We start from the raw sequence: 72,089 nt of genomic DNA on the forward strand, positions 1-72,089 counted from the left end.
ATTTCCTGGATTGGTGGATGCTCCACCTTTGTGCAAAGGGATGACAGTGGCTGTCCTCCACTCGACTGGGACAAAGCCAGTACTCAGGCTTTGGCTGAATATGGTGCCTAATGGTGCTGCAAGTTCCTGCCTGAGTTCATGTAGGATGCAGCCTGGGATGTTATCGGGTCCCATGGAGGCTGTATTTTTGGCCTTTGAGAGGGCAGTGATGACTTGGTCCACAGAGATAAGGGAAGGGGGGTAGGTGCTGCGGATATCCTGATTTACTGATGGGGGTACAGAGGGGTAAAGTTTTCACTGAACCTGTTTGCCAGTGGGTTGGCTATATCTATGGCATTTGTGTATGTGGTGTCCTTGACCACCAGTTCTGAGCAGATCTGAGTACTTCTTTTGAGATTGTGGATATATGTAAAGAAGGCCTTATGATTGTCTTTAGTAGATGTGACCAGTTTGGACTCTAAGTTTGCTTTGGAGGATTTCACTAGTGCTTGTATTTTCTTGTTCAGGCTAAGGAGAGATTGCTTCCAGTTAGGCACCTACTCCTTCTTGGTCTTGGACCGCAATTTTTTCCTTTTATTATAGAGTTTATTTTTTGCAGATGTCCACAGACTCTTCCTTGAGGAGGAGGATTTTGTCCTGTTGGGTATTCCTGATTCCATGCAGCTATATAAATGCTCTTACAGTACTTTGGTGTAGGTTTGGACATATGTGCCAGCTCCTATGGAGGGGGACAGGGCTGTGAAGCTGTTTATACCTTCCCTCAGGAGGTTGTAATCAGCTTTGGAGAAGTTATTTTTATTTGACCCTAGCTGGGGGGGGAGAGATGATGACTTTGAATGTGTCCGCTTTGTGGTCGGATCGTACCAGGGAGGATGACACTGTAGGGATGCTGCAGTAGTTACTCATGTTGGTTAATACCAAGTCGAAGATATTTTTACCTCTTGTGGGGGTGTTGACCAGCTGGTCCAAAGCATTTGCATTGACAAAATCAAGGAATCTCTGGGCATTTGTGTTTTGGCATGAGTAGTTCTTCCAATCTATGGTTGGATAGTTAAAGTCACCCAGTATCAGGGTAAAGGGTTGAATCTTGATAGATTCAAACAGATCCAGTTAGGTGGAATGGGCATCTTCAGTCAAAGTTGGGGGCCTGTAGCTAGCTATGATTTGAATAGGGGTCTTATCAATGATTAACTGCACCCAGAGTGTTTCCTGTGTGTCATACTGCTTGACCAACCTGGTGGTGTATATGTCTTTTATATATGTATATGTATATATTGCAACTCCACCTCCTTTTGCTTTGCTGCCCATGGTTTGGGGTGTGAGTGTTTGATAGGATGAGAAACCTGCTATGGCTGGGGTGCTCTCCACAGCTTTGAACCAAGTTTCTGTGACTGCACAAATGTCAGCTTATTCCAGGGTTAAGTATGCTTCCAGTGAGTTCAGTTTCATGTTTAGTCTCCTAGCATTTAGCAGCATGACCTTTAATTTGCGTTTTGATGAAATGTTCATGTTGGTAGTTTTGACCTCATGGCATTGCCTAAAAAAGGCACTATGGTGGAGGCAAGAGCCTTTGTCAAAAGCCTGAAGCCCAAGGGAGACAGATGCATGCCATCTCTGGCAAAGCATCGTGGTTTGTCAATCATGTCTTCCTAGGCTGTCAGGTACTGGATCCCCTTGGAATGACACTAGAAACTAAGCCAATTGCTAAAGTCAATCATTTTCTGTTTATATTGAGGCATCATTCTGGGTGATAATAGAATGCTGCTTAAGGCTAAGAACATACCTGCCTGGGGCACATATTCAGTAAGCTTGATCATGTCTCTCTTCAAATAGTCCAGGGAGGTACATCTCAAGTCATTAATGCCGACATGGACTATGACAGAGTCATAAAAGTACCTGTTGTTGACAGACTTGAGTGCATGGGTGATATGGCAGATTCTGGCACCTGACAAACAACTAACCATGACTTTCTCCTTATCCAGCCTGGTGAGGGGCACATCTGTGTGTCTCACAATGGAGTCTGCTATGACTAATATATTGGGTTTATGTTTAGGCCTTAGTGGCTGTGAGACACAGGTGTGGACTATGTGTGGTGTGTGGTGTGGTGGGCAGTGGAGTTCACATGTGTTTTTGCTTCGGAGGTCTCTTTTGTTTGGGTATGTTTTTGTTCAGGACCTCTATATATGTAGATGTGTGCTGTGTGGGTGTGGGTGGTGTTTGAGGTGTAGTATTTGTGTTAGCAGCCTTCTCAATGCCAGATATACTGGCTTGTGATGGAGAGAGCATAGACTCTAGGTTCTTAATGTAATTACATCTCTCACAAATTGTGTTCCTAGGTGGTAGTAGTGGAGGGTTGTTTGTATACACAAGGCAGTTGCTACACTGTCTCAGGATGTCAATATCAACCAGACTGGCAGGAGAAAATGCAAGAAATTGTCCATCTATATTTGTCAGAATCTGAGGGAGAGAGACCAGAGAGAGCTAAGATGGCAAAGGGTGGAAGGTCTAAGAGTAGTACTACTAGGTGATCACACAAGTGCTACTAAGGGAAACTTTATAGCTGGAATACCTCACAAAGGGTTATAAACAGTGCAACTGCAGTGCATGACATGCAAACAAGCGCAAACTAGGTCAAACACAGAGTTAAAATACCACAAAAAATAGAAGATTCTAATAACACAGAAATCTAGACAATCCTGCTAGTTTCTGCTTTCTTTACCAATCAGCTTGTGCCAGACAAGGTCCAGTCAGCCCTACTACTCTCACTAGCAAGGAGATAGGCCCCTACCAATACAAGATGGCTGCCAGAAACACAGAAGGCAGACACAAGATGGGTGTCAGAAACACAGAAGGCAAAGAAAAACAGCTCTAGATGCAGCAAATCTGTACCCAGACTATGCTACTCAATTTAATGGTTAAGAACACATTAAAATTCTCAAAATAGCACAGATTAACTACTTGCAGACAAAACAGAGCTTACAGTATGAACAAAATACAGTTAAACAGTAATGAAATGCAGTAAAATGCAGTTAAAACAGTAATAAGTTGCAGTAAATAGCAATGAAATACAGTTAAACAGTAATGAAATGCAATTAACGAATAAATTGCTTTAAATCAGTGTAAATGTGATAAATTAGATCACAATCACAACAGTAAAAAACAGCTGAAATAAAGCAGCAATTTAGTAGAATACTGTCATAAATTTAATAAAGCTACTGACAAGCAGTAATAAATGCAGCAAACTAAATGCATTTGAACACCTAAGCACAAGCAGCAAAATGAAGTAGGAAGAGGTACAATATTTTTTTACAATGTTAATAGCCAGAAAGTTAATTTCATTCCTTGCAAATTTCATTTTAGACTTAAGAAAATTAGTACTGTTGTCAAAGTATGTAAAAAAATCATGTAAGTTCTTTTCACTACCTGTCCAAATTAAAAGCACATCATCTACAAAATGCTTATCAAAAGATACAAACTGAGCTAAATCATATGAATTACTGTATATATTATTGATTTCCCAGTTATTTGATGATAAGTTTGCATATGTATTTGCAACTGATGTCCCCATTGCCAACCCAGAGACCTGATGAAAGAGCTTGTGCTCAAATATAAATGCATTACTATTCAAAGCTATATCTAGAAGGGAACATATTGTTTCTATTTGTCTTCCTCCTAACTCACCATTGGAGCACAAAAATTGTCTTATGGCTTCTATGTAATAATTATTTAGTATTACTGTAAATAAAGAAGTGATATCCAATGTAACAAAAAATATGATAACTCTGCTGATGAAATTCATGCCATTGTCTCAATTTATACAAAAAAATCTTTCATATTTCTGATATAACTTCTTATCTTCTGTAAATAAGGCTCAGAGTATGTTCTAAGTATAAAGAGATGGGTTGTGTTACCCATCCACCCCCTGAGACAATAGGTCTCATAGGTCTATTTTTAAGATCTTAATGAATTTTCGGGAGCCCATATAAAAAGGGTTGACAGGATAAAGAACAGAGTAAATCCAAAGAAAGGTCATCTATAAGTTGTAATTCATATATTTCACTATTAACCTCATGTATAATCTCACCGAGCTTATTACATGTTATTTTTTTAAAGTTTTTTCATCATTTAAAAATTCTTGCATACTTTTTAAAAACATACCTTTGTTTAAAATCACAATTGCACCACCCTTACCTGCCTGCTTAATAATTTTCTCAAAGTTTAATTGCAACTTTACTAAGGCATCCCATGTTCTTCCTTTGTTAAATTATATTTTCTGTTAAAAGTATCTCGTTCATACAATGCTCTCAACTGCTTTTCACAGGTATCATGAAAGGCAATGATAACAGGTGCACTCACAGGTATAAAAAGGCTTGATTTCCTACGATGCTTGCTTTCATTATTATTATTACTTTTAAAAAGTAATTTCAAATTTAAGTTACAAGAAAATAATTTTATGTCTGTCAGTACTTCTAGACAGTCAGTACAAGCAGGTACAAAGTTCAGGCCTTTCATCAAAAGTGATCTTCTCTACCAATCTGCAGAAGAGGTTGAGGAGGGAGACTGAGTTTTAGAGTACGTATAAATACCTCATAACTCATTTTACAAAAAATTGGCTTCTTGTATACTTATATGCAGTTACTGATGTTAATAGGTATGCTATTTTTTTTTAATTTTCTTTTTTTCAGCACCTAATGAGATAAAAGGGGAAAATGACTGGTCTAGCAGAAAAGGCAAACACACCTGTCTAGATGTCAGGGTATATATTTAAAATTGCTGTCATACTCCATCTCCCGGATTCTCAAAAGCTTGCACAGAGTGCAAGATGAGTGCAGGAGTCCACACAGGCAATATGTCTGCCGTGCGATCCGGGAACAGCCTGCAGGGGCTTGCACGAGAGCTCTAGCACTAATCCTGCACGGACTAAGCCCTGGTATGCAAATCACCTCATTTGCAGGAGACATCCATGCAAATGAGGTGATTTTGCAATCCAAGAAGCTTGCAGTAGTCCGTGCAAGACTAGTGCTATCTGCAGAAATGTACTCAGTTAGTAACCGAGTACATTTCTGCAAACTACAAAACAGAGGTATGACAGCTCCAAATAAAGGTTGCATATCACTGAGTAAGCATGCCAATGGCCAAGTATAAGGCCATTGGCATTGCAAACTGTTTAAAAAATGAAAAAAATCAACTTTTATTTTTTTTCGCCGCTCTCGGCTGTTTAAGCAAAGGGCAGTGGCGTGCAAACGGGATCGGGGGAAAATAAGAAAATAAATATAAAATGAGCATTCTAACTAAAATCAGTATTCTGCCATGCAAGTCAATGGCAGGCAGAATACAACCTGGCCAGTGAGTAGTGGTTGCTAAGGGGGGAAGCTCAGTGTGACACATGTAACTATGCATTAGCAGGCAATCCTATGCAAATGAGGAAAAGGTTACTGAATCCCAGTTTTCCCCAGGTTGTGAGGCAGGTTCCAAGAGTGTAAGAGTATAAATAGCTGGGTGCAAGAGACTAGGACATAGGTAATATCATGGGGGGGGTGTCAGGCATAATGTAAGTGGATTGGAGCCCTGTGGCTCAGGACTGCTCCTAGCTTAGCACAGAAAAGCTAGAGGTGTGTCCAAACTGCCTAGCACTCTTTACAAAGTGTAGGCAGGTGTGCATGCCACGCACCGGGTCTTACAGGAAGAAAAAGGAAGTTAAACCAAAAAATAGCAAAGCTGTGCACATATGAGCACTCTGTTTGTGCGATGCGCATACAGGCTTAAACAGGGAGGCAATGGGAAGGGAAAACAGCAGTAGGAAGGTAATCAAGGAGAACTAGCTTAGCTGACAGGTGAAATGTATCCGAAACAGCCAATTACACAGGCAGCAGCCCAGCCCAGCCCAGCAAAGCACACCACTATAAACCATGCAAACACCTGTCCCCCTTGTTTTTCCCAAAACTTCTGCACCACCGGTGTATACGACGGGGAAATTTTACAAAACAGAAACAAGAGAAAAAATGTTAGGGGCTGCATTTGCTATCATAAACCAGCATGTGCAAGAGGCTGAGGGTGGTGAGGATGTGAATGCTACCAAACAACCCACAGTGAGGAGAAGGAGAAGAGTGTACAGACCCAGGGTAACCTACCAGGGGCTACATGAGCTGGAGATAGTGGAACACTATAGGGTGGATAGAGACCTCCTACAGCAAATTGTTGAGCTGTGCCGGCCACACCTGACACACCAAACTGGCCAAAGGGAACCCATCCCAGTGGATACCAAGGTATGTGTAGGCCTAGGTATACTAGCCATAGGTACCTCACAAAGCACAACTGGGGATATTATGGACATCTCACAGGCATCAGCATGCAGAGTATTCCACCAGTTCCTGGATGCCATGGCAGCACATGCCAGTGAGCACATATATTTCCTCAACACACGTGAGGTGTTGACCAGCAATATGCGTCTCTTCCACCAAATAGCAGAATACCCTGGGGTAGTGGGTACTATAGACTGCACGCACATATACATCAAAGCACCACCTGGTGAGCAGGGTAGGGCCTACATCAACCACAGGGGCATCCCCTCCATCAACTGCCAGGTCATATGTGATGCCCAGGGTATTATAATGAATGTGTGTGCTGGCTGCCCTGGAAGCTATGAAGATTCACACATATGGCATCTGACGCAGCTGTACCACAGATTTGCCAATGTGGACATCCCCTATGGTCACCTAGTGGGGGATGCTGGGGGTACCTACTGGAGCCGTGGCTGATAACACCCATCAGAAATGCACACACACCTGAACAACAATGCCATAATGAGGCACACGCACAGGCCAGACATATAATAGAGCATGTGTTTGGGATGCTCAGGTCATGGTTCCAGTGTCTGGACACATACGGTGGAGCCTTGTAGTACTCACCAGCTACATGTACCCAAATTGTTATGGTATGTTGCTATGCTACACAATATGATCCAGCAGAAACAGCTGCAGCAGGAACAGCATGGGGCAGGGCCACACAGCCCCCCACCAATGCCAAGGCATGTACAGGCACAGAGTGACTCAGAGGAGGAACAACCTGAGCCTGCCCCAGTGGGCAGAAGGAGGCGTGCCCAGTATGACCTGGCCTTGGCAAAGAGGCAACGCATAGCATATGCACTGACACAGTAGGGACCCAGGGAATGACACCTCTCTCTGACTCGCACAGACAGTAAAAGGGATGCCAAACATGACACTACCTGTGCTCAACCATGTATAGGGAGTGTACTGTGTGCATCCGACATAGGCAGCCCTCCAGCACCATCCTCAAGTCTGGCACACCCTCAAGGTAAGTCAGTCAACCTACCAATTGCCAAATGGAGTAGAATGTGTTGTTACCTGTTGCTATGGTATGGATGTGAGCATGCAAGGGAATTGGGTGGGCGAATGTTATGGCAGCAGACAGTAGACACCCATTGTGGCACTATGACATCTGTAATACATACTGGAGTCACCATAGTAGCCAGTACTACACAGGGTGACAAAACCCACTGCAGGAAATGGGCTGAGTGACATATATGTCCATAAGACCCATACACAAATATGTCCATAAGACCCATACATGCCAATCAGGAAGGTGCAAATACCCAACAACAGTTTCAGCCAGTAGGACAGGTGTAGACAAACACAACCAAATGCTGTACTATGGCTTCTGAATGAGCCCTATGGGTAACCCCTCCCCCAGGCCTACACGGACAGACTACAGCAGGCCAGGCAGTTGGATGTAAGTTGTGAAGGCTAGGAAGTCAGAATCTAATATGTAGGTAATTAAAGCTAAGATCCGTAGTATACTGGTATGCCTCTAGCCAGCACGATAGGTAAGACTACAGATTGAAATGGAGTACTTGACATACCAGTACAGTCCTAGCAAATGTATACAAGTGTCAGGTGTGCCTCCCCATCCTACGTACACTTATAGTAACAGTCAGGTGTGCCCTCCCACTCCTGTGTAGAAATGTAGAAACAGTGAGGTGTCGTCGTCCCCCGCTATGCAGAAATGTAGCAACAGTCAATGCCAAATGACCGATGGATACCCTGCAGACACAGCATGCTACCTGTTGGTGTACAACACAAAGGTCAGCACCGCAGTACAAACTACCTGGACTAGATCCCCACATGCAATACAGAGGGCCATACTGGGCATGCTCACAGACTTAGAGGAATGAAGGCAATGTCAGTCAACAACATACTGAGAGGTCATACTGGGCATGCTCACACACTTAAACACATGAAGGCTATGTCTGCAAACACCAGTGGACCAGACATATCTGGCAGTCGCAGTTTTTAGTGCAGACACATGTCAGTATGCACCACTCCTGCCTCTCACACACAGTGGATAGGAATATAGACACATATGTAAGGACAACCCACTATAATAAGCCAAAGGTAGATGGACATAGATGTGTGGAAGAGGGTGACTGTGACAAGGAGCCATCCAGGCCTGTCCCACCCAGCACACAGCCAAAGGGCCACAAACTCATGAGGTGCAGATATCACTCACTGCCGATACTAACCACCAGTGTCTGTCAGCATGACGGACTATGTGGTGCACGTGCCAGCTGTGCAACATGACTGTACAAGGAAGTAGTTATCTAGTAGCTGTATACACGTACCTGTGACATATGACCCCATGTGTGCCCGCATGTGACATGTCAACCCCTACATGAATGGGTTATGGCCCATGCACACACCGCCCTCCCCATAGCAGTATTATGGCTAGCCTGCTGAGGTCATCCAATGTGTAATACACTTTTGGGAGAGCTGTAGCTCAGTAATCTCCATGGCACGTCCCATAACTGTGTATTGCTGCAGTGATAAACTAGTTAGGTAGTAGTTCTAACTCTAACCCCAGACTTGGCAATTGTGTAAGTGTGTGTTTGTGCATGTGTCTGTCTGTCTCTGACTGTGGAGATTGAGAGCAATGCTTTTTAGGCTACTCGCACTCCTTAGAATTCATATACTCAACTGTGGCAAGGCTGCTGATGTAACTCACCTAGAAATGTACCTCTGGGAAATTCATAACCCAGTAATCTCCGCAGCGCATCCTGTAACTACATACTGCTGTAGTATGATAAAGTGGTTAGGTAGTTCTAACCCCAGACTTGGCAACTGTGAATGTGTGTGTCTGACTGAGTAGAGAGCAATGCTTTTTAGGGTACTCACACTCTGTACAACTCATAAATACTCAACTTTGGCAAGGCTGCTGATGTCACTCACTTAGAAATACACCTCTGAGAAATGTATAACCCAGTAATCTCCATAGTGCGTCCTATAACTGCTGTAGTGTGATAAAGTAGTTAGGTAGGTGTTCTAACCCCAGACCTGGCAAGTGTGTGTGTGTGTGTGTGTGTGTGTGTGTGTGTGTCTGACTGAGTAGAGAGCAATGCTTTTTAGGCCACTCATACTCCATACAATTCCTATACTCAACTTTGGCAAGGCTGCGGATGTCACTCACCTGGAAATACACCTCAGGGAATATCATAGCCCAGTAATCTCTGTAGCGCATCCTGTAACTGTGTACGGCTGTAGTGTGATAAAGTAGTTAGGTAGGTGTTCTAACCCCAGACCTGGCAACTGTGTGTGTGTGTGTTGGTGTGTGAATCTGTCTGTGTGTGTGTGTGTGCGTTTGACTGAGTAGAGAGCAATGCTTTTTAGGCCACTCACACTCCATACAATTCATATACTCAACTTTGGCAAGGCTGCTGATGTCACTCACCTGAAAATACAACTCTGGGAAAGTAATAGCCTAGTAATCCCTGTAGCGAGTCCTGTAACTGCATACAGCTGCCATGTACTAAAGTAGTTAGGTAGGTGTTCTAACCCCAGACCTGGCAACTGTGTGTGTTGGTGTGTCTGACTGAGTAGACAGCAATGCTTTTTAGGCTACACACACTCCGTACAACTCATACTCAACTTTGACAAGGCTGTTGATGTCACTCACCTAGAAATACACCTCTGGGAAAGTCATAACCCAATAATCTCCATAGTGCATCCTGTAACTGCGTACTGCTGCAGTGTGATAAAGAAATTAGGTAGATGTTCCAACCCCAGATTTGGCAACCATGTGTGCGTGTGTCTCTGACTGTCTTAGACCGAGTAGAGAACAATGCTTTTTAGGGTACTCACTCTCCATAGAATTCATATACTCAACTTTGGCAAGGCTGCTGATGTCACCCACCTAGACATACACCTCTGGAAAGGTTGTAGCTCAGTAATCTCGGTAGCACATCCTATAACTGCGTATAGCTGTAGTATGATCTAGAACTGTGGTAGGGTTCCATCTCCACCCATGGCAGTTCTGGATGTTTTGTGTGTGTTCCAATGTCTGTGCATGGAGGAATGCATAATAGGCTACTCGCTCATAGTACATTTCAAATGCATTACTTTGGCAATCCTGCTGATGTAATTCATTGTGAAATACACCTTTGGGGAAGGACTTCTCTAGTAATCCCTGTGGTGTGTCCTATAACAGCTCTATGCTGTAGTGTGATATAGACCTTGGTCAGGGGCTCTATACTCACATGTCAGTTGTGGATGTTTTGTGTGTGTCTCACTGTCTGTGTAGGGAGCAATGCATTTTAGGCTAGTCACTCACAGTACAGTTGAAATGGCCTTCTTTGGTAATCCTGCTGATGTCATTCAATGTGAAATACACCTTTGGGGAAAAAGTACTCCAGTAATGTCCATGGCGTGTACTATAACTGCATAGTGCTGTAATGTAATAAACTAGTTAGGTAGGGGTTCAACTCCCAGACATAACAGGTGTGTGTGTGTGTGTGTGTGTGTGTGTGTGTGTGTGTGTGTGTGTGTGTGTGTGTGTGTGTGTGTGTGTGTGTGTGTGTGTGTGTGTGTGTGTGTGTGTGTGTGTATCCTGTGTAGAGGTGGTTGTGAGTGTGTGACAACTGTGGGCAATGTGGAGGGATTTTTGCTTATTTCTTTTGTGGTGGCCCTACTATATATCACAATGTCAACCATACAGGGGTAACAGATGTAAATTAGCTGAGAGGCTGGGGTGCAAAGCCATACCCGTACATGTGACATCAAGGCCAGCCACTTGTTTGGCTGTGGGGGGGATGCCTATTCGTACAAGACATATAGTGTGTGGGGCCTCTCAACCCCATTAACGGTGCATGTGGACATATGTGTATTTGTTGCTCTGCCATTGCTATCTATAAATGTATGGCCATATATACCTATATAGATTTACACATCTGCTAAAATATATATATATATATATATATATATATATATATATATATATATATATATATATAAAACTATGTCCGTATACACCTACATAGATATATATCTGCATACACATATGTAACATGCTGCATATATGTAGACATATAGGTGTAGACACATATGTGTCGATGTAGGCATATGCATGTATATATGTGCATAAATATTGACATATATGTATATAGTTTTAAAAATTAATATATATATATCTACATATTTAGATATATTGTATCTATTTAGATATTAATATAGGTACACACACATACATCTAGATGATGGTATACATTCCCTGTATTGTTGCATGACTGGAGTGGATGATATGTTTCTGCAAACATCAAATCCTTTTGCATCTGTCATGGGTTAGTGGTGAATCACTGTGTCTATGGTGTGCAGGGTCCTTGGTTTGAGCCCTGCAAAAGCTGTTTATTTTGTTGCTGGGCAGAACACGGCCCATTGGATACACAGTGATTAAGGAACTTTAAAGCAGTTGTAAGCAGAGTTGTGCGGGTTTGCATGGAGCTAAGCAATGCCTACACAGGTTAAGCAATTCAGCAGCTAACTGAGTATAAGAAACTGTAACCAGACTTTAGCAGTGCTTACCTCCACGCAAACCTGCACATACCGGCGTACAACTGCTTTAAAGTGCCTTAATCACTCTGTATCCATCGGCCCTTGTTCTGCCTAGCAACAAAATAAACAACCACTGCCAGGCTCGAACCCAGGACCATGCACACCATAACCTAAGTGATTTACCGCTAAGCCATCTCAAATATACATAACCCGGCTGTATTCACAAACATATCATCCATCCCAGTCATACAACAGTACAGAGAATGTATTTCAGCACGTAGATGTATGTGTGTGTGAAAATATATTAATGTCTAAACAGATACAACATATTGATATATGTAAATATATATATATATATATATATATATATATATATATATATATATATACATATATGTAAGCAGATATATATATATATATATATATATATATATATATATATATATATATATAGGTATGTACGGACATACATCTGTAGATAAAGTGGAAACATAGCAGAAACATATATGTCCACATGCTCCATTAATGGGGTTGACAGGCACAAACAACATACTCCATGCACGAATAGGTATCCCCCCCCCACAGCCAAACACGTCTGCCCTGCAATACACTACTAACTGTTGCAGATCCCATAACCAGGACCTGACACAGCAAGGGCACAAGATGTTAACAGTACTCCATTCCACCTGTATGATGTCAGGCTGGTATCAGTAACATATCATGCAGTACAGTCAGGCTCATAATGACTCCCATATTGCAGTCATCTGTTACCTTTGTTAGCCAGAGTCCTGTACTGTTGGCCTGTACTTCAGAGATGTAGATGCCAAACAACAGTGGTCCCAGGACTGAACCCTGAGGTACTCCACTTGTCACTTGTCTGGGGATGGAGTTGGAGTCAGTTACACCTACAGTTTGGGTTCTGTCAATAAGCCATGTGGCAAAGCAGCAAGTGGCATATGGATGTATGGCCAGATTAGTATGTTAATCTATGTTACCAGACTGGGGGATGGTGTTGAAGGGCTTGGCGAGGTCCGCATAGGCTTTGTGGACTGCCTTATCCTCTTCAACAGCTATGCAGACTGAGTCAAAGCAGTCAATCAGTTTCAGGAGACAAGACTGGGCCTGCATGAGCCCAATCTGTGCGGGGTCCAGTGTTTGAGGGTTGCCAATGTCTGTGTTCAAAACATCCCTGATAATGCATTCCATGGCCATGCAGATCAGGCACGTCAGACTGATGTGACAGTAGTTCCAGGGATCACAGGTGGATCCCCCCTTGTGGAGTGGGATAACTGCAGCTGTGCACCACTCAGTGGGCACCAGGCCTGATGCGAGGCTATGATTACACATGACAGTTAGGTGAGTTGCCATTCCATTTTGTAGTTCATGTAGTACACAGCCCACAATGTCATCTGGTCCCATGGATGCTGTATTCTTAGTTGTGGGTAGTGCATTGTCTGCCTGTGTGGCCATGATTACTGGGCAATAGAACCCTTTATGTATTGACATGGGCCCTTTTGGAGGTGTGAGGGGGTGAATGTGGCACTAAATCAATATGCCAGAATACTGGCACATTCCGTGGGGGCAGTCTACGTAATGCCATTCTGTTGCAGCTCAGAGCACTTCTGAGCATTGCCAGTTAGAATTCTGATATAACTATAGAATGCTGTGTGGTTGTCCATGGAATATGTGGCAATTTTAGTTACATAATCAGCTTTGGAGAATTCCATGAGGGATCTCAACATCTTACTAGGACTGGTAAGGGTGTTCTTTGCATTCTTGGATTATCCTTTTTTCTTCAATGGTGTCTACCATCTGTTGTATACTCTGTTAATGGTGGGAGAGTTTGGGAGGTGAGCGTTGTGGTTAAATGTGGGATGTCAGGAATCATGCACAAGTGGCTGTGCTCATACAGTCAGGAACAAACCAAATACACGCAAGGTGGAACAAGTGCAAGGTTCAAACCAAGAACATCCAAGTAAACCAAAAATGAACCAGCACAAGGGAGAAAAGTATCTAAATTTTATTTAATTGTGGCAATATCTGGAAATTGCATACTGCAAACCAGTTTTGGCTATATATCCAGCCTTCCTCAGTGCAATAAAAAGTCTAAATAGCACATCCTGGTTATTCCTTATATATCCAAGACTATTAAAGGTGTATACACTTTGAAAACAATATATATACACATACATTTCAAAAGTAAAAAGTATGAAATAAATATGTATGTATACCTTTTAACCTGAAGAAATCAATCCATTAATTTAAACAAAAATTCAAAAAATCCATAAATCATAAGCTGACACCAAATAACTAAATTGTTTCATTGAAACCAGGTTTGAACAGAGCTCCTAACCTGGTAATCCATGAGGATTCCATATTATTTAATCTGCCATGCCAGCCTGCTTTAGGGTTTCTATGCGTATCAATTTTATCAATAATGGTGAATTTAAATTGTGCAGTTTGGTGAATCATGGTATGTTTATATAGGGCATTAGAGATTTTATGATTTCTAATGGTGCTGAGGTGTTCACTTATCCGATGTCTAAGTGGTCTTGAAGTTTAGCCTACATAAAATGAAAAACATGTACACGTGGCCATATAGATCACCCAATCAGTACTGCAGTTACCAAATTTTTTTATCTGGTATACCCTAGAGGTATTACAACTAGTAAATTCTTTGGTCTTAAAGATATGTCTGCATGCACTGCAATGACCACAAGGAAAGCAGCCTATCAATGGATCACCAAATAGGGTTGTTTGAATGGGTGTGGACAGATTATACCTTTTGTAATGTGTGAAATCGGAGTTGATAGTCCTACCCCTACGACAGGAAAAAGCACATCTTTCAGGTAATATCTCATTCAAATGTTCATGAGCCCACAAAATCTCCCAATGATTATTAATAATATCTCTAAATGTGGGTGTGTTACTACCAAATGTAATGACAAACCTAATGGGTTGAGATGTTACTGGCTTGGGTCTTTCATGTGAATGTTTATATTGTAAAAGTTGTGATCTGGGCATCTCTTTAACTTGATTGATAGTTTGGGTAATATGATGTCTATGATACCCTCTGCTTATCAATTTGTCAGTCAGATCTTGTTCACATTCTAAGTGGGATTCTTGAGAAGAACAAATACATTTCATATGTAAAAATTGAGATTTGGGGATGTTATTGATGATGTGGCAGGGATGATAACTAGATGCATGCAAAAGTGTGTTGTATTGTGGAAATTTCCTATTTACATGAGTTGCCAGAGTATGATCAGTCTGTCGAGAGACTAATACATCCAAAAAAACTATTTCTTGATGTTGTATCGTTAAAGTGAGCTGAATATCCCATCTGTTGTTATTCAAATATTTTACAAACTCATGTGCTAAGCTCTAATCACCCTGCCACACCATCCAACAATCATCTAGATATCTTCTCCAAATATCTAATTCCTCCATATAGATATTATTATGAGAATCATATATAAATTGTTCTTCAAAAAATCCCATGAACAAATCTGTATATATGGGAGCAAAAGATGCTCCCATAGCTGTGCCTCTCACTTGCCAATATGCTTGTCCTTCAAAGTAGAAAATGTTCTTGGTTAACACATATTGAGTCAATTTGATTAGAAAATTGTTAAATCCTGGAGTATATAATTGAGATCTATCTAACCAATATGCAATAGCTGATAACCCAGCATCATGTGGGATGCTGGTATAAAGGGAAGTGACATCCAATGTACATAGCCACAATCAAACAGATGCCATATGCTGCCCGGTTAAAGAAACTCCAGCTCTACTCCTTATAGATTATATAATACCTTATAGATATGAGTGGCACAATGGACTTAAAAGGTATCCTACAAGGGTTATCTGCAGACAAAGATAATCTAGAAGTTTTTGGTTTAAACCTATCTGGTCTTAATGATCCCAATACCAACAAAGGGGATGCCAAATATCTCTGTGGCACATTGTTCCAAAAAAAATAACTAGAAATATGGGAAGTTTAAGAGCCAATATCTGGCATCTTAAGTTATTTAAGGCATATAAATTGAAAAATATCACACCCCAGGGGTTAAGAATTCACATTCAACCTCTAGTGGGTTTGATTGATCAACAGCTGTCCAAAGATTGGGCAGAAACCCAACATCAAGCCTCTCTGTTATTTGTTGATACCCTTATTTCTTATTATGAATGTATGATTGATTCACAGACTGTAGAAATTTACAACAACTGTCTGGAGGCACAGGTTTTTGAGTCTGAAGACTTTTATAACAACCACTTAACAAATGTGGCCAAAGATTTAGCTACATTGGAGGAGCAACTAATCAAAAAGAAAGCACACAAATTTCAACGTGATATGGCTGACTATGAAAAAGGGAAACCTTTTGTTACTCAGAAAAGTGTTCGATTTTTTGACTCTAGTAATAAAGTTAACACCAGGAGAAAAAGGCCTAGGTCTATACTTAGAAAAAATACTCAAACAACAAGTGGCACTTCAGAAGATGATACATCTTCTGCCACAGATTATGACTGCCCTTCCAACCAGGTGTCCCCAGTGGCAAAAAGAAAACAATCAACAGACCCTTTAGACTCAGGACACGTAGAGGTGGTAGAAAACACAGGAAAAAGTACACACAGTCTGCAACTGTTGTTACAGAAAATTGTGAGTCAATAAATAATGTGCATAACATATCTTCATTTGAATTGTCATCTGTCCACAATAAATTACTCAATAAGGGACTAAATTTTGTGCTGACATCTTTTGTCGCTGAACACATATTGGTCAATGAACTTAATGATTTTTGTTGATTGATTAACCTAAAAATATTTTTTTCAGATTCTGATGAGTTTCAAAGATCTACTGGGTTCCAATTTGGGAGATCAGACTTTCAACCTCCCATGGACAAGCATGTAGCCATATGTAAAGAATGTGTCACAAAGGATCTACATTTTTCTTTAGGCTATCAGCCGATGAGATACAATTTAACTCTTCAAGAACAACAAGCGCTACAGGAACTCAGTTCCAATCACAACATAGTCATTGCACCAGCTGATAAGGGGGGAGGCACTGTAATAATGGACTGGTCGATGTATCAAGCAGAAGCCCACAAACAGTTGTCCGATGCCCGGTTTTACATACATATGGTGGTGGATCCAACACCTAATTTCAAAATACATATTGATTCCTTTTTGGATTTGGCCACTGAGGAAGTTATTATTGATAAGCATACATGCAAATAACTTAAGGTTTCTGATCCCATCACTCAATATCTATATTTGCTTCCAAAGATCCACAAACATCTAACATGCCCACCCGGTAGGCCTATTGTTTCCGGGAAAGGATACCTCACTGAACCATTATCAGCATTTCTTACATATTATCTAAAGCCATTATTATCTATGGTCAGATCCAGGTTGCAAGATACTACAGAATTTTTAAATATTGTTCAAGATACACAATTGGAATCAGATTGGTGGCTATGTACATTGGACGTCACTTCCCTTTATACCAGCATCCCACATGATGCTGGGTTATCAGCTATTGTATATTGGTTAGATAGATCTCAATTATATACTCCGAGATTTAACAATTTTCTAATCAAATTGACTCAATATGTGTTAACCAAGAACATTTTCTACTTTGAAGGACAAGCATATTGGCAAGTGAGAGGCACAGCTATGGGAGCATCTTTTGCTCCCATATATGCAGAGGTGTTCATGGGATTTTTTGAAGAACAATTTATATATGATTCTCATAATAATATCTATATGGAGGAATTAGATATTGGGAGAAGATATCTAGATGATTGTTGGATGGTGTGGCGGGGTGATTCGAGCTTAGCACATGAGTTTATAAAATATTTGAATAACAACAGATGGGATATTCAGCTCACTTTAACTATACAACATCAAGAAAGAGTTTTTTTGGATGTGTTAGTCTCTCGACAGGCTGATCATACTCTGGCAACTCATGTACATAGTAAATTTCCACAATACAACACACTTTTGCATGCATCTAGTTATCATCCCAGCCACATCATCAATAACATCCCCAAATCTCAATTTTTATGTATGAAATGTATTTGGTCTTCTCAAGAATCCCACTTAGAATGTGAACAAGATCTGACTGACAGATTGATAAGCAGAGGGTATCATAGACATCGTATTACCCAAACTATCAATCAAGTTAAAGAGATGCCCAGATCACAGTTTTTACAATATAAACATTCACATGATAGACCCAAGACAGTAACATCTCAACCCATTAGGTTTGTCACTACATTTGGTAGTAACACACCCCCATTTAGAGATATTATTAATAATCATTGGGAGATTTTGCGGGCTCATGAACATTTGAATGAGATATTACCTGAAAGATGTGCTTTTTCCTATTGTAGGGGTAGGACTATCAACTCCTATTTCACACATTACAAAAGGTATAATCCGTCCACACCCATTCAGACAACCCTATTTGGTGATCCATTGATAGGCTGCTTTCCTTGTGGTCATTGCTGTGCATGCAGACATATCTTTAAGACCAAAGAATTTACTAGTTGTAATACCTCTAGGGTATACCAGATAAAAACTTTTGGTAACTGCAGTACTGATTGGGTGATTTATTTGGCCACGTGTACATGTTTTTCATTTTATGTAGGCCAAACTTCAAGACCACTTAGACATCGGATAAGTGAACACCTCAGCGCCATTAGAAATCATAAAATCTCTAATGCTCTATATAAACATACCATGATTCACCAAATTGCACAATTTAAATTCACCATTATTGATAAAATTGATACGCATAGAAACCCTAAAGCAGGCTGGCATGACAGATTAAATAATATGGAATCCTCATGGATTACCAGGTTAGGAGCTCTATTCAAACCTGGTTTAAATGAAACAATTTAGTTATTTGGTGTCAGCTTATGATTTTATGGATTTTTTGAATTTTTGTTTAATTAATGGATTGATTTCTTCAGGTTAAAAGGTATACATACATATTTATTTCATACTTTTTACTTTTGAAGTGTATGCGTATATATATTGTTTTCAAAGTGTATACACCTTTAATAGTCTTGGATATATAAGGAATAACCAGGATGTGCTATTTAGATTTTATATTGCACTGAGGAAGGCTGGATAAATAGCCAAAACCGGTTTGCAGTATGCAATTTCCAGATATTGCCACAATTAAATAAAATGTAGGTACTTTTCTCCCTTGTGCTGGTTCGTTTTTGGTTTACTGTGCTCATACAGTGCCTTAGTGCAGGAGTCATCAGTTGAACTCTCAGCTCCTGTCTCCATGGGTGTCACAAACATTGACACTTCTGCTTTGAGTAGCATGAAGTTGGCCTTGGAGGGGTCTATTAAGTTGTACGGACAACTGTATATACATTCCTTTCACATGTTCAGTTTGATTAGACTATGGTGGGATTCCTTTGGTGGAACCACAGTCCCATGTACTGTTGTGATTGCTTAGTGGTTAATTACTGTGACTATCGTGTACAGGGTCCTGGGTTCATGACCTGCAAAGGCAGGTTATTTTTGTTCTGGCCAGAACAGCGGTGAATGCATACAGACTGATTAGGGCAATTTAGGGTAGTCACACGCAATACAATTCAAATTCCCTACTTTAGCAATCCTGCTGATGTCAATCACTGTGAAGTACACCTATGGGGAAAGAGTACTCCAGCAATCTCTTGGTGCATGCTATAACAGCGTAATGCTGTAGTGTGTATGGAACTCTGGTAGGGGTTCTATACCACACATGGGAGTTGTGGATGCTTTTGTGTCTGTTCCTGTGCCTGTGTAGAGAGCAATGCATGTTTGGCTAATCACACTCACTAAAATTAATTCGCTCTACTTTGGCAGTCCTGCTGATGTCACTCACTGTGAAATACACCTTTGGGGAAAGAGTACTCCAGTAATCTCCATGGCACATTCTGTAATGGCATAATGCTGCAGTGTAATAACTAGTTAGGTAGGGGTTCTAATCCCAGATGTGACAGGTGTGTGCATGTGTGTGTCTTAATGTGTTGATGTTTGTCATTCATGTCCTGTGTGGAGGTGGTTGTGAGTATGTAACAACTGGACTCAATGTTGAGTGTGTTTTTAATATTTCTTTTATGGTGTCACAATATCCACCATGCAGGGATAACAGATGTGATATCAGTACATAGTCAGTCACGTGTTCGATACCCTGGACTGGTAGGTGTGTGACACAAACATGCTTACCTTTTACTCTCCCAACCCACCCTGACTTATCTTTGCCTCTGTCTGCCTCTCTCACTCCCTCTTTGGTGGATGTGGAGACTTACACCTGCTTTGCTTAGGCAGCAGCATGTGTATTGTCAGTGATGCTCATGATCAGCTGATGGCCTCAGCACAGATTATAGCCCTCGTCTAGCTGATTGTATGTGGAACAGCTGTGGTAACATTCCCATAGCCAATTGCATGGAAACACACTCCAATAGCTAGGAACATCTTGTTGGTGTTGGGCCTTTTCATTCACTGTGAGCAGGAACTAGATCTGTTGTTTGGCAAACAGCATCACAGATGGATTGGGGACTTACCTCTGACAACATACTGTGGAAACAGGCCAACACACAGGAGGGGGATGTGCCTGTCCTGACTACAGACTGTAAGTGCTGCTATACTGCAGTTGGGGTACTATTGGTTTAACAGGGTGTGTGTGGATATGGCTGTCCTACATGTTTTAATACTTGTCATGTCAGTGCTATGTTTATGAGGAATCCCCATCTGTAGGGTCATCTGCAGACTGGGCAGTGTGTTGCCTTGTGTTCCTTGTGTTACCCACAGAGCACCTATCTCTCAACTGCAGAAGGTAGTGTGAGAATTGCAGTCAGTAGATGGTGACAGCCGGGAGAGTTACTGATGTCATAGCCCCAATAGGACATATGTTGCAACAAAAACCCTGTTACAACAGGAAATGTATGAGTTCATCACAGCATCATGTCAATATTGGGCCTGTGTTGGTGCCTCCAGTCACAACCCTGTCAACCTTTGTACACATGTCATGTAGTAGGGGGTGCATATGTTCTGAACACCATATTCAATGACAACATATCTGATAAGCCAGTGAGATATCAAACTGCTACATATGTTGTGTATAGTAGGAGTTATATTTGAGCTCATAGCCTGGGCATTCTGAGGTTGTGTGTACAGTACTGAGGTATGTGTAAGTCTGGTAATTGTCGACAATGTGTGTATAGTGCATATGTACCTTGGCCTGTGTAGAGACTGTGGTAGATGTCATTGTTCTTGGTCCTGTTCTATCTGATGTTACATGCTGCTCCACTGTATGTCACCCTATCAGCTTACATGTTTGTAGGGGCGGACACAATCATGTCCCAAACCACAGACAGCCATCAGACCACACTGTGTAGTAGGGTTGTGGTGTGAGTGGCCCAAATGAGGATGGTGTACATCAGATAGTACATATACTGTAATAGTACGCTAGCTTACCATATGTGGCTGTGGCTGTGTTCACATTGGTTGTGGTTATGCACTTTCACACAGGTTTCTGTTACTCTGTGATGTGACATGCCTGTAGAGCCTGCTATCTATGCAGGTACATGTGTATTCCCACATAAGAAATGTAGCCCAGTGTTTGTTCAGTCTGCCTGTAGCATGCACTTTACTTTGTTACATGCCTAGCAGCTTACTGTACTTATCTAGTGAGATGTCATGTCCAGATACTTGCCAGATGTACTGTTGCCTAGCCACCATAACAGTCATGTCTGTCAGACAAAGCAATGGGGTGCTGTTCAGATGTACGTCACTAACTAGTGGATAGTATGCTGCCATGGCACCTTTGTACCAGCGGTTATTATGTGCCAGGACAGACAGGGGTGTATGACTGCATAACCTATGGCAGAAAATGTATCCAGTATGTATGTGTTATACACATCTACATGGCTGTTAACATCCACATTGACAGGCCTGGTCCACATGTGCTGCATGAACGGGTTCTGTGTATACCCCTGGACTGACCCAAGTGTGTGAGACTGTCCACATATATTAGCCATATCACAGTTGTAGTCCACAGGGGCATTACTGTGCTAGCAGTGGTACTGTACCATGATGACCTTAGGATGTCTGTAAGTAGCCAACGGCGCACATGTTAACAGCAGATGTGGCCTCCCACATGCACCATTTCTGTGAAGACAATCCCTATTACAGTAGCAATAGTCTACAAATATACCTGCACTACATACGTGACATCCCCTTGCACTGAAAGGTTGGGACTATTGGGGCTGAGGTAGGGCTCTACTCCATGTGCAGGACATATGGTGAACATATATGTATAAATAAGTGTGCATATATCCATATTGATATGTACACATATGCATATCTTGCTTACTGTATAGCAACAGTTTTACACATATGTGCCTGTGTTCCAGCCTCTGTCCTCCCCCTACATACCAGGCTTTGCACATATGACATGCTGTCAGGGGTTGTTATGTAGTGGGCTGTGTGTGTATGTCATGCTGTCATTCCTGCCATCACTCCACTGCTGTTGTGTCCCCCACACATACTGGGGGGTTGGGGCCATATATGTGTGGGTTTCACCTACACAATACATGTGTGCCCTAATGCACTCCAGAGGCCAGTGTATGTAACAGTGGTATATGGCCCAGTATTAGTGAGTGTAGGGGGTGCACCATGACTAACCTAGGCTCTTACAACATGTGTGGGTATCTGGGATAGGCTGCCTTAAGGTATCTGGATGTACTTTACCATACAGTCCACCTTGGATAAATGCAGGCCTACTGCCTCCTGCCATACTGGATGTTCTGTTTGTCAGTGTGATTGTGATGGTGTCAGGTATGCCTTGTTATGTAACAGATACATCCCATTGTGTCAACTGGGGTCTGTCCCCCATAGGGACTGTGTACAGAGTGTAGATAGAGGCTGCTGACCTATACATCTGCATTACATACTGTTGCTAGTCTGGTATGCTGTGGCTCCGTCTGTCATTACTAATGTACTACTTGTAGGCCTCAGCCTGGAGAGCAACATATGTCAACCTTCCAGACTACTGTCTTAGAATAACTGTTTCACAGTTGCATTACACTGTTCATATGGATGTCAGTGTCTAAACAGCTATATGACATGGCATATACAACTGTCATAGTACACAAATAAAGCTTTCACATTCATGTATGCACACCTGTGTGTGGTGTTATACCCTTTGATATGTCTGTGGATATATGTTGCAGGCTATGAATGTCATTTGTATGGGTGGTAAGGTGGTGACTGTAGGAATACTGGCTGCTCCATATTGTGTGCACATACTGCATATGTATATTACTGTAAAAATCTCTGTGTGTGTATGTGTAGGTACATATTTATCTATATACCAGACGTATATTGTGTGGGGCCTCTCAACCCCATTAACGTTGTATGAGGACATATATGTTTTGTTATTTCCCCATTATCTACAGATGTATGTCCATATATACCTCTATATATATATATATATATATATATATATATATATATATATATATATACTGACGTATATCTATAACTTGCCGTATATATTTAGACATGTAAATGTGGACATATATATTTCTATAGATGTAGGCATTTGCATGTTTTTATGTTCATACATATTTATATATTTATATATATATATATATATATATATATATATATATATATATACATATATTAATATGTTGTAACCATTTAGACATTAAGATATTTACTCACACACATACATCTATATGTTGGAATACAGTCTCTGTACTGTTGAATGACTGGGTTGGATGATATGTTTGTGAATACATCATGGATATGTATATCTGAGATGGCTTAGTGGTAAATCACTTTGACTATGGTGTGCAGGGTCCAGGGTTTGATCCTATCAGAGGCTGCTTATTTTGTTGCTGGGCAGAACATGGGACGTTGGCTACAGAGTGATTAAGGCACTTTTAAGCAGTTGTAAGTGGGTTTGCGTGAGTTTGCATGACGGTAAGCACTGCCAACCTCCGCTTATGGTTTCATACAGTTAGCTTCAAATTTCTCAACCTGTGTAGGCATAGCTTAACCCCGCGCAAACCCGCTTACCACTGTTTTACAGTGCTTACTGCCAATTTCCCCTCGCGCTAATTCCTTTAAAAGGAAAGAAAAAGGGGTTGATAGGAAAGTGGTGAAAAATGGGGCACAAAGAGGGAAAGACAGTAGGAAAAATAGCTAGGCATGTGCAGGAAGGGTATGGGAAAGGTCCATAGCTGCCCATTTCTTCTACAGCAGCAGCTGTGCATCTACAGTATATTTGCAGGTACATTTGGACCCTCAAACCCCTGGGAGTGGGGTGAGGACAACATATATTCCTTGTGATACCAATTAGACCAGATTACATGTGTCCAGTGGACATGTGTGCAAAATGGACAGCTATATATGGGGCGACATTTTTTTGTGGGAACAGATTGCCCTTTTTTTTCAGGTGAGAGTGGGATGTTGGGAAGGGGTAGTAGGTATATTTTGGGAGGGAGGTTTGGTAGGTTAACAGACAAGACACACAAGATTCCTACAGGGCCGGTATATGACACATGTGGGGGGTAAACACCTTGGACAGATAGGGGTGTTTGGAAGTCGCAAGCCCTTGAGTCCCCAACTAGAAACAGTGGGACTGAGGTCCCCACCCATAGGCAGTCACCACTGTACCTTCACGGCCCCGAAGGTGGCTGTGCTGGGGGCTGTGTAGGAGGGGCAGGCTCACCCTCTAATAGCGCCACTCGGCCCTCAAGCTGGCATAGCCGCTCTCGATACTCCAGATCAAGCTCCCTATGCACCACGGCCCAGACCTGATGATGGGTGACAGGTTCCCCTCCGCTGCTGCTCCGAGGGGGGGGTGAGTCCCATCCCCTGCAGCAGTTCCTCCCAAAGGTGGCACAGGACCCACGGAGGAGGAGGTCCCAGGCTGGGCCCCAGATGTGCTGGTGCCCAGTGCCATGGCCAGCTGAGGTGGGACAGGTGGGTCCGCTGGGACCGGCCTTCCCATGTGAGCTGTGTTGTTGCAGGTTTATGGCAGATATGGGTTAGTAACAGTCAACAGCATTCAGGATTAGTTATAACAGCATGCATAGGTGTTCCCATTAACCCGACACACCAGATTTAACACAGTTGCACAGCAAGCAGAACACATGCATATATGGAACAACAGTGGCCATTACAGGGGCATGTGGGTTTCATTGATGGCAACAGGCCACCAATATGGGTGTATTTTAACATGGCACATGCATAGAAACAAATGTGAATATTTATTAACCATTAGGAGATATTTCCCAAAAAAGTTTGGAGTGTACACATACCAGTTGAGGAGTGTCATTGTGTTATTATGCACATATGGTAGGGGTGAGAGAGAGGGTTCAATTAACAACTAATATATCCTTGTAGTTTTCAAAACATTCTTAGTCACTGCAGTGATCTTTCCCTTACATGTATTATTACCCTACACAATGGCCTTATATTGTACACTGCTATGTTTAGAGATTATTATATACATGAGGTGTTAATGCAACATATATTAGGAATTGTTGTCCTACACTTTGGGTGAGGTGCTAGAATGACAGGTTTGTTTTCATATACATTCTCTGACTATGTACACGTTTGACTATTAGTTATATGTCATTGATAGCTGCCTACATTTCTTGGATCATCATAGTGAAGTTTCAGGGGAACAGGGTACACAGCTGGTGATATGGGCCATTTATCTGGACATGCTGGGCAGATTGGAACAGTTATGGGGTATAAAAATGCATACAACGTACAATTAGAACATTCAAGCAAATTCTGTACAGTTGTTGGGTATAATTATACATACATCTTTCTATCTGAACATTGTATCACAGTCTGTACAGTTGTGGGGTATGATTATGCATACAACTTAGTAGCACTCCCAGGAGTCGAACCACTGCTGTGTGTGACAAAAAAGTGTTGCTAACATCACAGTACACTGTGCTATCAGGGAACTGATGTAAAGCTTTCGACTGTTTTCTATCTAAGTCTCCCTAACTTGTAAGATATGACGGACCTCTTGGCACTTACACCATTGTTATGCAGGACTTCATACCCATTTTATCTGCATACCACAGTGTGGGTGACACTGCTTAGGATACAACAGTACTATTTATAGTATGGGACAGATCGCAAACATATGAGAGAAGAGTAAACAGAAGCATTCCAGGGGTTATACCTTTATTCACAGACTATTAAAACATTTATTTCTACTGGTACAACACTTTCTAAGGCTCTTATATTCTTTGTTATGACAGCACATGCAGACTGATTATTAACCTGCCTCGCAATGCAGCCTTTGCAGCCTAGCATCATGGGCTTGCTGATTCGCAGCCCGCTCATCTGCAGTTGTCAGAGAAATGCATTGATATTAGGCCATACCTGTCCATAGTGTACACAAGCTAGGCAATTATTTACTACTTAGTGGAATGTGTACTTACTCAGTACTGGGGCATTGGCCATCTGCCAACACTCCTGGATCCATTGCTCCAGGACATCCTCCCTCTGCCACTTCAGGTCAGCATGGTGGTGACTGACCTGCTCAGCAGTCCGGGGGATACCTGTGGCACTGGTGAGGTCACGGGCGAGACTGTCCCAGGCCTCCGTTTTGTACTTCGAGCCCTGTTACTGGCCCTGCAATAGTGTCTGCTCATGGTGTTTTACCAGGAGCCATACCATGAATTTTGACTCCTGGATGCCCCAGCGCTGTGCTCTGAATCGAGTGCCTTCACCCACACCAACCATTCTGCCTGCAGTAGGAAGCTACAACCAGTTATGAGATGTATTCCTGCCTGTGGGGTTTAAATACGGCCATTTTCCTGCACTTTGCCATGATTGACCAGTTTTGAAAAGGTTAAGCTATGGGCACACCTGCTTACATAAGGTTGGCACTGTTTAAAGAGGTATACCACTAGGCAGATTGAATTGGCTTCCCTACACATTGCTTACACTTACTAACTTGAGCTGTGCTGTGGATAGCATTGCTTAATAGTTAATTAGCACTATATATGCCATTTGGCAATGATTTATTCTTCATTACAGGTTATAGATAGGTTCATATGTAAGTACTAGGCTATCTGCCCAAGGGCATTTATAAGCCTAGCCAGAGTGTGTTGGCTTTCTCTACCCCCTTAAATTAGTTCCCTGTGCCTCTGACTAGCAGAGCCATTAGTTTCCTGCACCTTGGTCCAGCAGAGCCACTGCAGTGATCCCCTGGGTAAATTTTCTGTTTCCCATCCACCCGTCAAGGTTTCTCTTGAAGAGTGCTAGTGAGGGGCTCTGCCTGATGTATATTGGAATCTTGTTCCAAAGCATGGGGGGGTCTCTGTTTCAGAAATCTATCCCTCCAGCACATCCTATTTATCGTTGTGGTAAGGTTTATATCCCTAGAGCGTGTGGCTCTCAGGGATTTGTTTTTTTTTTAAGTGGAGCATATCCATCAATTCTGGGTTGGACATGGCCTTGTATGTCAAGCAGAGATCACCTCTGAGTAAGCGGTATGCAACCGAGTACAGCTGGAGTTTCTTTAGTCCGGCTGCATAGGTCATCTGTTTGAGGCCAGTAATCCTCTTGGTGAGGTACTTTTGTGGTCTTTCCAGCTGTTGCAGGTGTCTTGTAAGGTACATCCCAAATGGGGCATTGTATTCTATAATGGGTCTAATAAGTGATGAGTAGAGAGGCACAATAACCTCCTTTGTTCTGGATATGGACCCTTTTGAGATTAGGTGGGCAACGTAGAAGGATTTTCTAACCACCTTGGCAATATGATTATCAAAGGAGAGATTGCTATCTACTTGGGTCCCCAGATCCCTTATTACTTCTTCTGTATTTAGGGGACTACCACCTATGTGGTAGTTCACGGGTACTTTGTTTTTTCCAAAGGAGATGACTATGCACTTTTTGGCATTCAGCTTGAAGCCATTATTTTGACACCAGGTATCTATCTCAGTGAGACCCTTCTGGAGGGTTTCTGTATCACTCTGAGAATCAATTATGGCCCCTAGTTTGCAGTCGTCTGCAAACTTGATCAGCCAAAGTCATCCTGTGCTTGCCTGTACCTCTGAGAAGTATTTACCGAACAGGAGGGGTCCTAGGACTGAGCCCTGGGGAATGCCACTTGTAACCGGTTTAGATTTGAACCTAGAGTCTGCAACTCTCACCGTGTGGGTTCTGTCCATGAGCCAATTTGCAACCAATCTCATGATGTAGGGGTTAATGTTCAGGTTGGTAAGTTTGTCTATAATACCAGAATGGGGAATGGTGTTGAAAGCCTTTGCGAGGTCTAGGTAGGCTGTGTAGACCTCCTTACCCTCATCTAATGCCTTGGTGACTGTCTCAAAGAAGTCCACCAGGTTTATGAGGCATAATCTGCCCTTAACAAAGCCAAACTGGGTGGGGTCCTAAGTTTGGAGGTTCCCAATGTCCCTGTTAATGAGTTCCATGATGATGAGCTCCATAACCTTGCAGACCAGGCTAGTCAGGCTTATAGGGCGATAGTTCCCAGGGTCTGTTGTGGCACCACCTTTGTGGAGTGGGATAACTGTTGCTGTGCACCACTCTGTGGGTATGTAGCCTGTAGAGAGGCTGAGTTTGAACAGTGTGTTTAGGTGAGGGGGTTAGTTCATTTTGGAGCTCTTGTAAGACACAGCCTGGGACACCGTCCAGTCCCATTGAGGCTGTGGTTTTGACTTTGGATAGGGCTGTTTTAACCTGTGTGTCAGTGATTGCTGGGGCCTTACATTTTTCTGGTATGGTTATGGGCCCTTTAGGGGGTGAGAGGGGTGTGAAGTTTGCACTGAACCTGTCTGCCAAAATGTTGGCAATATCAGTCAGTTCAGTGTATTTTGTGCCATTCTGCACCAACTCAGCGCAGATCTGAGAATTTTCACTTAGGTTCCTGACATAGCTAAAGAACGTTTTGAGGTTATCTTTGGAGTCCTTGACAATTTTTCTTTCGAAGCTAGCCTTGAATGATTTAATGAGGGATCATAGTTTCTTGCTGATACTGATCAGGGATGCCTTTCCTTCTAGGGATTTTGCTCTTATTTGTACTAGTTTCCTCCTTCTATTGTATAGCCTTTTTATGGCAGGGGTCCGCCAGACTGGTTTCCTTTTCTTGGAGGAGTTAGTCTTGGTTTTACTTGGGATAGCACGATCCATGCATTCCTGCAGATGATCATAAGTGCCTTTGTATAGGTTTCAGCAGCTTGAACAACATTGTCCATTGGCGTGGGGGCTGTGAACCTTTCCACCTCGGTCTTAAGCAATATGAAGTTTGCTTTTGAAATGTTTTTCATGGTGGTTTCCTTGACTGAGGTTGGGGATGGAATGTGACTATCCAGAGTGATTAGTCTATGGTCTGATCTAACCAGCGAGGGGTTGACGTCAGGTGTGGAACACCGGTCGCCCATATTGGTGATGACCAGGTCCAATATGTTGTTCCCTCTGGTGGGGGTGTTGACCAGTTGATTCAGGGCATTTGAGTTTATAAATTCTAGGAAGCAATGGGCAATGGAGTTAGTACTTGAGTAGTTCTCCCAGTTAATGTTTGGGTAGTTGAAATCACCCAGTATTAGGGTGTTTGGTAGGACCTTCATATTTCCCAGTGTCTCCAGAAATGTGGAATGGGGGTCCTGGGTCATGGTGGGTGATCTGTAGCAAGCTACAATTTGGATTGCAGTTTTGCCCATTGTTAGTTGCACTTGGATGATCTCTGATGCATCGTGCTGCACCACTAACCTGGAGGTGTGAGTATCCTTGATAAATATGGATACACCCCCGCCTTTTGTGTTTTGGTCCGGGTTCTGTGGCCGAAACGTATGGTATGAGTTATAGCCTGGTAGTGCTGGGGTGCTCTCTGGAGCCTTAAACCAGGTTTCTGTTACTGCACAGATATCGATGTTCTCCATACTGAGGAGTGCCTCGAGTGCGTGCATTTTGAGGTTTAGACTTCTGGCGTTGAGTAGCATTACCCTCAGTTTTGGTTAGTTGTGCTATTTACGGTGGTGGGTTTGTCTTTTGAGCCTTGCCTAAAAAAGGCACTATGGGGGCAGCAAGAGCTTTTGCCAGTATTTGAAAGCCTAAGGGTGACAGGTGCAAGCCATCTCTTGGGAAGCAACGTGGCTTGTCGAGCATGTCATCCCAGGCAGACAGATACTGGATCCCCTTTGAATGACACCAGAAACTTAGCCAATTGTTGAAGTTGATCATTTTTTCTTTATACTGTGGCATCATTCTTGGTGAGGGTAGGATGCTACTCAGGGTCAGGGTCATACCTGCCTGGGCTACATGATCAGAGAGCTCTTCCATGTCTCTCTTCATGTAGTCCAGGGAGGTACATCTCAGGTCATTCACACCAACATGTAGAATAACATAGTCGTATTTGTACTTGTTCTGGAGTAACCTGAGTGCTTGTGTTATGTGGTGGATCCTGGCACCTGACAGGCAGCTAACTGTAACCTTCTCCTTGTCCAACATAGTTAGTGGGACATCAGTGTGCTTGACTATAGAGTCGCCTATCACTAGTGTGTTGGGTATGTTATTTTGCCTTAAGGGCTGTGATTGTGTGGCACACTGATTATGTGAAGTATGTGTTTCATGGTTGGTGATAGGTTGCGGAGGTTGCTTGGATGTCTGCTTTGGAGGTCTCTGTTACTTTTGCAGATTTTTATTTAGAGCCTCGAGTATGTTTTCGTGTATTTATGTGTGTTATTTGCCTGTGTTGGTTTGTTAGGTCTATGTGAGACTGGTGATGTGTTGCAAGTATTACCCTTCTCATATTGACAGTCAGTTACAGTGTGGGGTTGAGAGAGCTTTGCCTCCAGTCTGGCTGTATAATTGCATCTCTCGCATATATTAGTGTTTGGTGGTAGGAGGAGAGGGTTGTTTGTGTACATGAGGCAGTTGTAACATTGCCTCAAAATGCCCAGATTCACCAGTTGGACTGGAGAGTACATCGGAAACTGCCCTTTGGACATGCCTGAATAGGTAGAGTGAGCTGTTTTTCTGATTGATTGGTGTGGATGAATAGAGAGCCTTGTCCTTCTGGACAGTATAAGGGGGGCTAGTGCTAGGGGTAGTTAGTGCTTGTTATGAGTTTTAAGCAAGTGCTGGGCTGTAAAATGAATGGTTTGAGTGCTAAAGTTGAAGGTTTGTCTAGTTCCAAGGGAAAAACTGAAGAGTAGACTTTGTGGAGTCGGGAATAGTTTAACCCTAGCTACCTGGCACTGCCCGGCGCACAAAACCGTGCAAATACAGTTTTTATATCAGAAAGATTAAAGAGATAGAAATTAACCCAAAATGGCCAATAAAACTACTACAGTTTCTGGGCAGAAACCACTACTCCAAGGCAGGTAGGCTGTTCAGAGCTCCACACTCTCACTGGTCAACAAAGAAACTTCCTTTTTGCCCAAGTAAGGTATGGCCAAACACAGAAGCTTAAAAACAGTCCAGGTGTCAGCAGGTATTTGAAACTGGACTTTTCTAGCTTAGTAAGGCCGGAAAATAGCAAGATTTTTTTTTTGTTTTTTTGTTTATTTTCAAGAAAACAGTAGAAAGAAATGCAAAAACACTTTTATAGTGCAGTAATGGCTGTCACACTTGAGTGGAAAGCCAGTAACAGTTAAAAATACAATTTACAACAAAAATCGAATTTTAAAGTGCAGGCACAAATAAATGCAATTTCAGTGTAAAATCAGTGTTCTGAAAAGCAATAAACATCAGAAAACGAGCGTTTAGGTGGAAATAGCAATAAGCAACAAGAAAAAAACAAAAAAATGGAACTTAAACACTCAAAAGTCTCTCCTTTTGTCTTTCTGGCATTGTAGGTCTCTGCAGGACACCTGGGCAGGATCTGCTGAGCTTATACAAACACAAAAACTGTGTAAATGCGTTTTTTATATCAGAAAGATTAAAGAGATAGAAATTAGCCCAGAATGGCCAATAAAACTACAGTTTCTGGGCAGAAACCACTCCTACAAGGGCAGGTAGGCTGTTCAGAGCTCCCCACTCTTACTGATGAACAAAAAAACTTCCTTTTTGCCCAAGTAAGGTATGGCCAAACACAAAAGCTTAAACACAGTCAAGGTATCAGCAGGCATCTGAAACTGGACTTTTCTAGCTTAGTAAGGTGGGAACATAGCAAGATTTTTTTGATTTTTTGTTTTTTTTTTCAAGAAAATAGTAGAAACAAATGTAAAAACGCTTTTATAGTGCAGTAATGGCTGTCATACTTGAGTGGGAAGCCAGTAACAGTTAAAAATACAATTTACAACAAAAACGAATTTTAAAGTGCAGGCACAAATAAATGCAATTTAAGTGTAAAATGAGCGGTCTGAGAAGCAATAAATGCCAGAAAATGAGTTTTTAGGCGGAAATAACAATAAACAACAAGGCAAAACAAAAAATGGTACTTAAACACTCCAAAGTCTCTCTTTTTGTCTCTCTGGCATTGTAGGTCTCTGCAGGACACCTGGGCAGGATCTGATGAGCTTATACTAACACAAAAACCACACAAATGTGGTTTTTATATCAGAAAGATTAAAGAGATAGAAATTAGCCCAAAATGGCCAATAAAACTACAGTTTCTGGGCAGAAACCACTCCTCCAAGGGCAGGTAGGCTGTTCAGAGCTCCCCACTCTCACTGGTCAACAAAGAAACTTCCTTTTTGCCCAAGTAAGGTATGGTCAAACACAGAAGCTTAAACATAGTCCAGGTATCAGCAGGTATTTGAAACTGGACTTTTCTAGCTTAGTAAGGCCGGAAAATAGCAAGATTTCTTTTTGTTTTTTCAAGAAAACAGTAGAAACAAATGCAAAAACACTTTTATAGTGCAGTAATGGCTGTCACACTTGAGTGGGAAGCCAGTAGCAGTTAAAAATACAATTTACAACAAAAAAAACAAAATTTAAAGTGCAGGCACAAATAAATGCAATTTCAGTGTAAAATCAGCGTTCTGAAAAGCAATAAACACCAGAAAACGAGCGTTTAGGTGGAAATAGCAATAAGCAACAAGAAAAACCAAACAAATGGTACTTAAACACTCCAAAGTCTCTCCTTTTGTCTCTCTGGCATTGTAGGTCTCTGCAGGACACCTGGGCAGGATCTGCTGAGCTTATACAAACACAAAAAACGCGCAAATGCATTTTTTATATCAGAAAGATTAAAGAGATAGAAATGAACCCAAAATGGCCAATAAAACTACAATTTCTGGGCAGAAACCACTCCTCCAAGGGCAGGTAGGCTGTTCAGAGCTCCCCACTCTCACTGGTGAACAAAGAAACTTCCTTTTTGCCCAAGTAAGGTATGGCCAAACACAGAAGCTTAAACACAGTCTAGGTATTAGCAGGCATCTGAAACTGGACTTTTCTAGCTTAGTACGGTGGGAAAATAGCAAGATTTTTTTTTTCAAGAAAACAGTAGAAACAAATGCAAAAACACTTTTATAGTGCAGTAATGGCTGTCACACTTGAGTGGGAAACCAGTAACAGTTAAAAATACAATTTACAACAAAAAACAAATTTTAAAGTGCAGGCACAAATAAATGCAATTTCAGTGTAAAATGAGCGTTCTGAGAAGCAATAAACACCAGAAAATGAGCGTTTAGGCGGAAATAGTAATAAGCAACAAGAAAAAACAAAAAAATGGTACTTAAACACTCCAAAGTCTCTCCTTTTGTCTCTCTGGTGTTGTAGGTCTCTGTAGATCACCTGGGCAGGATCTGCTGAGCTTATCTGGTATCCGTGATTCATGCAGAGACTTCTTGAAAATGGTGTAGTTAGAAGTGGTTCTGATTATGGTGGGTAAGGAATTCCACACCTTGGCTATAGCAATGGAGAAAAGAGCCTGAACAGCTGTAAGGTTAGGTAATTCTACCTTTAGAAAACATTTATTTTCTGATCTGAGATATCTAGCGGAGTTGTAGGGGGGACATTAGTGAGGCTAGGGATGGGCAATCTTCTGGTTTAGTTATGATTTTATGTGCAGTGGTGAGCTGTAGATAAGTTAGGACGTGAGGCAGTTTGAGACAGCTGAGTTTTTCAAGGGATATACAGTGATGGGAGGTATGTGTAGCATTGTTGGCAAACTTTGCTACTTTAATGTAACAAGATTCAAGTTTGTTTTTAGAGAGAGTTGAATGCCTGTGAGCAGGGGGCAGCATATAGTAGATATGGTAAATAAAAAAGAAGGATGCTAAGGTTTTTTTTGGCTGAGTGGTTGAGGTAAGTTATGTGTCTGTAAATCAGACCTAACTTTTGGTGGATCTTTCTGATGTTGTTTAGGATATGAAGGTCAAAGGAGAGATTTTCATTGATAGTAACTCCAAAGAGTTTAGTGTGGGGCACTACTTTGATGACAGTGCTGTTCTGTGACTGAATAGTAAATTCTGACCTGTTTATGGGGGTGGATCTTTTAGGGGTGAATAGAAGGAGTTTGGTTTTGTTAGCAATTAGGGTTAGGTGATGTTGTTCATCCATGTTTAGACTCCTAGCATTGAGTTGTAATACCTTTAGATTTTTTTTGTTTTGATTTCCTGTGTCAGAAGTACTTTCAGTACTTCCATACACTCTAACTGCCAGGGTCTCAATGAGAGCATGATATAAAAGGCAGATAGAGTGCCAAAAATTACAGAACTTTCTTGCCCCAGGAATGGAGTCAATTGCCCTGAAAGGAAAAATGCTACAAAAGCAAAAGTAAAACAAGAGTAGCCTGGAAATTCATAAAAAAAAACAACAAAAGGGATTGCAGGGTATAGGTACTGTAACACTGATCTAGTAGAAGAGCTACAGTCATGGGAAATTTTCTTTATACAGCTATGCTATGTCCAGCATTAGGTTACTCTTGGAGTAGCCTAAGATATTAGGGTAGAGTACCATAGCTCAGTAACATATAGAGAGAAGGAAGTAAATTAAGAATCCACGAGTCCCTGGAGAATGCTCCTAGCAAAGCCTCTTCTGGACATTGAAAAACAATCCTGCTTGTAATGCATTGTAAAAGTATTTATACAGGATCAATTTGCTGCCTCTGGAATACTTCTTGAGTTTCAGCCCTTTCCGGAAAGCCACAGTATAAACTAAAACCTTGGTACAGTGGGTCCTAACATTGTCTGGAAGTGGCTTGTTATGGTGAAAATAAAAAAAAAATAAATGCTATAAAACAATCATCATAAAATTGTTTGCTTTGACACTGGTTCTTTTCTCTGACCTTCATAGCTGGCAAATAGCTAATAAGCCTTCCTGTAAAAATGAGTTCTGTCAGAGCAGTATCTGAGCTGCCTGTAGAAATCTAGAGTAGGGATAATTCTTTCTCTGTTGTTTTCAGATTTCAGGAAGAAGACGTATATTAATGGATTGGCTCAAAGTGAAGTATGATGCCACTTTAGGTATTTGCTCTCAAAGAAACCCTGTCCTTGTGAAAATTGAGGCAAAGTTGACTCAATGTAGGAACTTGTTCCTCGGGCACCCTTCTTGCAGAGGTCAGAGAATTAAGTAATAGAGTATTCCATGTCAGAAACCTCAGATCAGCCTAATGAGCTGGTTCCAACAGAAGAAGAGTCAGCTTTTCAACCTCAAAGTTAAGCTCCAAAGGAGCCACCAGCTGTTTTCTAGGTAGGGAGATATGCAAAACCATTTCACAAACACCTTGACTTGAGGACAGGAAGAAAAGGGGAGAGCTAAGGGCAGATAATCAGAAATGGCCAACAGATAAATCTTGAAATAAGCACAAAAAAATGACAGAGGAGAATAACTCATACAAGTTATCCAAGAACCAGAGGCAATCAGACTTGAGAAGGGTCCTGATTCTTGAAATGGCACCAACTGGAAAATCTTTATCACCTACACATATATGATTTTCTAGCAGCAGTTTTTTTAGTATTTTTTAGTTCCTGCTCCATGTCATCAGAGAAAAAGATACCTAAAAGGTATCAAACGTCTATCATCCAGATAGTCAACTGTAGTGTTTTCAGCTAGGGGAGTCTCAAAAAAACGGTCTTTTGTGAGTATATTCAGTCTGTGAGGAAACTTACAGTAAAAGCCCTTGGTTAATTTCAAAATAAGGGAAAACCACTATCACCTGAGCCAAAAGGGAGTCAACACCACTATATCTGGAGAATTCTTGTCAAATTTTAGAAGAACTCTTGGTATCAATGAAAAGGGTACAAAACTATACAGAAACATTCCTATCCATGGGAATGAGAAGGCATCCATCCTGCAGGCCCGTTTGAAAGGAATCCTGGAACAGAATGTCTTCAACTGTCTGTTTTGAAAGGAGGCAAACAGATCTATTTGAGGTGTACCCCATAGCTGAATCAATTCCTGGAGGACCACTAGGTGTAGTTTCCTTTCATGAGGGTCTGTCCTGGTCCTGCTTAAATTGTCTTCTACAATGTTTTGCTCCAAAGGAATGTATGAAGCCTGCAGAGTCAAAATGAACTAAGATGCTATCTCCCAGGCTATTATAGCAAGTCTACAAAGGGAGTAAGATTGGTACTCTCCTGTTTGTTGTTTTATTACCACATCATTGCAGTGTCTGTGATAATTTGCAGAGGTCATGCAGACCAGATATGATTTAAGGCTTTCAAATCATTAATTACTGCCATCATCTCTGACACTGATGCCCTTTTGAGTGTTCTGTTGGTTTTTTTTCACAAACCTTGCACTTTCACTCCTTTTGACATTGCTCCCCTGCCCCCATACAAAGTCTGAGGTGTCTATTGTGACAGACTGAAGAGGAGAAAGAATGGAGAAGGGAAGACCTGGATTCAGACAGAACTGGTCCACCCACCAGAGTACCCCCCTTCTTACATACCTCAAGACTGGAATCTAAAGAGATAAGGAGTGTTGATGTTGAGTCTAGATTGATCTGAGGCACTATTGAATTTTCCTCATGTGAAGCCTGGCAAGGGAATCATGAGAATTAAAGAGGTCATGTATCCTAGAATCATGAGAAATTCCTTGGCAGATACTAGAGATTGACTGTAAAAGCTTGGGAGGATCTCTTGGTACATTTCTAGTTTGGAGAAAGAAAATCTCTTCCCGAGGTAAAATCCAAAAGACATCTCAGAAAAACTATTCTGTAAGAAAGGATTCAAGATAATTTTTCTAATTTCTGTTGAAAATGCAGACTAAGAGGAGTTTCTGAACATTTTGCAAGGCACTTCACAGTGTTTGCAAATAAGTTCTTAGGTAAGTACTAGGCTAGCTGCCCTTGTGGGCCATTTTAAGCCTAGTCAATTTCTCTTTTTGCTCTCAAAATAACCTTTCCAATTCCCCAACCCAAGGTTGATAATTATATATTACTACTAATGGGAATAACTAGGATCATACCATAGATAATTTGAGGGGACCCATGCATGGGATAAAACATTTATGAGTTGCTTCTGTCCATTACAAGTATAGGGGCAGTCCTGGGGTAGATGTTCTGTTTCTCAACCATAGATCTAAGTTGGACTTTAATACAGACAGGGATGAACTTTGTTTTATGTGGATGGGGATTCTGTTCCAGAGCAGCGGTAGCCTCTGCAAAATATACCTGTCCCTCTAAATCATTCTGTTGATGTTGCATACAAAGAAGTTTAGATCCATAGACTGACTATTTCTGATGCTATCTGAATTGCTAATGTGCAGTAAATCCATTAGTAATGAGTCAGAGGATGCCTTGTATGCCAGACATCAGTCACATCGTAGTAGACTGGAGGATACTGCATATAGTGGCAGGGCTTTGAGTCAGTCCATGTAGGACATGTTATTTAGGCATTGTATTTTAGTAAGGTATCTCTGTGGGCATTCCAGTTGTTACATGTGTCTGGATAGATACATGCTAAATGGGTCATTATAGTCAATGATTGGTCTAATTAGGGCTGAGTAGAGAGACAATGACATCCCTAGGTCTAGACAAAATCCATTTGTTTATAAGCTGTGCTATGTTGGTCAAAAGTTAGGTCACTGTCCACATAAGTTCCCAAATCCATAGCACAACAACTGCTCTTCCCTCTTTACTAACCTGGTAAACCAACACAGAAACAACAACAACTTTGTATCTGTTATATTTTTAGACCTCTTGAAACCATTTGACATGGTCTCACACTCCCTACTTCTAGACACCTTTGCCTCTCTAACCTTTGCTCTTCCAACTATTGCCTGGTTTCTGTCAGATAGGCAGCAGTTTGTCCAATGGCAAGGTTTACTATCTCCTCTACTCCCAACAACCATAGGTGTACAACAAGGCTCTATATTAGGTCCTCTTCTTTTCTCGATTTTTACTAACAATCTTCATACCTCCACCCACCCTGCTACACTCATACAGTATGCAGACAATTTGACTCTTATATGCTCTGCACCCTCACTTACCACGTTACAACAACTCACTCAGGATTCCTTTAGTTTAGTGGAAAGTTGGATTACTCAGATCCAACTTATCCTAAATCCCAAAAAGACTAAATTGGTTCTTTTCACCCCCAACAAATCTATTCCTACCTCTCTATCCTTTTCAATCACTTCCAAAAATGGTACCATCATCACTCTGAACATACCAAACACCTAGGTGTAGAAATTGACAAACACCTACAGTTTGATGTTCACATTTCACAAACCATCAAAAAAGTACATAAAAAAATGGGAACACTATACAGACACAAAAACTTTCTCTCAAAAAAAGCGAAAATCTCCCTAGCCCAAACCCATCTATTGTCCACTCTAATGTATGTGGCACCAATCTGTACTCATATCAGAAAACATGATCTTGCTACACTTGTGACGTGTTACAACAAAATTTCCAAGTTCGCTAATAACTGCACCTTCAGAACCCATCAATGTCAGGCTCTAAAGGAAATACAATGGCTAGAATTTACCCAACTACTCAATTACCATCAACTAATCATTGCCTACAATATTGTGAGACATCCCAATAGAATCCCAGCACTAAGTCACCTACTCACGCCCTACAAATCAAATCGCCCCCTTCACTCCACTGACAAATCACTCCTTTGTATCTCTAAGGCTAACAACACTGCAGGTAAAGCACTAGTCTCCCATAATGTTGCTAAATCCTGGAATAACCTTCCCCCCTGCTTTATCTTCTGCCTCCACTATTACACTGTTCAAAAACTCACTTAAATTACACTTAATGAATTCCTGGCTATGTCCATGCATTACCTAATCATCACTGTTTCTACCACTCCAGATAGCTTCATATCCAATTATTCCCACTGTAATTTTTTCTACAGTATCAGGAATTGTATTTTCTACTCAGATTTCTAATAGTTATACTAGCTCATGATAAACTTGCACTAATTAATTTCTAAGTAGTCTCTGTCTGTATAGTCAGTTATAATGCTTATCTAGTGTCAATTTCTGTTCTGTATCGAAAGTTGTATTTTTTATCTAGTGTCTAATTTTGTTTTTTGTATCAAAAGTTGTATTTTTATCTATTGTCAATTTTTGCTTCTGTATAGATGATCATATTGTCATCATATTGTACAACTATTTGTTTTTCTGTACTGAATGTGGAGCTTTTCTCCCCGGGCCTCTGCTGTAAATGGATATGTGTCCAGACAGACTATCCCGGTAAACAAATGTAAAATAAGTAAACTCTTAGGGGTATATTGTCAGTGTGGTAGTTCCCTGGAGTAGATGGCTTCCCAAAGGATACAATAATGCATCTTTTGGCATTTAGTTTCAGTCCATGATTTTAGCAGCAGTTATTTATTTAGGACAAACTTGCAGGCTGGCTAAGTCATTTGGGAATTCAGTAACTGCTCCTAGCTTGCAGTCATCTGCAAACTTAGTCAACCAGAGACCTTTGGCATTAGCGTTTACTTCCAAAATGTAGATGCAAAATAAAATTGGTCCCAGTACAGATCCCTGGGGAATTCCACTGGTCACTGGTCTGTTTGTGGAGGTGATTTTCCATATTTTGATTATCTGCATCCAATCTTTGAGCCAGTTGGCAATCCAGCTGGTGACACAGGGGTATATTCCCAGATCATTTAGCTTTTCTACTATAACTGAGTGGGGAATTGTGTCAAAAGCTTTGGCCAGGTTGAAATATGCAATGTGTTTCATTTTACCTTCATTCATTGCTTTGGTGAACTTTTCAAAAAAGTTGATCGGCTTGAGTAAGTATGACCTGCCCATGACAAATCCAACCTGAGATAGGTCCAGTGTTTGGAGGTTCCCTATGTCCTGACTGATTAGTTCCATGATAAGTCTTTCCATGGCTTTTCATATGAGGCTGGTCAGACGTATGGGGTCTGTAATTGCCTGGGTCTGTGAAAGGTCCTCCCTTATGCTGTAGTTCTCATTGACTGTCAAGCTGTATCATCATGCTATCTGGATTGTCAGTAATGAGTCAGAGGATGCCTTGTATGCCAGACATCGGTCACATCGTAGTAGACTGGAGGATACTGCATATAGTGGCAGGGCTTTGAGTCAGTCCATGTAGGACATGTTATTTAGGCATTGTATTTTAGTAAGGTATCTCTGTGGGCATTCCAGTTGTTACATGTGTCTGGATAGATACATGCTAAATGGGTCATTATATTCAATGATTGGTCTAATTAGGGCTGAGTAAAGAGAGACAATGACATCCCTAGGTCTAGACAAAATCCCTTTGTTTATAAGCTGTGCTATGTTGGTCAAAAGTTAGGTCACTGTCCACATAAGTTCCCAAATCCATAGCACAACAACTGCTCTTCCCTCTTTTACTAACCTGGTAAACCAACACAGAAACAACAACAACTTTGTATCTGTTATATTTTTAGACCTCTTGAAAGCATTTGACATGGTCTCAAACTCCCTACTTCTAGACACCTTTGCCTCTCTAACCTTTGCTCTTCCAACTATTGCCTGGTTTAAAAATTATCTGTCAGATAGGCAGCAGTTTGTCCAATGGCAAGGTTTACTATATCCTCTACTCCCAACAACCATAGGTGTACAACAAGGCTCTATATTAGGTCCTCTTCTTTTCTCAATTTTTACAAACAATCTTCATACCTCCACCCACCCTGCTACACTCATACAGTACGCAGACAATTTGACTCTTATATGCTCTGCACCCTCACTTACCACGTTACAACAACTCACTCAGGATTCCTTTAGTTTAGTGGAAAGTTGGATTACTCAGATCCAACTTATCCTAAATCCCAAAAAGACTAAATTGGTTCTTTTCACCCCCAACAAATCTATTCCTACCTCTCTATCCTTTTCAATCACTTCCAAAAATGGTACCATCATCACTCTGAACATACCAAACACCTAGGTGTAGAAATTGACAAACACCTACAGTTTGATGTTCACATTTCACAAACCATCAAAAAAGTACATAAAAAAATGGGAACACTATACAGACACAAAAACTTTCTCTCAAAAAAAGCGAGAATCTCCCTAGCCCAAACCCATCTATTGTCCACTCTAATGTATGTGGCACCAATCTGTACTCATATCAGAAAACATGATCTTGCTACACTTGTGACGTGTTACAACAAAATTTCCAAGTTCGCTAATAACTGCACCTTCAGAACCCATCAATGTCAGGCTCTAAAGGAACTACAATGGCTAGAATTTCCCCAACTACTCAATTACCATCAACTAATCATTGCCTACAATATTGTGAGACATCCCAATAGAATCCCAGCACTAAGTCACCTACTCACGCCCTACAAATCAAATCGCCCCCTTCACTCCACTGACAAATCACTCCTTTGTATCTCTAAGGCTAACAACACTGCATGTAAAGCACTAGTCTCCCATAATGTAGCTAAATCCTGGAATAACCTTCCCCCCTGCTTTATCTTCTGCCTCCACTATTACGCTGTTCAAAAACTCACTTAAATTACACTTAATGAATTCCTGGCTATGTCCATGCATTACCTAATCATCACTGTTTCTACCACTCCAGATAGCTTCATATCCAATTATTCCCACTGTAATTTTTTCTACAGTATCAGGAATTGTATTTTCTACTCAGATTTCTAATAGTTATACTAGCTCATGATAAACTTGCACTAATTAATTTCTAAGTAGTCTCTGTCTGTCTCTATAGTCAGTTATAATGCTTATCTAGTGTCAATTTCTGTTTCTGTATCGAAAGTTGTATTTTTTATCTAGTGTCTAATTTTGTTTTTTGTATCAAAAGCTGTATTTTTATCTATTGTCAATTTTTGCTTCTGTATAGATGATCATATTTTCATCATATTGTACAACTATTTGTTTTTCTGTACTGAATGTGGAGATTTTCTCCCTGGGCCTCCGCTGTAAATGGATATATGTCCAGACGGACTATCCCGGTAAACAAATGTAAAATAAGTAAACTCTTAGGGGTATATTGTCAGTGTGGTAGTTCCCTGGAGTAGATGGCTTCCCAAAGGATACAATAATGCATCTTTTGGCATTTAGTTTCAGTCCATGATTTTAGCAGCAGTTATTTATTTAGGACAAACTTGCAAGATGGCTAAGTCATTTGGGAATTCAGTAACTGCTCCTAGCTTGCAGTCATCTGCAAACTTAGTCAACCAGAGCCCTTTGGCATTAGCGTTTACTTCCAAAAAGTAGATGCAAAACAAAATTGGTCCCAGTACAGATCCCTGGGGAATTCCACTGGTCACTGGTCTGTTTTTGGAGATGATTTTCCATATTTTGATTATCTGCATCCAATCTTTGAGCCAGTTGGCAATCCAGCTGGTGACACAGGGGTATATTCCCAGTCCATTTAGCTTTTCTACTATAACTGAGTGGGGAATTGTGTCAAAAGCTTTGGCCAGGTTGAAGTATGCAGTGTGTTTCATTTTACCTTCATTCATTGCTTTGGTGAACTTTTCAAAAAAGTTGATCAGCTTGAGTAAGTATGACCTGCCCATGACAAATCCAACCTGAGATAGGTCCAGTGTTTGGAGGTTCCCTATGTCCTGACTGATTAGTTCCATGATAAGTCTTTCCATGGCTTTTCATATGAGGCTGGTCAGACGTATGGGGTCTGTAATTGCCTGGGTCTGTGAAAGGTCCTCCCTTATGCAGAGAAATGACTGTAGCTGTTCTCCATTCACTTGGTACAAAAGCTGTATAAAATAGGAGACAATCATCCAAATATAGAAAAATGTAAATGCCATGAAGTCTGCAAAAAGTAACTAGTGGAGCCAGACACTTTGTGAATAAGTTAGACAGAGAACTGGTAGTTTGGGACAGATACATAAAATCTTAAGAAACATCTGAAATGTTTGCTAATGGTAAAGTGATGGTAGGCATCTTTTAAGTCCAGCTTTACCATGAAAGCTAGTATGGAGATAAGAGGAAACAGGGTCTGATGGGATAATATTTTAAATGTTGGGTCCTTGGCAATAAGATTGAGAAAGAAGAGGTCTAGCACTATTCTTCAAATCCCATTTTCTTGGAACTAGAAAAATCTTTGAGTAAACCAGCACTTCACCTAAGTGTCGTGGCACCTCACCTAAGTGTCATGTTTAATCATAGCCCCACCTCAGGCTTCATGCCCACTGAGTGGCGCACACTACAGTTACCCACTCCACAAGGGGGAATCCACCTTGGATCCTGGGAACTACTGTCTCATCAGTCTGACGAGCCTGATCTGCAAGGGCATGGAACGCATTATCATGGAACTTATAAACAAAGACACTGGCAACCTTCAGACACTGGACCCCACCCAGTTTGGGTTTGTGAAGGGCCGATCTTGTCTTCTGAACCTGATTGACTTCTTCGAATCAGTCTCCAGAGCTGTGGATGAGGGAAAGGCAGTCCACACAACCTATCTGGACCTTGCCAAGGCCTTCGACACCATCCCCCACTCTGGAATCATAGATAAACTTACTAAGCTGGGCATAAATCCCTACATCACTTAATGTGTTGCCAACTGGCTTACTGACAGAACCCAGACTGTAAATGTAGCCGACTCCAAATCCAGCTCCAGACAAGTGACAAGTGGAGTACCTCAGGGTTCAGTCCTGGGACCACACTTGTTTGGCATCTACTTATCTGAAGTACAGGCCAACACTAAGGGACTCTGGCTAACAAAGTTCACAGATGACTGCAAACTGGGAGCCATTAATGAATCCCCAAATTATGTAGATATTCTACAAAAGGGCCTTACAGAAACAGATGCCTGGTGCCAGAGCCATGGGCTCAAGCTTAATGCCAAGAAATGTATAGTTATCCCCTTTGGAAAAAAACATGTACCCATGAATTACCACATAGGTGGCAGTACACTAAACATCGAAAGTGTGATGACAGACTTAGGGACACAGGTGGACAGTGGTCTCACTTTCAATAACCACATCACCACAATAGTCAGGAAATCCTTCTATGTGGCACACCTCATCACTAAGGGCTTTTCATCCAGAAAAAAGGAGGTCATTGTCCCACTGTACTCATCCCTCATTAGACCCATTATAGAGTATAATGCCCCATTTGGTATGTACCTCACAAGACATCTGCAACAGCTGGAAAGGCCACAGAAATACCTCACTAAAAGAATCACAGGCCTATGCTGACCATCTAAAAAAACTTCAGCTATACTCTGTGGCATATCATCTACTCAGAGGCAATTTCTGCTTAACATACAAGGCCATGTCAAACCCTGAGCTGTTGGACATGCTCCACTTAAAGAAATCCCAATCCCTCAGAGCCACACGCTCCAGGGATCTAAACCTTGTCATCACAATGAACAAAACATGTTGGAGGGATAGGTTCCTGACCCAGAGACTCCCCACACTCTGGAATAGATTGCCCATACATGTCAAGCAGAGCGTCTCCTTGGCCCTCTTCAAAAGGAACCTTGATGATTGGATGGGAGATAGGAAATTCACCCCGGGGATCATGTCAGTCACCCTGCTAGACAGGGGTCCAGAGAAGTAAATACTGTGGGAAGAAATATCCAGGGAATTGTTATGGTTAGGCTTGTATAGGCCTTAGGGCCAATAGCCTAGTACCAACCTATGAAACTTCTGCCCATCTGGCAGGCCGGCACGAGTCATATGACCCACTGAGATAGCATTTGTTCCAAAATTGGAGAAAAACAGGAATATTTGGTTTACTGGGCAAAAAGGAATCCACTGAAAAGGAGGGAGGAACTCCCACTGCAAAGAGTACCCTGTTGAGTAAATTTTAGAATCCATTTCTTTGCAATAGTCTGGCACCACAAAGGAAGATATAGTCTCAGGGAGAAGGAGAGATTATCAGGGAGGGAGGGATACCAAACAGGCAAATAGTCATTCTGACTTACTGGTCTTTCCTTGATCTTGAAAGACTTTCCCTTTCTTTTTATAACTTCTTTGACATTACTTTTTAAAATGCTGTTTGGCATCTTGCTGTTAAAACTGCTTTTTGAAAAAGGCAGCTGAGTTGGAAGGCACACTTTTATTAACCTTGAAAAGGGAAGTTGGAAGATTTTGAAAGATTTGTGTCAACCCTTGAATCAACTTTCCCCTCTCATTAAATATCTTTAGAACCTCAGCTACAGAAGGGACAAACAGAAATTCCTTCTATGGGGGAGTTTGAAATCTCAGTTTTAACATCTTCAGGAATATTTTGAGAATGTAACCAAGCTAATCTATTTTGACTGACCCCAAAGCAGCAGCTCTGAAGACAGTATCTGCAGAATCATAAGAATACTTCAAGGGATGTTTGAGGAACAGATAAAAGCGAAGCATTCAAAGAAGTTTTCACCTCAGAAGAGGGGTAGATATCAGTTAACTTTTTCATGTCCTCAAAAGGCAGAAAATAAAAAGTTTAATGTGAGTCTGACAGTTTAAAATTCTAAATATCAATGTGACAGAAGAATAACTTTCTTCTCAAATGTATTAAAAAAAGGCTTTCATATCCTTGTCAAGGGGAAATTGGATTATCATTAGCCATGTGTCTAGCAGAGGCAGTTTTAGATAGGGAAATCACTGCAAGTTCTACTTAAGGGTTAAAAAAACAGGATTTGTGAGTCTAAGGTACCTAGTATGACCTATCAGACCTCCTAGGAGCAGGAGTTAGACTGTCAGGTAAACTAGCAGCTGTCAGGAAAACATTCTCCAAAGCAGATAAAACATGAGGAAGAGCTGCAGGCTGTGGAATATCCACCTGCAAAAAATAATTATACATTTGTTGGACTTCATTTTGCTCCCATTTTAGAGCTTCATTTTTAGATAATGTTTCAGAAAAAGATAGGTCTTCTGGAGGGAAATCTGAAGCAATACTTTCCTCAGAATGTGACTGTTCATCTTGTGAAGAAAACCCTGAAGAACAATATTCTCTCCCCAATCCATACTGTTCTGATTGAAAATCAGAGTCAGAAAGAAATGGAGTTATTTTTCTTCCCTGCCCATAGGAAGTAAAACAGGAGCAGTCATATTTTTTATGTGTTTTCTTTCCCTGGGAGATTATCTGGAAAATAAAAACAACCCAAGGTAAGCACTCTACTCTGGGATGTAGGTTCTTTCCTGGCTACATTGTATACCTATACCTGCCCCTTCCATCAAGACCAACAACATTCATTCTCCGCTGTCCAAGGAGAGCATCCCTACAGCCTCAGATGTGTCTATCTCCCAGCTCTTAGTGGATGTAAGTGCTACACCAGAGGGAACAAGGGCAAATGATGAGCAGTCTAAGGATCCAAGTACAGCTACACCAGAGTCACCCACTGGTGGCTGAGGCAAAGAAGGAGCTGGCCTAACAGCTAAAGAGTCCTTGACAACTTTCTTCTTCTTGATTAGTGGGGAAGGAAGAACCTAAAAAAACAGTAACTGCTCCATATGTCCAGTCACAAAGAAAGCCTTAAGGATGGGCAGTGGAACCTGAATGAGGTGCCAAAACATGTAAAAGCCAACAGAGTGTTTTTTAAGTAAAAAAAAAGCACACTGAAAGTCCCTCAAATCACCAAATCCTGACCCTAAAACATAAATATGACTTTGATATGTGTAAAAAAATTAAAAAAACAGACGTAACCGCAAACAATTTACACAAGCATTCACCAAAGTAAAATCCACTGTATCAGCATTACAGTCCAAACCAAGAATGTTTCCTAGCATAAAACATAAAATATTCACAAAAAAACATGTTTTCCCCAGAAGAATTAATTTGTGAAAGGTTTCCCCAGCAAGAAACTTATCTGCCCAGCCTTGAAGGATCACTTGCCGATGGTCAGGTCCACAAAGCCTGCAAAATGAGTACACTGTGGTGGCAAGAAAGCTCTGGGCCTATTAGTGCTCTGACTGTCCTTTACTATGAATCTGTACTCGAGCATACAGTACGGAAAGGTACCCTTAAATTTTGAAAGTGGGCCAGTTGTTCATATGCTTGGCAGGATTTAATCCTAAAAGCTTAGGCTATTTCAACAATGATCTAATATTGAACATTGTTGTGTATGTTACCTGCTCATAAGCTCCTCAGGCCTGTGCAATTCATTTGTTTGGATGGTTTATTTCTGCCTGCTTTCAATGCCCATTGTACTCGTACTGGTTAACACTCACTCGCATACTATGTCACTGTCCTAACCATCAGTGTCAGAACACTCTTCATCATATCTTACCCTATAGCCTACAGGAGTTCAGTAATAGGTGTGCTTCAGGCCTGTCATGTTACACATACTAGTGTATTTGCTGTTCATCTAAGGAATTGCCTGTTGTATTTTGTCCTGGTTGTTTTCCTGTAGCTTAGCTCTGTTAGCTAGCTCCACCTTTCTTCCCCTTACCCTTTGAGCGTGTGTGTGTTTTGCCCTCCATTCCAGTTGTTACAAACCATCTTGATTCCAATTTTGAACTGGTAAGCCCTGATTCCAACGAAGAAATCAGACCTACTACCATTCTGCTTAACACCTGTGTAAACTCTTGAGCAAGGCTGAGTTCTCATCATTTTGAACATTGCTCTAGGTGGTCATCTGTCATACATGCCATTGCACAATTTATCCATGTTGCTTGCCTATTTGTAAGTAGCAGCACCAATCCCAAAGACTGTCATGGGTGGCACATTTGTAGAAACATCCTACAGTCAATGAGATCTCACAAGCAGAGCAAATACTTATCCAATGTGTTCAACATGAGGTGTACTCTCAGGAAATCAACAGCATTTCCAAGTGACATTTCTAAAGGCAGCCCTCTTTATAAACTGAACTCGACTGACACCCAGGGTTTTCTCATAGTTGGAGGTCGCTTAGGAAGGACTGACCTAAGAGATATAGAACAACATCCTATCATTGCTCCAGGCCAGCATCACATTGCTACTTTACCGGTAAGACACCACCATCAGCAAGTTCAGCACCAAGGTCGCCACTTTACTGAAGGTGCTATAAGATCCACAGATTTGTGGATTGTCAGTACTAAAAGAAGCATATCCTCCATACTTCATAAATATGTGAAATGTCAAAAACTGAGAGGGAGACGCAACAGATGGAAAATCTCCCACCTGACAGACTAAGTGCTGAACCACCTTTTACTCATGTTGGCATGGGTGTTTTTGGCCCCTGGTCTGTAGCAACTCATAGGACTCATGGCGGAGTTGCTAACACCAGACATTGGGCCGTGCTGTCTACTTGTCTCAGCATTCTTGATGTGCACATTGTTGTTATAGAGTCCATGGTGACTTTGTGTTTTATAAATGCCTTCCATAGATTTATCTCTATAAGAGGAAGAATAAAGTTCCTAATATCAGATTGCAGAACCAACTTCACAGGAGCAAACAATGATTTGGAGTTAAGGAATTTCTTAATTAGCAAGGGATGTGACTGGAAGTTCAACCCTCCTCAATCCTCTCACATGGGAGGTTCTTGGGAACCCATGATTGGGATCACTCGAAGGATCCGGGATTCTATGCTACTAATGCTACTAAGTCTCAGATCTTCCCAGCTCACCCATAAGATCTTAATCACCCTTCTCACAGAGATGTCTGCCATAATTAATGCCAGACCACTAGCTCCAGTGTCTGCAGATCCAGATTCTTCAGAGTTGTTCACTCCAGTTACTCTGCTTACCCAGAAAATGAAAGTAGTGTCTTCCCTTCTGGAGGACTTTGACTGCTCTAATATTCATAAACAACAATAGAAACAGATTCAACACCTTGCTAAAGTGTTCTGGAGTCATTGGAAAAGGGAATACCTTTCCAGTCTTCATGGTCTCAGTAAATAGCAACTCCACAAGCTAAATATAAGAGTAGGAGATGTAGTTCTTTTTAAAGCAAAGATGCTCATCGTAACTACTGGCCTATGGGACTGATCATAAAAACTATGCCCGGTAATGATTGAAAGGCTCAGAAGGTTGAAGTCAAGATAATCAAGGAAGGATCTGCGCAAATTTATTTTCAGACCTGTCAACGAACTGGTGCTGCTTCTTCCAAAGTATGAGCATGCATTTTCAAATTCTGCTACCTGACTCCGCAAAGACTTTGAACTTTCTATTGTGATAGCCACTTCCCGTTCCTGTGTGAGAATTTCTGCATGCCCTGCCTTTTGTCCAAGAACTAAACTTTCATCTGTTCTGGGATCTGCTTCTCCATGTTTCAGAATTGTTGGTATCAGCAAGTTTTCGTTCATTATGTTGTTTGCATTTATCCTCTTGTTCCCCCCTCCCTCTTGTTTTTCAGGTTCCAGAGGATAAAGAAATATCAAAAATATGATGGGCTTAATGGTCATTGTTGTTGTTATTTCTGAAATCTAAAGATTTTGGGCAGGGAGTGTGATGTTACACATGCTAATGTATTTGCTTTTCAGCTAAGGAATTGCCTATTGTATTTTGTCCTAGCTGTTTTCCTGTAGCTTAGCTCTGCTACCTAGCTCTGCACCTCTTCCCCTTACCCTTTGAGGATGTATGTGTTTTGGCCTCCATTCCAGCCCTTGTGTATTGCTGGAGTGCATCAAATCTTTACCATTTGACCTATTGGAATGTCATCTTCTATGAGGATCTGCACACTTTGGAAATTAAACTACTGAACCATCTCCACACGTGTCATTTTGATCAAGTCACTGTCTACTAACCTTACTGTGGTGGTGAGTAAGCCTTCTCAGTACATCTTGCTACAGATCAGGAGATCACACTTGCATCCACATCTAAGGGAGGCAGAAAGTACAGTTGTGTACACTTACCATAAATGTAGATGTTCGAGTGTATTTACTGTTGCAGTCATCACATTTGGGTTATCCCTGCCAAGGTAGCCCTTGACCAGCCCGAATACCAGTGGCTTAGTATTTCTGCATCGGTTGCTATCACTTTAGGGCTGGCATCAGGTCATCAGTAGTATAAAGTAAGGCAGATGACACCATTACATCAATTTTTCTTGCCCTGTCAGGAGCCCCCAAGTGAGCACCAGGTTCTGGTGGAGGAACCCCACCAGTAGAAAGTAAATACCAAAATGTCCCTTGTAAAGAGAGAGAGAAAGAAGAGGGGGATGGAGGGAGGGAAACCAGGACTGCAACAGTGAATACACTCGAACATCTACATTTATGGTAAGAGTACACAACTGTACTATGTTCTTTGTGTTTCACTGTTGCAGACATCACATTTGGATTGATTCCCAAAGCTAAGGAAAGGGGTGGAGGCAGTCAAGGAGACTAGGGGCTGGCTAGGATGTCCTGCAAGACTGCAGTGGCAAAGCCTGCCCTGGATTTGGAGAAGATAGGCAGGTGGTAATGTTTGGTGAAGGTGTGAACGGATGTCCAGGTGGCAGCCTCCAGGATGTCCCTGATGGGGACTCCTCTGAGGAAAGCTGCAGAGGTGGAGGCTGCTCTGGTGGAGTAAGTCCTGACCCCCTTAGGGGGAGGCTTTCCACGTTGCTTGTAACAGAAATGGATGCAGTGTGCTATCCATTTGGAAATTGTTTGTTTGGAGATGTCTTTGCCCTCTGCCCCTGCAGAAAAGCTAACCAGCAATTGATCATACTTTCTGAATGATTTAGTCATGTCTAGATAGAATCTGAGTTGTCTGTGCACATCTAGAGTGCAGGATCCTTTCCCCCTTGTTCTGTGGGTTAGGGAAAAAGGTGGGCAAATGAATGGATTGATTGAGAGCCACAGTGGACACCACTTTGGGCATGAAGGACGGGTTAGTCCTGAGGGAAATCCTGTCAGCATGGAAGATGATGAAGGGCTCCACAGCCATGAGTGCTTGGAGCTTGGAGACCCTACTGGCTGAAGTGATGGCCAGAAGAAAAGCTGTCTTCCAGGAGATAAATTTTAACTCTGCTGAAGATGCTGGTTCGAAGGGGGGCAGGGTGAGCTTTCCCAACACAAAGTTAAGGTCCCAAGCTGGGGTAGGTGCTCTTCTGGGTGGCCTCAAGTTGCTAGCCCCTCTTAGGAATTGTTTGATCAGAGGGTGTGAGAAAAGTGGCTGTTCAGTGGGGAAATGAGCAGAGATAGCAAGGCATGAATTTTAATAGAGGAAAAAGAGAGACCACTGTGTAGCAGGTCAGCTAAGTAATCCAGGATGAGAGGGAGGGAGGGAAGGCTGTACCATATTGGCTCCCTTAACCTGACTCCAGGTGCAAAACCTTTTCTATTTGTCAGCATAAGGCTTTCTAGTGTTAGGGCATTTGGCCTCACGTATAACATCTAAAACCTGTTCACTGAGGTTGGCAGATTGATCAGTGGTTTAGGGAATAAGCCAAGCTGCCAAATTGAGGGTCTGCAATTGGGGATGCATGAATTCTCCTTCCCTCTGGGTCTGGAGGGTTGGGGTCTGAGTGAGATGCCATGGTGGCAGTGTGGACAGGCTGCGCAGCAGTGGGTACCAGTGCTGGTGAGGCCAGTCTGGAGCAATAAGAATTGTCCTTGGTTTTTCCTCCCTTATTTTGAGCAGCACCCTGGGGATGAGAGGTAGTGGAGGAAAGGCATAGACTGATAGATTGACCCAGGGGAAGGACAGGGCATCCACTTTCCAAGCCAGGCAGTGATGCTCCCTGGTGCAGAACTTGCTGAGCTGATGGTTGGTGTGGGAGGCAAAGAGGTCGACCTTTGGTGTGCCCCATTTCTGAGTTATTAGGGTGAAGGTTCTTTTGTCTAGCTGCCACTCATGTGGATCCAGAAGATTTCTGCTTAAGTGGTCTGCCAGAGAGTGTAGAGAACCTGGCAGGAATTGTGCTAACAGGTGGAGTTGCATGGCAGAGGCTGTGTGCCAAAGGGTCATGGCCAGCCTGCATAGAGAGTAGGAGTGAGTCCCTCCCTGCTTGTTGATATACCACATCACAGTGGTGTTGTCTGTCTTGATCAGGAGAGCCCCTGGGGAGAGAAGGGGCCTGAAAGCTGTCAATGCATGCTGGACAGCTAACATCTCTTTTTGGTTGATGTGCAGATGGATTTGCTGTGGGCTCCATTGGCCCTGTATGCACCTGCTGGCCAGGTGTACACCTCAGGCATAGTCTGATGCATCTGTGGTAAGGGTCTGGGTGGCAGGGTGGTGAGAAAGGTAGTCCCTTGTTGTGGGAGCATGCTGCTGCCCACCAAAGAAAATCTTTCCTGAGGCAAGGTATCATGGGTATAAGAGCTTCCAGGTCTTGAGAGTGTTGACACCAAAGGCTTTTTAGGAACCACTGAAGTTTCCTCATATGCAGTCTGGCATATGGAATGAGCAGAATGCAAGATGCCATGAACCCCAGAGCTTGCAGGATTTTCCTTGCAGATAACTGGGGTCTGGTGGCTAGTTGAGAGAAGTATGCTATCAGGTAAGTTTGCTTTTCTGGTGTAAGGAATGCCATCTGGGATGCTGTGTCCAGGCTTGCTCCCAGGAATATAATCCTTTGGGTGGGTACTAGTTTGGATTTCTTTTCTTTCATAGTGTACCCTAGGGAGGTCAGTAGGGACTTTACAAAGGCCAGGTGCTTGAGCAGCTTTTCCTGTCTGCCTGAATTAGGCAGCTGTCTAAGTATGGATAAATGTGGATATTCCTTTGTCTGCAAAAGGCAATGGCTGGAGCCAGACATTTTGTGAAAACTCTGGGAGCAGTAGATAAGCCAAAGGGAAGTGCAGGGAACTGAAATTGCAGAGAATCTGCCCTGAAACGTAGATATTTCCTGCATGATTCCCTGATAGGAATGTGGAGGTAGGCCTCTTTTAGGTCTAGGGTGGCTAGCCAAGCATCCTTGGAGAGCATAGGTAGCAGTTGCTGGAGGGTGAGCATTTTCAATTTTGGTATCACCAGGAAGGTGTTTAGAATGGATAGATCAAGGATGGGGTGCCAGGTGCCCTCTTTTCTGGGTACCAGAAACAGTCTGGAGTAGAAACCTTGGCATTTCTGTTCTGCAGAAACGTGCTCTATTGCCCTCATAGAGAGCAGGGAAATGACTTGCATTTGCACCTCTGCCCATTGGTTTGGAGGTTTATCTGGGAACCCTTTTGGGGTTGGAAGAGTGTGGATAGAAAATTTGTATCCCTGGGACACTATGTTGAGGACCCAATGGTCGTTGGTAATGGTGGCCCAGGTGCTTGCGTGAGAGGAGAGTTTTCCTCCTAAGGGATCGAAGATGGGCAGAGGGAGAGGGTGGGGGAGGAGAGTCATTGTGAGTTCTTACCATGAGGGGGTGGCTTATAACTCCCTGTTTTTGAAGTGGAGGAATTCCACTGTTTTGATCTCTGCATTCCCTGTGGCTGCTGTCTGGGGAGGGGGGGGGGTCTGCTTCCACAGAGTCTGGGCTGAACTGACCTGGCGGGAGCAGGAAAGGACCAATGCTTGGAGGGGCAATGCCTGCTGAACCTGGGTGGCTAGACCTGTAAGAAATCCTTAACTGTCTGAATAGATTTAGCTTTTTCTTCCATCTTTTAAAGACCTCCTCTGCCTTAGTGCCAAATAAGTTGTCTTTGTGCAAGGGTGCATCCAACAATTTAGATTTAACATGGTCTGGCAAGGGCTGTTCCTTAAGCCATGCATGCCTTCTAAGGACAGAACCAGTGACTGCTGCCCTGCAAGAAGCTTCTAGGGCATCAAAACCACAGTGTAAGGTGTGTTTAGTTACTTGACTTGCAGAATGCATTAACTCTTGTAACTCTTTAGATTCTGCACAAGCAGGAAAGGAAGACACTTTTTGTTTGAGGAGTTCCATGGTATGTTGCTGAAATTTTAGCATATGGAACTGGCAACTTAGTGCTCTGATAGCAAGAGTAGCAGAGGTGTATACTTTTTTACCCCATCTGTCTAGTGCTCAGAAATCCCTATCTGAGGGGGTGGGATTCTTAGCAGAGGTTGCTTTAATTCCTTTTGGCCCTTGAGAAATTATCTCAGGGTTAGCAGTAGGATTTTTGAAAAGAAATTTGTGTGAGTCAGGGACTCTGTAATACCTGTCAGGTTTTCTGGGTGCAGGAGAGAGGGTGTCAGAAGTCAAACTGGATTCCAGGAAAACATCATCCACAACATCCAGGACTGATGGAATGGCCAGGGGTCTGTGCTGTGGAAGATCTAAGAATTCCTTGAGTCTCTTTTTAGACTGAGGGTAGTCCTGACATCCCCATTGGAAATGCTCCCTTAAGGTATGAAGGGTTTCCCCAAAGGAAAGTCCTTGGTGGGGGGGTGGGGGGAGGCTGAAGGAATGGAGTTCTTTGCATCAGAGTCCTCATAAGCAGAGAGGGGTTGCATGTCTTCATATTCAGATGCATCAGAGTCATCAGACTCCTGTTCAGATAAAACTAATGGGGACAGATCTCTTTTTCTTTTGGAAGGGGTAGTTTGGCTTCCCCTGATCAGCAGGATAAGGTCTTCCACCATTTTAAGCATTTGAGACTGAGGCAAGGAAGCAGGTGCCTGAGATTGGGTTGTCAGTTTCTTGGGTGTGGTTCATACCCTGGGCCTTAGAAACTCAGTAGTTTTCGAAAGAACAGTAGACACGAAAGAAGTCATCGGCTTGTGTCGAGAATCGGTAGTGCGAAGCACTTCCTCATAAGCCTGTGCCTGCTTAGTGGCTCCAGACCCATCCAAGGGAGAGACAACCACATGATCCTTAGTTGAAGAAGAGTTTTGCGGCATATCAGTCTCCGAAAGGGTCTCAGTAGTGGCCTGCGAATCCACAGAAGTGGGCATCAGGGGCTGAGAAAGTGCCTCACTGAGGAACAGAGAACTAACGACAAGCTTAAAGGAAGCATCGTTGGTAGGTTTGGACCTGTGCAGTCTGTCTCTGTCTTTATCCTTACTTTTTTTGGAAGATCTACTGTCGGATAGCTTACTGAAGCCATATCAGAATTCGAGGACTGTAAGCAAAAATATCTAGCTACAATAAGGGCCCGATGGCATATAGTTCTGGCATTGAACAAAGCACAAATGCGACAGCGGGGGACGTCGAGGTCTGGGCCTAGGCAAGTGATGGAGTAAGAATGAACGTCTCGGTGTGGTATTTGCTTTCCACAGGTGAGACAATTGTTAACTTTTTCTGACATCGGTAAATGGAAGAAAAAAGGATCCCCAATGGGGTACTTAGCTTTAGAAGACTTCAGCTTAAATTCGAAAGATGAAACTCAGGTAGCGGCAGACAAACTGCTTCTGCTTTGGGCTCTGCTGCAAGAAAGACTGATGTAATGGCATCAGCTGCCTTACTTTATACTACTGATGACCTGACATCAGTCCTGAAGTGACAGCAACCAATGCAGAAATACTAACCCTCTGGTATTCAGGCCAGCCAAGGGCTACCCTGGCAGGGATAACCCAAATGTGATGACTGCAACAGTGAAACACGAAGAACATCAAGGTTTGTGTATCATTAAGCAATAATCCATGACGGTGCATGGGTATATCATGATTTACCCATGGTTGGTGTGGTTTGATCATGAGGGCAAAACCCAAGTGATTAAGCAAAGCCATCTGTGGGTAAACCTGATATATCCACAAACAGGAGTGGATTATTGCTTTTATACAATGACATTATTTAAGAATGAAATTGTTTACTTTTCCTAAATAATGTCTTTCTATTCAGCACTTCAATGTTCTTCCACATTCTTCCTTGTTTACTGATGTACTGTGCATGAGTATAGGACTTGCATTCTCATGCTTGCACAGTACATCAGTGTAGTGCACAAGAACCAATGGAGAAAAGAGAATCTCAAATCGTAGCTGTTTTTTTTTAATGTTTAAAAAAGTCATGATTTTATGAGGGACAGTAAGAAATTCAAGGAAAATCAGGTATGTTTCTGTTTTTCTACTTTTGCAGAACATACCTGATTTTTCTTATATTTTGCTGTCCCGCACCATGTGCCAATAAAAAGTCTGACTACTTAATGGTACTTCAGTGGCAGGACTTTCTTCATTTGGTATATGCTCACTTTACAACAGCCACACTGGTTGGGCCATCCAATCAGCATGCTCATTTATGAATAGTAGTGAGCAGCCATTGTATAAGTTTTGTGTTGCCACATTCACTGTAGTCTTTCCAAAATGTGTACTGCAAACCAGTATAACAGAACCTTGTGATAATTGCCTCTTGTTTTTTTTTTTTTTTCATTATCATGGTAATTTTCTTAGTTTTACTATTTGTCCTTTATTGTTTTAGTTAACTCCATTTGTATTTATGTTTTCTAATGACTTGGCCACAGAGCTGGATGTGGTGTGGGAGTGGCCAACATGCTCTGCACCCTCGCTATCACTTGCTGAGTCCCCAGTAGTATTCAGGCCTGCCTATCTGAGGGTGATGAAGGTCATCCTGTGTGGGGTGTGACCAAGAAGTTTCACTACAGACCCTTGCATCATCTAGTACAAGACTGTGGATCACCAAACAGGCTGCGGCCTGCTTCTCTTCTTGGGACTGGTGCTAACATTTTGCTTCTGGTGAGAGAAGAAGCAAAGGAGCACTGTATGCCAACAGACTGAAGCTGTCATGAGACCAGCATTAGTAGTAGCCAGGCAGTAGCCATTCATGCAACTCCCCTCTTTTCATCATTCTTAATAAGCTAATTCTCAAGCTAAGAATACAGCATCCATGGGACCAGATGACATCCCGGGATGTATACTACATGAACTACACAATGAACTGGCACCTCACCTAAGTGTCATGTTTAATCATAGCCTCACCTCAGGCTTCGTACCCACTGAGTGGTGCACAGCTACAGTCATCCCACTCCACAAGGAGGGATCCACCTAGCACCCCATCTGTCTGACAAGCCTGATCTGCAAAGCCATGGAATGTATTATCATGGAACTTATAAACAAAGACATTGGCAACCTTCAAACACTGGACCCCATGCAATTTGGGTTCGTGAAGGGCCATTCTTGTCTCCTGAACCTGACTGACTTCTTCAAATCAGTTTCCAGAGCCGTGGACAAGGGTAATGTGGTCCACACAGCCTATCTGGACCTCGCCAAGGCCTTCAACACCATCCCCCACTCTGGAATCATAGATAACCTTACTAAGCTGGGCATTAACCCCTACATCACTTGATGAGTTGCCAACTGGCTTACTGACAGAACCCACACTGTAAAAGTAGCCAACTCCAAATCCAGCTCCAGACAAGTGACAAGTGGAATACCTCAGGGTTCAGTCCTGGGACCGCTCTTGTTTGGCATCTACTTCTCTGAAATACAGGCCAGCACTAAGGGACGTTGACTAACAAAGTTCGCAGATGACTGCAAACTGGGAGCCATTATTGAATCCCCAAATTATGTGGATATTCTACAAAAAGGCCTTACAGAAACAGATGCTTGGTGCCAGAGCCATGGGCTCAAGCTCAATGCCAAGAAAAGTATAGTTATCCCCTTTGGGAAAAAACATGTACCCATGAATTACCACATAGGTGGCAGTACACTAAACACCGAAAGTGTGATAAGAGACTTAGGGACACAGGTGGACAGTGGTCTCATCTTCGATAACCACATCACCACAACAGTCAGGAAATCCTTCTATGTGGCACACCTCATCACTAAGGGCTTTTCATCCAGAAAAAAAGAGGTCATTGTCCCACTGTACTCATCTCTCATTAGACCCATTATAGAATACAATGTCCCATTTGGTATGTACCTCTCAAGACATCTGCAACAAATGGAAAGGCTGCAGAAATACCTCACTAAAAGAATCACAGGCCTAAAGCAGATGCCCTATGCTGACCGATTAAAAAAACTCCACCTATACTCTGTCGCATATTGTCTACTCAGAGGCGATCTCTGCTTAACATACAAGGCCATGTCAAACCCAGAGCTGTTGGACATGCTACACTTAAAGAAATCCCAATCCCTCAGAGACACACACTCCAGGGATCTAAACCTTATCATCACAATGAACAAAACATGCTGGAGGGATAGGTTCCTGACCCAGAGACTCCCCAGACTCTAGAATAGACTGCCCATACATGTCAAGCAGAGCGCCTCTTTGGCCCTCTTCAAAAAGAACCTTGATGATTGGATATGAGATAGAAAATTCACCCCAGGGATCACGTCAGTCACCCTGCTAGACAGGGGTCCAGGGAAGTAAATACTGTGGGAAGAAATAGCCAGGGAATTGTTATGGCTAGGCTTGTATAGGCCCTAGGGCTGATAGCCTAGTACCAACCTATGAACCTATGAACTTTGGTTTTAGTAAGTACTGCTTGATTTGTTTCTAACTTCAAAATATCTGCCTAAATACTTCATCTTTAAATTTTCTGGATCATTGTATTAGTTTCCCCTTAAGTGTTTGGCAGTGCTCTATACAGATTCAGAAACCTTGAGTGACATTTTTCCTGTAAAAGCACAATTAAAATTTGTCCTATACCTATTTATACACAGTTCAGCTAGTTTGCAGTGACAAGCACTGTCCCCATAGTTGCAAACCAGATACTCCTGACTCTTTACAGTGATATTCTCACTCCAACTGTCTAATCAATAAAAAAGGGTTTGTTGTCATGGATATGAACTTTCCTACTGTCTCCATTACTGGCTTGGTGGATATGGGCATTCTAAGGCAATGTAGAAATTGCCTCTTGTTTACTGACAACCAGTTAATTCTCAAACAAACTGATATGGTATGTGAGAGATGTATTTACACAATGTCACTGGAGGCAAAGTTCTCACATAAAAGTATTCCTAATGTCAACAAGGTTCTCAGTAGTACACATGCTGTGCCCATCACATACAATTCAAAGCAGACATATCGACACATATGCTGAGGCACTTACACGTCATCCCGTTTGGGAAAAACAAAACACCCACGAATTACCACATAGGTGGCAGCCCCCTTAATACAGAAGAGGTAATAAGAGATCTGGGGACCCAGATAGATAGTAATCTCTCCTTTGACAATCACATTGCCAAAGTAGTTAGGAAATCCTTCTATGTGGCCCATCTAATTACTAAATGGTTCACATCTAGAAATAAAGAGGTTATAGTGCCCCTCTACTCATCACTCATCAGACCCATCATAGAGTACAATGCCCCATTTGGGATGTACCTCACAAGACACTTCCAACAGCTAGAAAGACCACAAAAGTATCTCACCAAGAGGATTACTGGCCTCAAACATATGTCCTATGCAGCCCGACTAAAAAAACTCTGGCTGTACTCAGTGGCATATCGCTTAGGTGATCTCTGCCTGACTTACAAAGCCATGTCCAACTCAGAATTGATGGCCATGCTCCACCTAAAGAAATCCAAGTCACTGCGAGCCACGCGCTCTAGTGAGCTAAACCTTGCCACAACAATAAATAGAACATGCTGGAGGGATAGATTCCTGCCACAGGGACTCCCCATGCTTTGGAACAAAATTCCAGACTACATTAGGCAGAGCCCCTCACTAATACTCTTCAAGAGAAATCTTGACGGGTGGATGGGTAACAGAAAATACACCCCTGGGATCACTTCATTGGCTCTGTTTGACAGAGGATCAGTTAATTAATTAATGGGGTGGTGAAAGCCGACACACTCTGGCTAGGCTTATAAATGCCATCGGGCAGATAGCCTAGTACCTACCTATGAACCTATGAACCTTCCTAAACCACAAAGACCTCCTAGACAAAAGTACACGTAACAAATACCCTCAGCAGCCCCAGATGCACTCCTTCAAAACAACACCCACATCAACACATAGAGCTACATTTCATGAAGCCTCTACCTCTAAGCCCACAAGGCAAGCCACCACACAATCCAACATTGTAGTCATTGGAGAATCCATCATGAGACACACTGATGTCCCTCTCAACAAGCTAAGTAAGGAAAAAGTTACGGTCAGTTGCTCATCAGGGTCTAGGATCCACCACATTTCACATGCACTCAGGTCACTGGACCACAATTACCAATATGACTCAGTCATAGTCCATGTGGGAGTAAATGACCAGAGATGCACCTCCCTACAGTATATGAAGAGAGACATCATGGAGCTCTTAGAATATGTTCTGACCACGAACTAAGAGTTAAGAGGTGCACTGCTGATAGGATAAAAAATATTTTTAAGCCACTGGATTGGCTGCGACACAATATATATGTTTTTACCCAGCACTTGTTATTTATGATCTGATGAAGGCTTAAGAAGCTGAAAGCGCTTATCTCAGCTGGGGATTTCTTGTGTTTTTAACACTTTTATTGTTTTTATTCAAATAAAGAGTGTTTTTTATCGCTGTTGATACAGTGCAAACTTGTAGTGGTGTACCTTGAAGATTTTTCTACTTTGTTGTACCGCTTTGGAACACCTTTGGCAGTTGGAGTTGATTGATTTTGTTGTTCCATTCTGATGGACCTCCTGCATATCCAAAAAACAAACAGCACCAGAATTACCAGTTCTAAAGACTTAAACCGCAGTGGAGTTTTTTCATTATTTTTATTAGATATATATATATATATATATATATATATATATATATATATATTTATTATCATTTTTTTTTTAGTGGCACAGTGGTGCAGCGATAGCATTGTCTCCTCACAACAAGAGGTTCTCCAGTTCGATTTTTGGCTTGAGTGTCTTCTGTATGGAGTCTGCATGTCCTCCCTGCATTTGTGAGGGTTTTCTCTAGGTACTTTGGTTTCCTCCCACGTTACAAAGAAATGCATCTGGAGCATTTCTCCCCGGGCCTCTGCTGAAAATTGGCTTTGTTCCAAGTCAGACTTTCCCGGTAAACAAATGTTAAAATTAAAACCTTGCCTGTGATATAAATAGGACCTGCTGGAGAAATAGGTATGCATCCCAGAGACTACCCTGTCTATGAAGCAGGCTCCCCACTCGTGTAAAGCAGAGTTCCTCCCTAACCCAATTCAAGTGCAACTTGGACAATTGGATGGAAAAATGGAAATTCATCCCTGGTTTGGCAGCTATGTCTCTAATGGACACAGGTAACCTGTAAATGGTTCATCTCCCAGGCCCATGCTTACACTTATCAAGGGAATCAGAACTTGTCAGAGATTTGGGATGCATAGCTAGACTTAAAAAGGCCCTTGTGGCCATTAGCCTAGTAAACCCTTTTGAACCTATTAACCTATAACACCTTCTGGTCTGGTTTCTTTAGCTGGGGAGATTGGTTCTCCACTGTGGAATGCCACTGGGAGTCAACTGGCAGGAAGTGGTACAAATGTGAGAGCTCTGGTGGGACCATTGCCTGGATACCTGAACTGGCACCCTAGAATACATCCCTTTATGACATGCATAGTCATACATCTGCATGGCCCTAACTACTTGGTGACCAGTAGTTGGGGGTAGCCGCAAGGACAGTCATGGAGGTAACTAACTACTGCTTGGGTACAACCCTGTACAGCTTGGCAGTCAGTAGTCACCTTACCCTATTCTCCATAATGATGTTCCCTTTTCTTGTATGACTCCCCCCTCCCTTGCTTGTTGTCCCAAACTCACCATCTCCAACATCTGTCTGTCTGTCTGTGCCATTCCCATTTGTGTCACCTCTTTCCTTATCTGTCTTTTATGTCATTTTGACTTGTCCCAGCTGCCATCCCTACACTCTCCTTCCTACCCACACCTTACCTATGCTACCTTCCACCTCTAACCTTCATAAAAAATGATTGGTACCTGTCCCACAAAATAATACCCTTCCACATTATTCTTCCTTTCCCTTTGCCCTTCTGTGTATTTCTCTGCTTGATTTTCCCTATTTCTGACTGCCCTATTCAGCCACTTCCTTACCATTTATAATATAAATGTGGTAGGAACGTTGCTGTGTAGCCCTTATAGAGAATTTAAGCTGTCCCCTGAACTGTGTCTTGATGCAAGTGTGGATGAGCATTATCAAAGGTATGCTACCTTCATGCTATTGAGCCTAGTTCCAATAACCTACTTCTTTGCATGATTCATACTGCATTCATGAGTGATTTGCCTACTTCTGCAGCTCTAGCCCTGGCAGATCCAGGCAAAGTCACTGCTACTATATACTTAATCACTGTTGGGCCACACTCTACAACTTTGGGCATCCTGTTTTTCACTACTCAGCTTTGATACCATATTTTCTGAATCATGGCCTTTATTAATTTGCCATTAATAGAAACTACTACTTCAGAACCAGCGGTATCATCCTCATTATATAACAGATAACTATATATTTAAGTATGTGAGCATGTACAAATAAGACAGAAGTGTATACCTATTCAAGTGAACAAGCACAAATAATATATATATAAATTTACAGACTGGCAAATTAAGTAGTAAAGTGTAGTAATGCTGCAATTTCTGCAATGAGTTCTTCCAGCTCTGAAGCAATATCAACATGCAATGTATTTAGCTTGCTGTGTAAAATGTCTGGATTTATGGGGCTATTTTTAAAGTCAGACGTGATTTTCATTATATGCATCTGTATGAAGGGGAAGGAAGCAGAAGAGACCTACACTTGGATTTGGAACTACAGATATTAACATAAATGAAAATGGCATAAGTCTTGATGGATATTTTTTCTTATTCTCTTCATTCAAGGTTAGCAAGATCAAGAAATTATAAAAATAAAAGCTGAGTGCAGGTTTCATAGTTACTGTAAACTGTACAGATGGTAAGCTGAAAAAAAACTGCTAATTGATTTTGTCAGATGCTGGTTTTACAAGTTCATAGGTTCATAGGTTCATAGGTTCATACTAGGCTATCTGCCCTAGGGCATTTATAAGCCTAGCCAGAATGTGTTTGGCTTTCGCCACCCATTTTAAGTCTCATTTGAATCAGGATTCTCTAAACTGTGTATAGACAACCAATGGCTACAGTACTGGTCAGGATTCAGATATCTTTACAGCATTGCAGCAAGCAAATTTGCATGACACTTGGTGGCAAGCAGGGTGTGTGCAATTCAGAGGCACTCATAACTCTAGTGAGAAGTGAAAAAAATAGCATGGGTGCGCACAATGTTTGCTTATGGATGTATAATGATATGGTAATGATGAGTGTTATTAAAATTAGCATCCTGGTATAGGTAAATGAGATAAATCAGGATGGTCGACCATTCATAAATGACTAAAAAGTGCACCTTAACATTGCTCACGCCACAGAATTGACCACCACTCATTCTGGGAGTTGTGCTATAACCTCTTAAAAGTTTTGCTTCTGCATTAAATATGGCATACTAACAAAGTAGGTATTAAAGCTCAACAGCTAAATATGTTAAGCTATAGAAATGTAGCCTTCTCTAGTTGTAGCTTAAGCAGATGGTTTAATTCAACTATTTCTTGAACTCAGTCACATTAGTGCTACTCCACAGTTTCTTCTGAACCACAGTGAGGAGTACAGGTTTCCTCTCGCACTTATTTGGGTGTCTGGCCATGATGATCAAGCAAATAAGGGCTCAACAGACTCAAGTTTTTGAATCGCTCAGTTTTTGAATCTGACAGACTGGCTAAACTTCATGCTGCCTTCTCTGTAAAATTATGTACATGCCAGGACACCTGTGTGCATCAGTGTACATGCATTGCTCATATCATAGCTATAAGGAGATACCTGTAATTCCAAACAACACATACTGAAAGTGGAAACTCTGTAATGTATAACAATGCCACCATATTCCAAGAAGCTGGGCTGCCATGCTTCATACCATAAACAATTCAATCATTGCCATACACTACTTATATTAGATTTCCACCACAGGGTGTGCAAATGAGATGACTCTCACTGCATGACAGTTGGCACATGAGAAAATGGGTGTGACCACCAATTTTCATCCATTTTTCTCAGCCAACTATTGCAGTAGCAACTATGGCTTTAGAGAAAGAGTTCATAACACAAAGGTGGTGTCTTGAGGCATCAGAAACCTTCTTCTGCCTCTTCCTCCACTAGCATTACAAGCCAAAGCTCCATATGGAAGAATGCTGAGGGTCATAATATAAGGCAGAGGCCTGTAGGAGCCTGACACAAGAGGCTACATATGCCACAATTTGAGCAGAAGCACCCATACCTCTAAACAAGATATATGCATACATATGTACATACACACACACACACACACACACACACACACACACACACACGCACAGATAGTTAGATATAGATAGTCAGATATATGTGTGTGGGTTGTATGCACGTATTTAAATATACACCATGTCCACGATCTTGATACTGTACAAACTTGGAGATGAGGGAGAATGCAAAGACAATGCAACCTTCACCTTCTTTTCACAACCAAGTCTAGCTACCATAGAAGGATCATGCTGGTGATTTTTCTGGTTCAGTATTCTGAGCTCCAATCAAATCACCAGTAACAAACATTAAGAGTCCTATGTTCTGAAGACCATATGCTTCTTCATAACTACTACTGTCTCTTCTTCTGGTAGGCTAATTTTTCTACTTCATCTCACTTTTGTAGAATTATTTGTAATACAGTTAATCCCTTTCTTGTTGACTTCCTATATGTTTTCTAAGGCTTGTGTGCATCGTTATTAATTTCTTTCTTAGATGGTCTTGTTTGTTATGATTACCTATTTAAAATATATAATTTATCTTTTTGTTTTATTTACAAATGGCTTGATCTAGCACAGTACAATAAAGTACATTAAAGTATTTTCTTCTTTCACTTACTCCGTATGTGCCCCCCCCTATGCTGTTATGGTTTTTAGGTACAAAGTCTAGTTTGTTCTTAGTTTGCTTGTTATTCATCAGCTGCTCCAGCTGTGCTTTTAGGATGGTCTGCATCACTGGATTGTTTGTGCCTACACTGTGCAATTTTACATCTCTGATAATTAAGTTCTCCTGATAGCTGTTTCCCTGAAAAACACACTTCAAAGTCTAAATTTTCTTATTACATTTGAGATTCTGCATTTTCCTATGAGCTCCGTGACTGTATTCTTTTATCTATTTAAACACTCAATGTGGATATGTGTTTTTGTACGTAAAATACATTTTGTTGTGAACAGAATAAATATATGTGAATATTTAAAACAAAGAGTCATTAATGTATGAATAAGACATTTACCTCCGATAGTCATTTACATATAGTTATAGCAACATTCTCATTTAATACTATTTGTTTATCTTCATAAGACATTTACTTCTGATGCTCATTTATATATATAGTTACAGCAATGTTTTCACTTAACACTATATGTTTACCTTCATAAGACATTTACTTCTGATGCTCATTTATATATTGTTACAACAATGTTCCTACTTAACACTGTGTTTATCTCCAATGGTAGTTCAGTACTGAGTCAGCAATTATTGAGTCAACTATAATGCCACTACATAAACAGTAACCTGCTGCTACCATGGCTAATTTGCATCATTAGTGCTTTATAATGTTTGCTGCATGGGTTTATCTCAGGAGGCCTACAAAAATAATACATGAGAAAAATGAATAGCTAAACAGGAATAAATACTTTGTAGCAAAAAGGAAACGGAGAGACAATGCAGTAAAATTAGGGTGTAATTAAGCACAAGAGTCATACACACAAGCAAAATATTCACACTGTTTGGGGTATACGTAGTATGCTTGAGTTGGTCACCTGTTATAACTGTGACAAAGAGGGTTGCATTAAATGCATCTGAAATAACATATTTTAAAACAATTTGATTGTATCCTCATTTGTGAATTCTCATTAATCTAAAAAAATGAACACTGCGTCTGATGTAAGACATAACCATTTTTTTTTTGCTGCATGCAATTAAATTGTTCATGATTAGGCTTACAAGAATTAACTGGTAGACATCCATTTTAACAAAAGGGAAAGCATCTCTAATTGCATGTGTTGCTGTGTGACTTGTAGCCATTCACCATGGTATCATGCAAAGACATTTTCACACATCTCAGGGGGGTAATTCTGTAATAGTGATGCTGTATTAATTGCAGAGAGTTCTTTTTTCTAATTAGCGAGTTCTGGATTTAAATGTCTGTTCCTTTCTATAATTATAAACAGAAAAACTAGTCTAGGTTTGTAATAGGATTCCCTGATTAGCCTTTTTTTTACTGATTGAGTTCATTTTCAGTAATGATTAAAACACATTTACCAAATCATACGACCCTTTTGTACTTGCTGATCTCATTATTAATTTAGTTTAACTCTGAAGGATTGTTATGGGGTATGAAATGTTTCTGAGAAATTTACACCTGCAAGATATTTATAGTTAAAGAACCAGCAAGAGGATGGGAATAGTATCTCATATAAAATGTACATGTTTACACATAATTTTTAAACGGGCTTATTACCTATAATGATTCCTATTTAGGAAACACACACAAAACCTTGCACAGACAATAAAGGAATGTGAAACAATTAATTTGATTAGTCGTTTACCTGATCTTCATATCATTTCTGTAATTTAATAAATATACTGTCATTTGACAAAACAGAATAAAATGTAAATGGAATCAATGTAATAGGCTGCTAAGATTTAAAAGGCTTCTCATGTTTTTTCATTTCTGATAACCTAAAAAGCAGAGTATCTGTATGGAAGAAATATGTATATTTAGAACTTCTCCTTTATTTGTCATCTGTGGACAAAATGACATTAAATATCTTCTAGAAACCTCAAAGGCCAAAGTTTATCTGGACCAATCGCTTATTTTGCTAGTTTCCTAAAAAAAATATAATGGCAAGGAATAAGGCAAAGCAAATGTATACAGTTAAATACAAATTAGGTGACTGTGAAAAAACTCCCAGCATATGTAGGTGTATATATATATATATATATATATATACACACACACACACACACACACCCACACACACACACACACACACACATGTACATAGATATGTGTGTATTTAAAATGGTCTAAGCATCATAATGTCTAATGCAAAATAATGGACATATAATCTCTAACCACAAAATGACAACAAAAGCTAAGAACATACAGAACCAATATTTTTGCGGGGTGTAAGCCCCCTTACACTCCTGTAACCCTTGCTAATTATATATACCAACTCCAAGGTCTCACAATAGTTTGAAAAGAGCATATAGCTTTCTCTGCTATAACATTAATTTTGTTGAAATTTTGTGTTTCAGACACTTTTTCTCAAAATGTTTGCATTAAGAATTTTAGATTTTTTTTAAGCACACACATGCATATATGCTCTGTGGTGTGTGTGTGTGTGTGTGTGTGTGTGTGTGTGTGTGTGTGTGTGTGTGTGTGTGTGTGTGTGTGCACATATATGTGTGTCCAGTTTAGTGGTACTTTTAGTATCTCTGTCTTACCCTTGCTTATGTGTGTTTACCCAAATAATTTCTCTGTCCAGGACCCTAACCGTTCCTTTAAATAACAGCACTGCTGTGTAGACAGATGGTAGTCTTTTTTTTTTCTCTTAGATTGCAAAAAGCTATTGATTTGTTTCCTGTTGCAACAAATGCAGTTTTGGGGGCACACTGTGTGTGTGTGTGTGTGTGTGTGTGTGTGTGTGTGTGTGTGTGTGTGTGTGTGTGTGTGTGTGTGTGTGTGTGTGTGTGTTTGTATATAGATATTTATGTCTATCCATGTACATATAGAGACACATAGAGATATGTAGATTTACATACCTGTACATACACACACACTAAATAACTGACAGTGAAAAATTTCTAACATAGGCATATACACTCTTTTAATAAAAGGAGTTTTATTTACATAAAAAAATGCAAGGCTGACATGTCCAAAATAAATTAACATCCGTATTCTTCATAAAACAATTAATGTCCATGGTCTTTATAGCAAAACCTCTTACTGTATCTCTGGTCCTGAATATCTACACAGTAAGCACAGTTTCAGTCCTCTGGTCAGCAGACAATGTGATTTGCAGGACTTTCCTCTGTCAAACCAGTTCTTCTGACTCACTGTTTATCCAGGAGCCAGCATACTGGCATCCAACTCTTTATTAACTTTACACAAGAACTCAAGACATCTCTAGACATTCACTTTGCAAAGTCTAATTTGAGCTATCCAGCCCCTCCTTTAGCTATCCCCAGGTTAACACCCGAGTAGCATTCATAGTAATATCAGGTTATTTCGTCTTGTCATGATAAAGTACCACTGTGTAAGGTGTGCTTACCATAGCAGTAGATGTTCAAAGTAATCACTGCTGCAGTAACCTTTACCTATATGGGTTATAGCCTTCCAAGGATGTAATGGCCATCCAGTCCTCCAAATTTTCTGACTAGGGTTACCACCTGTAGGTGTGTCCTGTGGAAAAAAAACCCTAAAAAAATAGCAAATGTCCTGAGATTTTAAGACAAAATATATTTCTTAAGTTTTCTTTAATAGTTGCATAAATCAGTTATTTTCCACCTGAAACACATAAATATTACATGAAATAGCATAAGCAGCTCAAATGCTACAAAATAAGCTTTAGTTCTGGCAAAAAGGTGAAATTCTGTCCCTTGCACTGACTGGTTATGTGTTGTCCTGCAAAATCTTACATTTCTATAAATAAATGTCCCACTTTGGGAATTTGAAAAGGTGGCAACCCTATCTCTGACTCATCTCCACACATGTGCCGAGCACATGCTCCAAAGGGGAAACAGCAGCCTGGGAACTAAAAAAAAAAACAAGACTTGAAGCCCCCCCCCCCCAAAAAAAAAGAAAGAACCCACTGTACTGAAAAAATAAAAATGTTGAGTGCACACAGCTTTACTGAAAAACATAGCTATATACAGAATTCCCCTCCACCCCAAAAGGAGACAGCCTACTGTCCTAAAAACAATAAACAACAGAAATGTTAGCTACACATAACTTTATTGAAAAACATAACTATATACAGAAAAAAGGAAGGTGGAGCAGTGATTACGTCAAGCATCAACTAAGTGCAACATGCACAATTGCATTATGTTCATCAGTATCTCTGTTGCAGAAGCTTTTATCAATATGGATAGACTACCATAACTTATCCAACCTGGGAAGAGGAAGGATTAAGATCAAGGAACTCTTGGAAAATAGTCCTATCAAAGCTTGTTCTGGACTTGAAGAAGAAATCCAGTTTGTAATGCTTTGTAAAAGTATGTACAGAAGACCATGTAGGTACTTCTACAATGCTTCTAGAGTCCACCTTTTTCCAGTATGCCACCAAAGAGAATAAGGTTCTAGTAGAACATGCCTTGATCCTGCCTGGGAGTGATATACTATGGTGGTCAAAACAAAAACAAAAGCAGGAAACAACCATGTTGAAATAGTCAGTTTTGAGGCAGGTTGTCCTTTCTTTGTCCCATCCATCCATGCATCCATCCATCCATCCATCCATCCATCCATCCATCCATTCCTGTGCCACACAGCACATTGTGCAACGAGTGCTCTCCAGCACTCGTTTCCATAGCGGTTACGGCTTTTACAGGATCAGGTTGCTGGACTGGTGCCCAACCCTCCTCTCATGTATGCACATGGGGTCAGGCACACCACACTGACATATACACTCATATCTATGGCCAATTTAGAGTGACCAATCCACCTACTGCATGTCTTACAGGAGACAAACAACTGTTCAGCCTTCCTAAAGGACTTCGTTCTGTCACAGTAATATCTGAGTTCCCTGTACACATAAATAGTATACACATATCAGAGGACATGTCTTGGTTAGTGCACACCAACCACACTGTCAGAAAATGCAGCAATGTTTGCACTTCCTACGGAAACCGAGGAAAGCAAACTTGTCACAGTCCATCCTCCACACCTTCTACAGGGGAACCATCAAGAGTGTACTGACAAACAACATCATTGTATGGTACAGAAACTGTAATGCCTCAGATTACAAGTCTCTCCAGAGAGCAGCAACAGCAATGGAAAGAATCATTGGCTCACCACTGGTATCCTTGGATGACTTACACAAATCTCGATGTATTAGAAGAGCTATAAACATAATAAATGACCATACTCACCCTGCTTGTGGTATGTTCTCCTGCCTTTCCTCAGGTAGAAGTTACCACAACATGCACTGTAAGACATCCAGGCTCAATAGAAGCTTTTTCCCCTTAACCACCAGATTGGTGAACTCTAACAACAGGCATGCCAGAAGCCATTCTGCAATTTCAACCAATTAACTGAATATTCTCTTGACTAATCCAGTAAATGGTACAGTCTCATGTCCATTTATTCTAAAATCACTACTACTAGTAGCATACTTTAGTGCAATATCCAAATCCTCATCTGTTCTGAAACTTGAATGTTTAATACTCTATGCAATATTTTTGCTTCACAGGTACCTTTTAATGTGAAAATTCAAGTTTGTGTAATATCTACTTGTGCAATACACTAAATGGCACATTTTATACATGTAATGTCTGTAAGTGTCTGTCCTAGTATTACTAAATAGTAACCGTATGTATGTATGTTCTTGCACTGAAAATAAAGCAATATAATTTCATTTAGCTGCACTATGTGCAGATTTAAATGACAATAAAGTTTATTTTGACTTTAACTTTGATTTATACATGGCTTACATTAAGACCAGATGTATTTATGACTCTGAAGTTAATCTTTTCATTCCAGGTTTCTGGATAACTGCTAGAATATATGGGAAAGGAATGTTTCCATACTTAATCTGTTTGAAAAATCCATAAATTTGAATGATGTGGGCATAAGATTCACTGTTACTGGAAAATCTCACTCAGATTCTGCCATAGACTACTGTGAAGGAAAGGTTAACCTGTTTTTACTGGTGTTGCTTTCTTGTAATTTGTATTGCCTTATTACTTTCTTCTATTGTGCACATTGTGGTGCATTTTTGTCACACTGTGTTTTAATTCTATTCTGGTTTCTAGTACATATTTAAACTAGGAAAGCAACCAAAGCAGTGTTGCTTGTGAGTCATACAGAAATTTGAACAGGTCACTTCAGTTTTATTACCTGTTAACTGATAGAGGATCTATGAACTAAACCTTATATTTAAAAGGTAAAAATAAAACATCTCAAGACTTTACTGGAAACGTTCGGTCAGACTCTGCCATAGACTGGTGTTTCAGGGAACAGAAGGGTTAGTCTGTTTTTCCTTATATCACTTTCTTTTAATTTCTCTTGCTTTATTGCTTTCTGCTCTTTGGTATAATGTGGTGGATTTTAATTACACTGTTTCAACTATATTCTGATTTTTATTGCATGTTTAAACTAGTAAAGCAACCAGAGCTGTGTCTCTTGTGAGTCACACAGAAATTAGAACAGGTCACTTAAGGTTACTTACCTGTAAACTGATGGAGGAGCTAGTAACTGAACATTGTATTTAGGGATAAAATAAAATATTTCAACGCTTTACTAGAAAAGTTCACTCAGACTCAGTCATAGACTGCTGTGAGGGAAAGGTTAGTTTTTGTTTCCTTATATTACTTTTTTGTAATTTGTATTGCCTTATTACTTTATTCTATTGAGCATATTGTAGTGTATTTTCATTACACTTTGTTTAAAATGTATTCTGTTTTCTATTTCATATTTAAACAAGGAAAGCAACCAGAGTGGTGTCTCTTGTGAGCCACACAGAAACTTACATTTTCCCCACCCTGCTACCCTCGTGCTGTTGTGTTTTTAAACTCATTGTCCCTCTAGTTGCCTCACATTATATTAATCTGACCATATAATTCCTTCCCTCTCCTATTTCATCAGCTATTGTCATCATTGTGTGAAGTCACTCCCCCTTCATCTATTTAAATTTATTGGCCCTCCCACTGTATTCCATAGAGCCAGACTATTAAGTGCCCAACCTTATCCAATCTATCTTTCTCTTTTAAAATTAGGGGCTCTCCACTTAGATTGCTAAAGCTTGAGTTAGCCCCTCTTTCATATCTAACTTTTATTGCATACTGCAACTCTTAAAATATTTACCCACTTTTTTCATCTTACCTTTAAAAATCTACAACATCTGGCCCAATATCACCAATCATCAGAGAACCCACATTCAGCCTCTCAGCAGTCATCTTGGGATTAGTGCTTCTATTTTGCTCCTGGTGAGTGAAGGAGTATAGGGACATTATTTCCTGGAGATGTCTGATCACCTGAAAATC

The sequence above is a fragment of the Protopterus annectens genome, chromosome 9.part0 (genome assembly GCF_019279795.1).
Source record: "Protopterus annectens isolate FY-2018-M chromosome 9.part0, PAN1.0, whole genome shotgun sequence".
In the NCBI taxonomy this organism is placed as follows: domain Eukaryota; kingdom Metazoa; phylum Chordata; order Ceratodontiformes; family Protopteridae; genus Protopterus; species Protopterus annectens.